The sequence below is a fragment of the Corvus moneduloides genome, chromosome 5, assembly GCF_009650955.1.
Source record: "Corvus moneduloides isolate bCorMon1 chromosome 5, bCorMon1.pri, whole genome shotgun sequence".
Classification (NCBI taxonomy): Eukaryota; Metazoa; Chordata; class Aves; order Passeriformes; family Corvidae; genus Corvus; species Corvus moneduloides.
In genome coordinates, this window is record NC_045480.1 from 2,521,548 (window position 1) to 2,592,080 (window position 70,533).

Here is a 70,533-nt window from a genome sequence, read left to right on the forward strand (position 1 = left end):
TTTGACTTTGACACCAATTTTTTTTTGTTCCCAATATCTAATCTAAATCTTCCCTCTGTCAGTGTGAAGCCATTCCCCCTGTCCTGTCACTCCATGTCCTTGCTCAAAGCCCCTCTCCGGCTCTCTTGGAGTCCCTTTAGGTATTGGAAGGACCAACAGCAGCTCAGTCAAAGGAATCACTGATTTTGTGACACCTCCGTGACCCTGGTCCTGTGACAGAGCTGCTGTGCTGGGAGCACCAGAGAGCTCTGAATCATCAGCTGGATCATATCTTGCTGTCCTACCAAGCTTGTAAGGAAGTGAGAATCCTGAAAAACATAAAAATTAGAGGGTATGGGCTGGTTGTTGGCTTTTTTTCCCTGAACAAGTGTTGTACTAGTTTAATTTTACACGCATGGAATCATGGAATGGTTTGGGTTGGAAGGGACATTAAAGACCACCCAGTTCCAACCCCTGCCACGGGCAGGGACACCTCCCACTATCCCAGGGTGCTCCAAGCCGTGTCTGACCTGGCCTTGGACACTTCCAGGGACACTTAGCAAGGATTTCACAAGGGAAGGTCTCCCACGTCCTCTGGTTAACAAACCTGTTTGCAAACCAAAACAGAGGGTGCTGCAAGTTGATGGGAAGTTACTGGGAATGGAGGGAATTGTCCGCCTGCTTTGGCAGGGAGAATCCTTTGCTCTGTGCAAGTTCAAAGGCCTGGAAAGCCCAAGTCTGCTGCACAAGGTTGGTTGCCCTCTTGTGCCACGCCGCTCCTAGACTGGTGTCTGAACAAGCTCGATGGATCATACCAGGATAATACTGGACAGATGGACATAAACCTACTGAATCTTGCCCAAAACAACAGGCAGAAATATCTCCCATGATTTACAGGCAGAGCCCTGTAAATTCTGCCCACAGAGGGGCTCAGGTTAGATCAACACCAAGGACCAGGGGACGGCTGCCCAGGTCCCCATCGTTTCCTGCCCACACCAATGTGCCAAACACCAGCCTGAGCCCTGCCATGGCAAATGCGACTCCGGGGTACCATCCAGAGGAATCACCATCTTCATTATGAGCCACAGGACAAGCAGAAACTGTTGAGGCTGCTTTTGAACTTTGCTGGTATCATTTATCGACATTCAGTGCTCCAAGCCCCATCTGTCTCGCAAAGATTTTCTCTTGACATCAGCTCTTCGTGGAATTTCTTTATCAACTTCACTGCATCTTTCAGCACAAAGGCAACCTGCCACGACTCTTCCAGGAGGCTTTGTAGCAAAACAAAATGGAAATGATCCTGTTCATAATGCTTTACCTACCTTGGGAGTGATTTATGTGTGTTGCTGAATGCACTCAGAGATAAATCTCAGTCGGTTATGCCTGGCTCATCTCCTCAACACCTTTGAAGTAAAGAAGGAGAAAAAGAATCCAAACATAAAACTAGAGCAAAGACCAGCCCAGAAAAAAGGGGGATTCTTAGGGTAACACAGATCTGCAGGATCTCAAGACCTGTGAGGGAAGCTGTCGGTGCCATCTCCCCATTTTAGAGATAAGCAAACAGAGGAAATGCTGTTCCCACTTGTTTATGAAAGGGCTAATGGATTTGAATAAATAAATAAATAAATAAATAATAACGCTTGCTGCCACGTTTCCTCAGCGTTAGAAATTCCTTCACTCTGCAAAACAAAAAGCAACAGGACTGTGCACTTGGGTACAAGTTTCAGCTCAAGCTCCCACTTCTTCTCAATCCCAAGCAATTTCCTTTTCATTAAAAAGGGATAAAAAATTATCAGATCACACATTTATAGCACAGCAGTTCTGACTTCCTCCAGCACTGGCTGCCCCGTGCACCCCAGAAAGGCTCCCTCGATGACAAGCAGCTCTTTCGGCCAACACTGGTGCTCCCAGGACCGGTGCAGCCACACAAACCCTGGCTATTCCCTGTGTTTGGGGTTGTCCCCACACAAACACAAGTCTGGAAGCCCAGAGCCACAGCAGATCTGAGCATGCTGAGCACATCTGCCCAGAAAATACAGAGCAGAGCAGCCACACTGTGCACACACAACAAAACCCAGCTGGAGATGGAGGGAGGATGGGATGTGGGGCTGGAGGCTCCTCAGCCTTGGTGTGTTCCTCCCTGGGAGCTCAGCCCCAGGGCCTGCAGGAGCCGTCAGCAGCCCCACGTCCCTGTTAATGGTTAAACAGAATTCGTTAAAACATGAAAAAGGAGGTCCTAACACAACTGAGAGGGCCTTCAAATCCCTTTTGCTCGCCTGGGAGCAGCACTGATACGAACCTCACATCCTTAATTTCATGTTAAGGAGCATTTTGATGCTGATCAGAAAACAAAGCCGGGAGCGGAGCTGGTGCACAAAGAAGCATTCAGTGGGTTTGTTCCCAAAATGATCTGTTTCTGAACACCTCACAGAGATGCAGCCCCCACAACCTTCTTCCAAATGCTTTTTACGTGAAAGCCCTAAAACAGCAGGCAGAGCATTTTCTCCGTTTCCCAGTGATGAGGAGCAGTTTATTCATCAGCTGTCGATTTTCACCACTTCCTTTCAGGGTGTTTTAGACACCTTTTCAGGAAAAGAAATCTGGGAGTGCTCTTAATCACCCTCATGCTTCATTAGAGGCTTTCACACTGAGCCGGGAAGGCAACACCCTGTTACATCCTCGCTGTGTCTGGGGACCAAGAGGAGAAGGGATTGCTGCAAGGCCACCCAGGTTGGCGCTGGAGGGAGCAGGATGCAAGGCCAGATCCTTGGAAGCTGCGAGGATGATTTAATTACAGACCCTTCTACACCACTGCCCTGGGCAGACTGTGCCAGAGCTGGACAACGATTTCCGTAAAGAATTTTTCCCTAATATCCAACTTAAACCTGCCCTGGCACAGCTTGAGGTTGTTTCTTCTCATCCCAAACGCAACTCACTCCCACATGGTCTCCATCCTGGATTTCACCAGGGAAAGTGATCCAAACCCTTCCTGCTGCAAGAAGCCCCCCTTTCCCAGGAGATGTCACCAGGCTTGATGGCAGCCTTCCCCACACCCCCAGACCCAGCTCCCCTCTTACATCTCTCAGCACCCTCTCAGCAACTCTTTCTCCTCTGCTCCCCTCCTCTGGAACCCTCCAGAATTCATGTCCTTGGGTGTCCCACACACGTGGATCAGGCAGCATCAACTGGCCAAAAACACAGCTGAAGCTTCCTGAGGGCACCTGGGGATCTTCTGGCCACGTTATCCCCACTCATCCCGGATAAATACCAGAGCCAAGCTGAGCACTGACCTGGAGAAGAGTGGATGGAGGTCCAGGAGGGGCAGGGAGTGAGAAATGGTGACTCCCATCCCACCCAGCCCTGATTTTTGGATAGTGTTCTTCATCACACCTCACTCCTCACCCACACAGCCCAGAAGAAAAGAGCAAATTAGCCACGTCACACCAAAAAAACCCCTTCCTCTGCTTTCAGCCTCGAAAAATGAAAAGCTCCTTGGCCTCTGAGTGAAAGGAAGTTTTCCCACACAATAGCTCAGATCCCATTAAAGCATTGACAAGCAACCACTTTGTGCTTCACTTAAAATTTAGCCAGGAGGGAAAATATTACTTTGGATGGCAAGAAGAGATTGCTTTTAATTGAAACTCTTTCTGCGCTGAACTGCTGTTGACACTCAGTTTTCAATTAACAGTTCCACGGGTTTTAGTTCAGTTCAAGTCAAGGCTGTAAAGTGAGAAAAAAAAAGAAGTAAAATCAAATCAGATCAGAGCTTCTGGCTGATCTTGGAGAAGTTCAAAGGGATTTAAATTCAAGTCTGTGTGGGTTTTTTTCCTTCATGTCCTTGAAGGGGTATTCTTCTATTTCCACCACAAACATTGAAGGACTGAGTTTGGGAGGGACCTCTGAGGTCTTTAGTCCAACCCTTTGGGTCAGCTTGAAGGTCAGAGCTGGCTGTCCAGAGCCTTTTCCAGGTGGGATGAATATCTCCAGCAGAGTTGGCTGCACCTTTAGGGGAAGGTTTGGGACATCCAGGTTTGGCTGCAGCTGGGATGTGCCCACCCTTGGTGCGGGAGCTATGGCCACACATCCATACAGCACAACAGCCTGGGGCAGGGTGGGGAAAAACCATTTCTGACAATGGAGAAAGGTGCAAATCAGGTGCAATCACTGCAGACACAGATTTAACAGAATTGCACTAAAAATACTTTATATGGGCAAAGTGGAAACACCCCTTATTTTTATATCTAGAGATGTGTTTAAGTGGTGGTGATGCCTTAGGTTTTAACTTTGATATTTTTCAAACCCTGCACTGCCCAGTGTGTAGCTCTGAAGTTTCGTGTGGCCCGTCAGCTGCTGTTCTCCCATGCTGGGTAGACATAACAAACCTCTCTAGGTTTGTTCTTCAAGGACACCTTGATTGTCCCAGGCCCCAAAATGTGTAAACTAAAACCTAGAGGAGGGGCGAACTTGGGGTAATGACATCATGAACTGAGGTTATAACTGGAGAATTAACCCTGGTATGCAAATGGACCAAACTTATAAAAGTGTGAAGAACCCGTGACCCAGGGTCCATCTTGGGTGTGGCCTTTTGACTGCCCAGGGTGAGCCTTTGAAGGCCCTTCAAATAAACACCTACTTTTATTCTCTTATTCTTGTCCAGTCTCTGTTTTTAGGTGGCCACCTCAATGCATCAGTAGCCTTGGCAGTGCTGGGTTAATGCTTGGACTCGATGATCTTTGCCAACTAACTGATTCTCTTCTGTACATAAAGTCAAGGATTTACTGTTGGTATAACTGGAACCACAAGTGTGCATTCACGAAAATTATAAAAATATTTTTAAAAAGGAAACAAATTGAAAATTAAAAAATCAAAGCTGTTTTCTGGCTGTTTCCTCCAGCATTCTTACACATAAAAAAAAATATCTCTTTACTCACCAGCACAGCCAGGGAGGTTATTTCAAGTGGAATTGCTCCATCCAAGAGCAGGAGGATGCTGGAAGACGTTTGCTCCCGGCAAAGCCTCTCCATGGGAAAACCATTTGGAGAGGAGCAGCCCCGGCAAAGCCCAGCCCTTAAAGCCAGCTCCTGGCAGAGTGGTCCAAGCTGCAGTCAGCAAGTCTTCCCAAAAACATCAATCTTCACATTCCAGCCTGATTCAAGCACTGGAGCTTTCATTGTCTTCGGTCCCCAGAGGTCGATAGAAAGCACGTCCTGACGGTTGGGCAATTTATTTGAGTCGATGTAATGACTCTGCAATGGGCCGTGAAGGCAAAACGAGATGCTCCATGCTTGAGTCTATCCAGAGACTGCGTTTGTCCCTTTTCCCTTTCATCCCTGGTGATAAAAGTGTAACTCTCCCAGGTCCTCCAAGCTATTTGCTCTTGTTTATTACCCACAAACCCAGAGAGAAGTGCAGCTCCACCTCTTAAATTCTGTGCGGGTTGTTCGTTATCATTTTGGTGAGGTTTCTTTGGGAGGGGTGAAAAAGGAAAAGTTGATTTTGTTTGTGGATTTTTGTTTCTCTTTAGTAAAAAAGGATGATTTTAAAATTGTGCCACAGAGGTTTATGTACCACAGGCACTTTTATGGTCTTAAAACTGGCCTTGCTTTTGATCTAAATTGTCTATCCTACAGCACATCCGGGTGGAATTTCAGCCCTCTGGAATTCAGATGCCTGGATTCCATGGCCAGCCCTGCCAGAAACTCACCCCATGCCCCTGAGAAGATCACCCAGGCTTAGATTTGGGTGCGAAAACTCACCATGGAGGCACAGAATGACACAGCCATTAAGGCTGGTAAAGATCTCTAAGATCTCCAAGCCACCCCAGCACCACCACCATGTTCACCACTAATCCACATCCTCAAGTGCCACATCCACATGTTTTTGGAACACTTCCAGGGCTGCTGACTCCATTGCTGCCTTGGGCAGCCTGTTCCAGTGCTGGACAACCCTTTCTCTGTCTTGCTTTGCAAGCAGTTTGATGTGAATAATTTCACGTGCCTCCATCTGTTCCATGTGTCAATACTGCAGAATAATTGAGGTGGGAGGACAGTTTTGGAGGCCTCCAGTTCAACCTCTGGATCAAAGATGAGTCCTCTTCTAACACCAGTTTATTGCCCTTGGTTATGTCCAGCAGAATTTTGAATACCTCCAAGGATGGAGAATCCACAGCCTCTCTGATCCCCCTTGTCCTATGTTCCACTCTCACAGTGGAAACTTTTGCATCTCACTGGATTTGTCGCCTCACGTCTTTCCCTGTGCACTTCCAAGAGTCCATCTTCTCTAAAACCCTCCTTTAGGGGTTGTAGACACAATTTGGATCCACCTTAGACCTTCACCTTTTCCCTACCAGTTTGCCACCTCTCCTGCAGACACAGAGGAGACACTGGCTGGGTTTTGGGACACAGCTGCACTTCCCACGGGCACTCCACCACTCAGATGACCTCACAGATCCCAGAGGATTGGGCCTAGGCTGGTCTGCGTGAGCTACAGGAACATTTGGGCTCCTCTGGCCTGAATATTTCTGGAACTGTCAAAAGCAGCTCTGCAGCATATGGTGAGGTTATGAAGAGCTGGTATTTCACGCTGAAAACAGGTAGGTTTAGCTTGGATACAGGGAAGAAATTCTTCCCTGTGAGAATGGGGAGGCCCTGGCACAGGTTGCCCAGAGAAGCTGTGGCTGCCCCTGGATCCCTGGAAGTGTCCAAGGCCAGGTTGGACAGGGCTTGGAGCAATGTGGGCTAGTGCGAGGTGTCCCTGCCCATGGCAGGGGTTGGGATTGGATGATCTTTAAGGTCCCCTCCAACCCAAACCATTCCAGGACTCCGTGATTACGTGGTCTGGGAAGTGGTGGCTTCCCAAGTAATGAAGTTCAGTCCACCTGATTTATTCTCTGGATCAGGATGTGCAGCAAGAAAAAAAAAACAGGGAGGAGAAAAAGGGGGAAGAAAGGGAGATGTGAATCCAGCATGGAAAGCTGATGTAGGGTGGCAAAATGTGTCTGCTCAGCTCTTCACAGGATTTCTTCCACTTGAATTTGAATGGAGAAGGATGTAATTCACTGTGATATCGTAGTTCTGGTGTCCAGCGTGGGTGGAAGAAGATGTGCATGATAAGAGAACTCCAAAGATAACAGCAAATTTTTGAAAGAATTTTTTAAAATGCCATTAGAAGTGGAGGTGTCCATGCAAGCCCTGGAAACAGGCTGTGGGGATGGGTGAGTATCCAAGGTGAGGCACGGCTGGAAGTTCCTCCTGTCAGTCTTCCAGAGCTTCCCATCCACACATCCTTGGCAGGACCAGATCACTGCTGCTCTGCTGCTCTCCAAGAGTGTGCCTGTATTTCTCCCCATCCCTGGCATAGCTTCCATTTTTATTTAAAAAAAAAAAAAAAAAAAAAAAAGTAAAAAAAGTTTTGTTTTGCTGATTTTGTTTTTTAACAGAGCCTAACAAAACTCCAGATAATGACAAACAAGTGAGCAAGACTCTGGCACAAGCAAACGAGATTTAATCTGTCAGCCCGTGGGCGGCTGGAGCAGGATAGCGCTGGCTTATTTTCTTAAGGTGGCTCTTTCCATCCCTGGAGCTGCTTAAAATAAAGCAGATGGGAATACAGAATTATCTTCGATGCTGAAATGTGGTGCTGCATGCAGGAAATGTTGCTTTTTGTGGAGCCTCTGCTCTGACACACTAAATCCACACCAGCTACTCAAGCACTGACTGGAAAATGATTGCCCAGACACTTCAGTGGCAGCGCTGGAGCCAGGGAATCAGAAACCCCGGGACGTTTCAGCCTGATTTAGGGGTTCAGGGGATTGAAATGTATGAGGAAGGGTCACCTGGACTCGATGAAAAGAAGAAGCCTAAGATAGTTCACTGATAGTTAGAACCCAGAAAGCCCTCACTCGGCATGGGTTGCACAGGGAGGTTGGGTGTGAGAGCTCCTGGTCCATGCTGGGATCCAGCCAAGAGCCCATTTAAGGAGCCTGGACCAAAACCATGGAGCTGTTTAAGTCACCCCATGAGCCAGGAGGTGGCAGTGGCTTTTGTCCTCCAGGTCCCGGTACATTTTTTGCTTCCCTCTGATCCAGACTGTGTTGGGGAGATAAAGGTCAGCTTGGTTCACATCAAAGACCTGATGCATTAAAGCAGTGGGTCACACCAGGGTGGGCAGACAAGACAGAACCACTTAACCACAGAATCCCAGAACCATACAATCACAGAATCCTGTCACGGTATCCCGCAGTAGTAGGGAGGAGAAGAGAGATCCAGCAGGCAGGAATTGTGCAGCAAGATTGATTGATTTAATTATTTTACAACTCTTTTATAGACTTTTTTTCTTCATAGTCTAATTGATCAAAGGATCAGCCACCCCTTGGGGTGATTGGCTAAAATCCTACAATATCCATTGTCGAAATATTTTTCTACTGTACTATAAACAAAACTTTGCATGGTCACAGGTGTTTATAGCTTATAGAACTCTACTAACATCTTCCATGAGAGAGAAAAATATCTCACAGGACTGGAAAGGAGCAAGAAAAATTCTTGCTAGCAGCATATTTGTATCCACAGAATCCCAGAACCACAGAATCTCGGAAGTGTTTGGGTTGGAAAAGCCTTCTAAGATCAACAAATCCAACTGCTTCCCCAGCACTGCCCAGGCCACCACTGACCCCTGTCCCCAGGTGCCACATCCACACAGCTTTTAAATCCTTCCAGGGATGGGGACTCCAACACGGCCCTGGGCAGCTGTGCCAGGGCTGGACAACCCTTTCCATGAAGAAATTTTCCCTCATATCCACCCTGAGCCTCCCCTGGCCCAGCCTGAGGCCGCTCCCTCTCCTCCTGTCCCTGTTCCCTGCGAGCAGAGCCCGACCCCACCCGGCTGCCCCCTCCTGTCAGGGACTTGTGCAGAGCCACAAGGTCCCCCCTGAGCCTCCTTTGCTCCAGGCTGAGCCCCTTTCCCAGCTCCCTCAGCTGCTCCTGGGGCTCCAGACCCTTCCCTATCTCCATTCCCTTCTCTGGACGCTCTCCAGCCCCTCAATGTCTTCTTTGTTGGGAAGGGATAAAACTAAACCCAGGATGTTTGTCCTCTCTGCAGGCAAAGGAAAAGTCAGGAAAGGTTACGTGACTTGGGAGCGCCATGGGAGAAATGGATGAGCACAACTCCATCACTGACAGGACCCTGAAAGGACAACGCTCTCAGGCACAGGGTGGGATTGTTGGGGTGCCCTGTGCAGGGCCAGGAGTTGGACTCAATGATCTTTGTGGGTCCCTTCCACCTCAGGAGATTCCATGGGTCTATGATCCTTTAAAAATTTAGGGATATATTCAGATGAAAATAGGATCCCGTGGGCATTCTCATGCCTAAAGGTGATTAAAGCACCTTTTCAGCACCTCCTCCTACACATTCTGTCCTTGTGTTTCAGAAGGAGATTGGAGGACAAATCCCTGTCCCTGTCTCTTGGCTTTCACCCCTCTCTGCTGGCTCGGTGGGAGCTTGTCCAGCTCCTCTTTTTGGGGCGTCACTGCCAGACCGATGTAGCCCATCAAGCCCCTCCCTTGAGACCTGTCCAGTGGCTTCAACGGGCAGTGCCCATGGGATGGCAGCAAAATCCATCACTGGGGACATCTCCAAGCCCAGTTTTCCCGGTCCCTCTTGGCTGGGTACCACTGCTGGCACCAGGACACAGCAGGGCTGGGGCTGGCAGCACAGAGCCCAAACCGAGGCTGCAAAAGGACAGGGATGAGGGGAGGTTCAATGGTCTTTTTTCTCAGGGCTAGTTTTGCTTCTCTGTTGAAAAGCAATCCCTAAAAAAACCCCAAAAACAAACCAAAGAAGAAAAAACAATATAACTGCAAAGCATACCATTCTTTTTGGATGAATCCTCCAGGGCTGGATGCTTTCTGTGGATGGGGAAGAAGGTGGATGGCAGGGGTGAAAAATTAAAAAACTTTGCCAAAAACCCAGCTTTTTTTTTTTTCCCCCCCCCACACAAATCCATATAAATATCTCAGGGTAGGATTCCAAGGCTGTCCCTCTCCAAGCAGGAACCTCTGTGGATGCTGGGAGAGCAGAAGGCACTCAGGGCAGGCAGAACAGGCTGTTCTGCTCAGGGATGAGGAGATCTCTGCCTAATGAATTGGCCCCGTTTCCGGAATGACTGCCAGGATGAAATGGGGTCTCTCCTCCACTTATTCATGGGAATTGGCTGCTTCCAACCTCTCTGCCGGTGTAATTTCTGGGATGGAAAAAAGTGAAATGGGAAGGAAAGGAATGAGTTCATATTTATGTCCTGGTAGGAATTTTGGCTGAACCCCATTAAAACCAAGGTAAATTAGGCTTTTTATCAGGGCTTTCTAAAGTAACACCTACATGGCATCCTTTTCCTTGCTCCTCTCTTTTTTTTTGAAGCAGATAAAAATTGCAGGAGGGAGGAAAACTAAATCTGTGGGGTTTGGGATTTTTTTTAAATTATGAAGTTTTGGGAATTAATTTTTTTTTAATTATGAATTTTGGGAATTTTTTTTTTTTAATACAGTAAACATGTCCTGATTGACTTTCCCCATCCTCCTTTTTAACCTCCATCACAGAATCACGGAATGGTTTTGGTTGGAAAGGGCTTTAAAGACCATCTTGTTCCATGCCCTGCCATGGGCAGGGACACCTTCCACTATCCCAGCTGGCTCCAAGCCCTGTCCTACCTGGCCTTGGACACTTCCAGGGATCCAGGGGCAGCCACAGCTTTTCTGAGAAACCTTTGCACGGCCTCACCACCCTCACAAGAAAGAATTTCTTCCCAATATCCAATCTAACCCTACTCTCTTTCAGTTTGAAGCCATTCTCCCTTGTCCTGTCACTCCATCCCTTGTCCAAAGTCCCTCTCCAGCTCTCTTGGAGCACCTTCAGGTACTGGAAGGCTGCAATGAGGTCACCCCAAAGCCTTCTCTTCTCCAGGCTGAACAGCCCCAATTCTCCCAGCCTTTCTTTATGGACAGATGCTTCACCCCTCCTTTCCCTCCAGCTCAGAACAGGAGCAAAGCACCCTCCTCCTCCCTTTTCCACCCGTAGCAATTATCCAGCACCTCAGACCTGAGAGCACTGACAGAGGGGAACCTCCTCACCCATCCCACTTCCTGAAAAGGATGGGGTCATGTAATCATCTTTCCCAGCAGATTTAATTGGGAATCCGCCCCACTGACAGAGGATGGATTCACTCCATCACTTTGAGGTCAGTGCGCATAAAATTAAATTCCTGTGCCTCCAGTGTAAAGAGATCTCTTAGGACTGTAGGGTTAGGATTGAAGAGTCTAATAAGGGGAGAGAATTAAGCCTGCAATCACTTGGACTGATTTAAATTAGGGTTGGTTTTTTTCCCCTCTCGCTTTGATTAAAATAAGCCGATTTTCCCTTCCACCTGTGTTTCTTATGCGGGCAGAATTTCCATTAACTTCAGTCAAAGCTTTTTTTAACTTCTTCAAGCTAAAACTTCACGGCATCCCTTCCTCCTGGTTGCCAGGATTTTCCTTAGCACATTCCCACCCTTGTGATATTAATTATAACATCTCCCTGCTTTATGTACCAGTCACCTCTGTTATTAAATGGACCTCCTGTGCGCCTTTCTTCTCTCTTATTAAAGAACACTGACCTTCATTATGTGTTACAGAATATGATGAATATTCATTATGGGATGGGGATGATCTTGGGCTTACATTGTCTGCAGGAAGATTTAGGTCAGGAATAAAGGAAACCCTTGCTGTGACAGGGACAGTGATGAACTGGAAGGGTTTGGAGGTGGGATAGGGCACGTGGCTTTCAAGCATTCAGCCAGATATTAGGGATGCAGCATAGAGGTGATGCTGATTTGGGGTGAATATGTGGGATCCTGGGCAGCCCTCGTCCTTTTGCACGCTTCCTCTGGAAACAGGAGTACTGGAAGTCTTCCAGTAAGTTCTCCCAGTAGCCATCCACTAAAAGGGAGAGCACAATGTTTAATAGCATAATTTTCAAGCTCTGCACTAATTGTACAGTGCTTAAATCAAAGAGAAGACAAAGTAACCTGGGCACTCTTCTCTGGCCATCAATTCATCCTCCAGCCCTCTGTTAATGACACTAAAGACAGTGCCTGTCCCCATCCCCATCCCCCAGATGTATTCATCAATACCCAGGGAATCCTCCAGCAGCCACACTGAGCTCATCTCCCCACTTTTCACCTGGCTTGGAGTTGGGATAATGCCCAGCAATGGGATGGGAAGTGCCTGAGGAGCATGGAGAAGGCTATGGGAGCCCTGGGAGCTCTGGCTGGAATCCACTTTCCTGAGTGCCATGATATTCACAAGGTATCCACACCCTCCTCTTGACTTACAGGAAGCATTCCTTTAAACTCCTTGGATGGGGGCAATCCCGAGCACAAACACAGGCTGAGTGGAGAATGGATTTAAATGGATTAGAATGATTTAATTCCTGGCTGTGAGGGTGGGGAGGCCCTGGCACAGGGTGCCCAGAGAAGCTGTGGCTGCCCCATGATCCCTGGAAGTGCCCAAGGCCAGGCTGGACGGGTCTTGGAGCCAGCTGGGATAGGGGAAGGTGTCCCTGCCCATGGCAGGGGATTGGAATTAGATGGTCTTTAAGGTCCCTTCCTACCCAAACCAGTCTGGGATTCAATTATTTGGTTGCTACTGGCAAATCAAATCCAGTGAATCTCATTTATGAGGTTACTGGGTTTGCACCTCTCTCCCAGTTTAGCCACTTTAGGACCTGCAACCCAGAGCAAAGATCATTTCTGAGCATCTTGACCTGTGCTGGAGACAGATCCTGCAGAAAGAGACTCCTGAAAAAAAGGTTTTCCCTCTGAAACTTTCTGTTCTGCTTTTAAAATGACTCCTGGAAACCTGCTGTGCTGGTCATCGAAGAAAGCAAGGAACTGGATTACCTATGCCTTGAGCCTAATCCAGCCTGACAGTCCTCACAATTCCGTGTTCCCTCAGTTATCCACAGAGCAGGGGCAGCACACACAGCTCTGTTCCCTTTTCCCCACCACCCAACCGCTAGGTAGGAGCACCCCCATTTGCGGGAAGACAAGGCAATTCAGTCCAGACATTTAACACAGGCAATAAATTCAGCACCAGCAAGGACTGGTGCCTCCTGATCCTGCTGAACCCCTGCTAAATGCTTTCATTTTAAGGATTTCTTTAATTTATTTTTAAATAAAGATACTCTGTCTTCTCCTGCTCTCCCCTGACTTCCCCCAGCAACGTGATCCATTTGGATTAGCTCCAGGAAGATGAAAGCCGCCTTGCTGCTCCCAGAGTTATCTGTGTACTCCACGCAGTCCGAGGAGAAAAGCGAATATTCCTGGTCGCTGATGCAGCTCTTGGCCTGCTGTCAGCGCGGAGCTGCTGAACGGAGCAGTGGTATTTCAAAGACAGATAAGGAGACTCTGCAGGCTGCATCCACGCTCATCTCTGCTTGGACATGCAATTCCTTCTGTTCTGTTTCATGGGCATTTGCAGAATTGCATCAAAATTGAGCGGTGCCTTGTCTGGCTGAATGTGGGACACCTCCAAGGGAAAGCAATGCCCCCGACCCCTCTGGGCTCGTGGTCTAGCATTTCACCATCCTCACAGTGAAAACATTGTTCCTTGCCTCTCAGGATGGAATTGCCCTTGCTGCAAATCCCTGTTGCTTCTCATCCTTTTATCACACCCCTCTGAGGGGAGTCAGGCTCTCCACTCTCTGTAATCTTAATTTATGAAGCCGAAAAAGAAATTAGATGTCACAAGGCAAGACCACAACTGGCCAATTGTTTGTATGCAAGACTGAAAGATGGACAGACACAGGAAGTGTGGAGAAGTCTGCCACCACTAGGGCAGGGAGCACGAGGACCTGGGCTTGTCACTGCAGAAGTCTGAAAGGGAGATGAATACAGGCAGATGAACATCAGCCCTTGGGTTACACCAAGGTGCTGCTGTGACACAGACACGTGTTTTGCTGATAACAAGGTTATCAGAAGCCAGGATCCATCCCCTGGCCAATCCCACCACATACTCAGGAGCACAGAGGGAAGGCAGAGGCAAAGGGATGCTGAGAACGGTGGGGAAAAGCCTTTAGAGGAGGGGAGGCTTTGCCCCAAAGACAACAGGCACCCCACAGTTCAGTCGCCAGCCAAGCCAAAATAAAAGTGCTTTCTTCTGTGCTGCATCCAGAAAGAGAAATGCAGCCCATGACTCAAGCTGCTTGTGCCAAAACCAGGATGTGAAATGGTGAGCAACGTTCCTGTTAAGCAGAGTCTGCAATCCAACTGAGCGCCCTGGATTTATGGGAGTTGGCTGGAAAGGTGGATTTTTGTAGCTAAAAGCCTCCCCTCATGCAGCAAACCCTCAGACAGCTGCAAGTCCCTGTGGTCCCTGGGGACAACCTGAGGGAGGTACTGCTTGGGCACAAGTGCTCCCCTTTTCTTCACCTGCAGCGAAGAAACCAAATTCCATTTTGGCATCTCTGGTTTTCTTTCCCCTTCGTGCTGGTGGATTTTTGGAGACAGGAGAACAGTTCTTTGTTAATTTGTGCAGGAAATCCTGATCATCCAGGTCTTGGTCACTGCTCGGGTGTTGTCAGCTGAGTCACAGACTTTGAGGGACATTTATTACAAGCAGAGCTGAGCCCGGAGAAAGAGATAGGATTGTAATTAAATGGGGTTTAATGGAAACACGGAAGGGACAGGTGAAATTAAAGCGTGGCTGCAGTGACCGACTTCTTAACTAAACACTTGTAAATTGGTTACAATTTACATTTTGAAAAGATACAGGAAACTCATTATAAGGCTCTAGACAAACAGCTCGATGGGCGTGAGCAGAGAGGACAGAGCTCTGCAGTGGGAGCAGCTCTGACTGACAAAGAGCCAAAACAGCAGCGACCTCTGAACGTTTCCATCACCGCTGTATCTGTGATGGCTGCCCTCCCCAGGACTGACTTTAGGAAGAAAAGTATTTTAATCTTTGATTTTCAGCTACAAAATGCCAGAGGAGTAGCCTGCTCAGTGCTGGGACCATGCTCAGATAATACAGCTGGAGCTAAGTCTTGGAAAAGACCTCCAAGATCAAGTCCAACTTTTGGCCCATCACCACCTTGTCAACCAGCCCAGAGCAGTGAGTGTCACCTCCAAATGTTCCTTGAACACCTCCAGGGATGGGGACTCCCAACAGGTCTTTTCTATGAATGTGCCCATTCCCAGGAAACACTGGTTAAGAGTCATATGGAATAGTTTATAGTCCAAACAGATGAAGAAAAGATTGTAGATGGATAGCTGGAAAGACATTCACAGATGCAGGTACAGCCACACAAGGTGTGGTCAGGGACATCCAAAACCACCAGCTGTGTGGCTGCACTGTTCACCAGAGCCTTTGAAAAGTTTTGGTTCTGTGCCCACAGGAAGGAAAGCATCTGAATTTCAGTCGCAGGGATTTCACTTCACCACTATTTTTTCCTTTAATCCCCTGTTAGCACAGCAATCTTGATCTTCAAATATTTTTGAAGACCTACTCAAAGAAATCCTTAGCCTGGCTGAATTTCTTTTAGACTGATATCTTTACTGGCATTATTTGTTTCAAATCCTCCCCCAGCTTTTAAGGCAAAAGAGGCCTTTATCTGATCAAGTCTCACTCTCTGCATCTCTCAGACATCCTGGCCCAGAAGCAGCTGTGGCTGAACTAGACCAGACACTCAAACCTTCAGAGCAGAAATGAGCTGCCATGAAACACAACACAGAGGGAATCACCTCACAATGATTTCAAGCCTTCAAATTTTCATGCATTTCTTAATTTTGTAATGTTGTTTTCAAGAACTGGGATTCTATTTCGATTATGACCGTTACTTGTATTTAAATTTCACTGTTCAAGGTAGATTTGGAAGGTATCTCAAGCAACAATAAACCATCTTACTTCTCCTGAAACCAATGACACAAGTAGAGCAGTGAGAAGGAAGCAGCAGGGCCTCAACAGACCAAGACAGATCGCAGAAGCTTCTTCAGAGGCTTTGGGGAGATGCTGAGCTCCAGATGGTGCAGGGAGGTCCTGGGTGGAGCTCACTACCCTGCAATTATAGAATACACCAGCAGCTCTTTGGCACCCTGATGCAGACACTCCCCAGAGTGTGATCCTGCAATCCGGAGCGCTTCCTGGAAGGTGCTGTGTCCCACTGGCACAAAGGAGTGACGCAGAAACGCTCCCCTCCATCAGCACATTTAGAGAGGAGTTGGAAGAATAGCCGAGGTCCACATCCAAGTGCGAGGGAGGCAGCAGGCAGCACTTGTAGCGTTTCTCCGTGTAAATAAATTCTCCTGCACGAAGGTTGCATCCCTGCTGGAAAATAAGGCGTGTCCAGGCACTGGGAAGTACATCCATGGGAGAAAATTGTTAGAAAGTCCCGCTGCACAAACTTGGGTGCCAAGCTACATTTTCCTAGATAATTCCCGGTTCAAGGCACAGAGCAGTCCAGGAACACCTCCCAGCAGGCATTTTGCATCCAGCCACTCTCTCCTGGAAGGCGAGGCAAGCTGACAAGTGTGGAAGAGGGCGTTTTGTGCCAGTTGGCCCCAGGGCCCGGGATACACCGAGTTCCTGGATGCACTTTAGTTTATTAGCAGGGAATTGCCTCTCCTCAGAGCCTCATTAGCGGCCATCGATACCTGACGGCCCCGCGCGTCACCAGATCAAAGCCTCGGGGCTGCTCTGCCAGCTGGGCGAGTTCTCCCGGCTGCTACGAAGAAGGGACGAGCGCTCACACGTGGATGTGCCTCCTGCCCAGCAGGGATTTAAATTTAAAGGGAGTTTAAGTGTAGAGGTGGAACTGCGGGGTGGTTTAGTGGGGCTTTGGCAGTGGGGGAATGGTTGGACTTGATGATCCAAGAGGGCTTTTCTCACCTCAATGATTCTGTGATTTTATATAATTTCTATATACAATGAGGTGTTTGAGAGGGGAATGTACTATTTGACCTTTTGTTAAAATAAAGAATAAATTGAAAAGATACCTGTTTTCCCCCAAAACTGCCTGTACTGGGACCAGGTGCTGCCCCCACGCTGGGTGAGGAAATTCCATAGGTCAGCATAAATACTGGATTGTTGTGATACAGGATTTCCAACTGCTGGGACAAGGAGAAACACTTTTAAACTAAATGAGGGCAGATTTAGATTGGATATTAGGGAAGAAATTCCCTGTGAGGGTGGGGAGGTTCTGGCACAACTTTCCCAGAGAAGCTGTGGCTGCCCCTGGATCCCTGGAAGTGTCCAAGGCCAGCTTGGATGGGGCTTGGAGCAACCTGGGACAGTGGAAGGCGTCCCTGCCCATGGCAGGGGGTGGAATGAGATGGTCTCTGAGGTTCCTCCCAACCCATATCATTCCATGATATTCTTGCAGTATTTGCATGACTGAGTGGAACAAGTCACGCTCCAGCAGCAGTCACCAAACTCCATCACCACCCACAGCTCATCACAGCCTTCACACATTCTCCCAGTGTCCTGGTAGAAAGCCAGCCTCAAAATCCTCTGGAATTTACATGGCTATTAAAGAAACCAGAGGGATTTTTCCAGACCTAATTTAGGAAAAATATAAAAAGGTTTCTGTAAAACACAACCCAAGGGATGTCAAATATTTCAGAAGACTGATGTCCTATCAAACTGACCTAAGCATCCCTTGCTCTGTCCTTCCTCGGGAGTTTAAGCTCAGTTTCTACACGGGGCATTGGTGACACCTACAGGAAAAACTCCTCTGCTCCCTCTGCAGCCCAGAGAGGAGCAGGTGACATCCCATCGTTAACATCACCTCCTTCTAAAGGCTGTAGGGACCATGCAGGGAAATAAAGCACTCGGCACTGGAACAAGTGTGTGCTGCCTGCAGGGCTGGGACACAAACAGGGGCTGGGAACCTCCAGCTTCCCCACATCTGCTTTAGCCAAAACTGAACATGAGGGAGTGTTGGGGGTGGATGAGAAGCTCACACGGCCCAGCCAGATCCCTCCGTGCCCTGGGCTGATCCCCCAGCGTGGGCAGCAGGGGAGGGGGGATTCTGCCCCTGTGCCCTGCTCAAGTGGACTCCCCCTGCAGAGCTGCCCCAGCCCTGGTGTCCAGCATAAGGAGGCCAGAGGAGGCCACGGAGCTGCTCCGAGGGCTGGAGCCCCTCTGCTCTGGAGCCAGGCTGGGAGAGCTGGGAATGTTCCCCTGGAGAAGAGAAGGCTCCAGGGAGAGCTCAGAGCCCCTTGCAGGGCGTGAAGGGGCCCCAGGAGAGCTGCAGAGGGACTGGGGCCAAGGCCTGGAGGGACAGGACAAGGGGGAACGGCTTCCCACTGCCAGAGGGCAGGGATGGATGGGATATTGGGAAGAAGTTCTTCCCTGTGAGGGTGGGGAGGGGCTGGCAGAGGGTGCCCAAGGAATGGTGGCTGCCCCTGGATCCCTTAAGTGTCCAAGGCCAGGCTGGATGGGGCTTGGAGCAACCTGGGATAGTGGAAGGTGTCCTTGCCCATGGCAAGGTGTGCAATGAGATGGGCTTTAAGGCTCCTTCTAACCCAAACCATTCTACAATTCTATGAATGATTCCCAAAATAAGATTTGAAAGACTATTACAAAAATAAAACTTTGCCATAAAACACTCAGGCTGTAGTTCAGTTCCTTTTTGAGGACTTCCCACCATGTTGCTGGTTCTACATTGCTAAAATTCAGCAAATCCCTCAGCAGAAGCTGCTTTTCATGTGCTGCCAGATCTGAACTCATCTCGAGCTCGTGACAGGGACACAGGCAGCTGTGGAGGCCACGGCAATGACTAATTAGCTAAAACAGTGCTTTTGATCACCTTTAGATGTCCCATAGCCTCTAATTTGCATTTTCAATTTATTAAAACACTTCCCACACCAAGAATGCTTTAAAAAGCCATACTGAAGGCATTTCTGAAGCAAGAAATGATCAGCCAGAACTTCACAACTACAAAGCAAGTGAAAATGGGTAGAGCTTAAAACACTTCCCTTCCGCCCAGGATTGGGGCAGAGCCTGACAAACAGTTTCAGATCTAACAGTGGGTGACCATCCAAAGAGGGGAAATTTGTTCTCCATCTCTAGTGCAAGTTACTGCATCTTTTTGGGCTGAGACTTGTCCTGATCTAAAACCGAATCCAGAAAAAAATAAAGAATGAATTAGTTGCCTGCTCTGTCCTGTTGCATGGAGCACTGCTGCCTGCACAAGGGAGAGATAGGAGGCAAAAATCCTCATTCGGCTGCACACCAGCATCAGGCCAGCCTGAAACATTATCTGCAGCCAAAGCCCGCCCACCCGTCCTGGCTCTGCACACAAAAATGCAAACCCGAGTTTTAAACAAATCACGCAGAACCAAAGACCTCCAAGGTCAACCTGCGAGCGATCCCCACCTCCAGGGATGGGGACACCTCCAGGGATGGAGACTCCCCCACCTCCCTGGGCAGCCACTTCCAGTGCCTGACCACCCCTTCCATGAAGAAATTCCTGCTGGTGTCCGACCTGACCGTCCCTGACACAATCTGAGGCCGTTCCCTCTCCTCCTGTCCCTGTTCCCTGCGAGCAGAGCCCGACCCTCCCGGCTGCCCCCTCCTGTCAGGGAGTTGTGCAGAGCCAGAAATTCCCCCCGAGCCTCCTTTTTCTGCCAGCTGGGAGCCCTCTTTGAGTAGCTTTGTTTCCTCCGTTTTTACCAAGTTAAGCCAGATGACTGCATCAGACAGCTGGTTGTGGGCCAGCTCAATGTCAGCCCGCCTAATTTTGCCAGGGGCACGTTTGGTTCAGGCCAAGTCAGGACATAGCTCCTGACACGCTGCTGAGCCAGGCAGCTCCAGCTTCATCCCATTTCCAGAGACCTAAAAGGCAGAAGACAGAAATTACTCGGAGGTGTAACTTAAGTTTCACCATTGCCAGGGACACCTCGACAGCTGTCAAGGCCTGCCTGCGGTGGAGCCGGTGCGGGGTCACGGCTGACGATCTGCCCAGCCTGGGCCCACCCGCCGCGTGTGGAGGACGGACGCGTCACCAGCCGCCCGCAGCACCCGTGCCGGGCGGCCAGGCCCGCGGGCGCCGCGCTCAAGCCTGGTTTTGGCTCAGAGTTTTTAATTTCTCTTTTAACTCCTGCTTTAATTCCGCCTTTAATTCCTTTTTCCGCGCCCTCCCTCAACGCCCGCCTCAGGGACACGCCAAGACCCTTCCCGCGGGCTGCCCGTACCGCGCCTGCCCGAGCGCAGCGCGCCCGCCGCGCCGCGCCGCCACAGGCACCCCGCGGGGCAGCCCGCGCGCGGGGGGCCTTGCGGCAGGGGAAGGGGATGGGGCGTACCAAGGGTGATGTGGGCGGGGCCGCCGCTGCGGGATGGACGCGGTTCTGCTCGCCGCCGCTGCCGTGCTGCTCGCCGTCCTTCTCTTCTTCGCCACCCGCCTCCGCGGCCAAGCCAGGGCAGGTGGGTCGCGGAGCCGAGCGGACTGGCCGGGCCTCCCTCGCCCCCCCGCGGCCCGTTCCGGTGGGCGCGGCCCTGCTCTCAACCGGGTCCGCACGCGCGGGGGGTTGGGGGGGGGTGCGCGTTTCTGAGCTGCCGCCAGGGGGCGCCGTGCCGCGGGCGGCCCCCGGGGGGGACCCGCCATGCTGGGGGGAAGCGCGGATTTTGGGGCGTCCCGAGGGGTTTTGGGGTGTCCCGGGGAGGGTTCCGGGGGTGTCCCGGGGTCTTAATCCTGCCCTCCGTCCGGGTTGCCCCGCAGGCCGTGAGGTGGGAGCGCTGAGGCCTGGTGCCGCTGGTGCGGGGGGCTGGGGGTTCCCGGCCTGAGGCGGCCCCAGGGTGAGGGCGCCGGGTTTGGAAGTCTGAGTTCTCTCTCGGGGGTTTTCTCAGGGGCTCTGGGACTGGGAAGGTGTCCCTGAGGTTCCTGCAAACGGGGAGGGGAATGGAGAACAGGTCCAGAGAGTCGGTGTCAGGGGCACAGTGTGTAGTGGGAGGCCTGTCACTGGTGGTGTCCTCCAGGGTTGTGTACTGAGTCCAGTGTTTGTAACTTGTTCAGCAGTGACTCTGACAAAGGAGTTGATGCTCCTTGAGTAAGTTCGCTGATGGTACAAAACAAGGAATGGCCGATGCCTCAGAGGGTTGTGCAGCCCTTCCGAGGCACCTCGAAGGGCCGGAGAGAGGATCCGAGAAAAACCTTCTGAAATTAAGCACAGACAAGTTCAGGGTCTTGCACGTGGGCGGGAACAACCCTGAGCACTGACAGAGACTGGGGTCTGCTTTCATGGGAAGGACATGGCTGTTCTGGTGGACAACGAGCTGTCCCTGAGGCAGCAGTGTTCCCTTGTGCCAGGAAGGCCAGGGGGATCCTGGGGTGCATCAGGAAGAGCATTTCCAGCAGGTCAGGGGGTGATCCTGCCCCTCTGCTTAGCACCTGGGGGTGCTGTGTCCAGCTCTGGGCTCCTCAGGATAGGAGCGACCCGGAGTGGCTCCAGCAGAGGCTGTGAAGGATGATGGAGAGGCTGCAGCATTTCCTGATGAGGAAAGGCTGAGGGAACTGAGGCTGTTCAACCTGGAGAAGAGACAACTGAGAGGGAACTTCATCCATGTCTGTCAGTATCTGCAGGGAGGGCTCCAGGCATGGCCCAGGCTCTGCTCCCTGGGGCCCAGCAATGGCACAACAGGAACAGGCAGGAACTGATCCCAGGAAGCTCCACCTGAACATGAGGAAGAATTTCTTTACTGAGAGCGCTGGAAAAGATTGCCCAGAGAGCGAGGGTGTGCAGTCTCCCTCATTGGAGATATTCCAGAGCCATCTGGATTCAATCCTGAGCCATGTCCCACTTCTCCTTCTCCACCTCTCCCAGTGCTGGCCGTGGCAGTTCAGGTGTTGTGGGAAGCAGGTGGATGATGCAGCACTTCCTGCCCTGTGTCACTGCTGACCAGTGTTAGATCAGAGAATCATCTGGGTTGGAAAAAACCTTTAAAATCACCGAGTCCAACCATAATCAGCACTGCCAATTCCACTGTGCTGGAAGTGGCCTTGTGTGGGTGGGAGCTGAGTGTTGTGGGAAGGAGTCAGATGTGGCTGTGAACTCGCTGACCTGGTTGTGTTCTCACAGTGGAAGGAGGGAGGTTGTTTGGCTGCCAGGTGTCACATTAAGATGTTTAGTCAGGACAAACTCTGAACTCCTGGTCAATATCTCCACAGATTTTGGGGATGTGGGGTGTTTGGGGATAGAATTTGTATTATTTTTCTTGTGGGGGAGTAGCTTTGATAATTTTTAATTAAGAGGAAAATAACCCCACACCTTTATTATAAACACAGTCACTCAGTGCAACACTGCTGGTAAGGAATCTGTGTCAAAAGCAGGTTTTGCTGATAATAATTAAATTTTCCAACACATTTCTCACACACCTCTGCTTCCACAAACCTGGTCTAAATCTTTCTCTTGGAAAGGTTTGGAAACTGATGTCGTTTCATTGGATTCTTGTGAATGAAGAGATGAACTTCTGGTAAAAGTGAGGGATGCATGTCCTGGAAAAACCTTATCATTTCCTGAGCTTGACTCCTGTCATGATTTAAATAAATCAGGGGCTGTGGGGCTGGGGAGGATTTATTTTCTCTTTAAGCATTCAAAGTTCTAAATTGAAGCCGAAGCATTTGTTTTAAATAGTGGGAATTATTTTTTTTTTAAAGTTTTAATACTGATTTTGAGTACGTTGGTTGAAGTTAATTTACATTCAGGATAATTTAATCATGTTGAAGCCTTTTATTGTGGCAACTTTTTGACATTTCCAAATTGGTCTTGCATTTTTTACTGTGGTTTCAAGATATTTTTTACTTTAATATATTGGTTTCTGTCATGATAAAGCCCTTCACAGGATTTCAGCTGCCGAGGATGACTTTGTTCTCTGTACACAACAGAAATTATTTTTCAGAACCACTGGGACTGCGGTGTATTTAATAGCTACAGAATTTAGTTTTAAGCAGGAATTTGCTTTCCTGTTCAATTTTCTTAGGTGGAAAATGGAATCTGCCACAATTCTGCCAATAAATCTGTGTTGCCACAAGGAAAGGACTTGAAACCAGGGACATTTGTCTTAAAGAAGTGGTGGGAGCTCTCACCTTTCCTCGTTAACATGCAGGGATTGGGGCAGCAGCTTCCTTTCATGTTTTCTCTTGGAAATTGCTTTTTAAAAATGTTCAAGACTTGCATGCTTTAGGGAGCTAAGGATCAGGAGAGGTAAATCCTGTACCTTTGTAGTCCTTGGAAAGGTCACTTGGAGCAGCACAGTGTTTCCAGCAGGATCATGCCTGGACTTGTTCTGCTGAAAATGAAAAAAAAAAAAGTATTTTTGGTTTTTCATGTGGTTGCCACATCTCTTTGTGATAAACTGCACTGGGCTAAAGCACCTCGCTGGGAGGCTTCCACCTGTTAAATTTTGAATCCCTTTCTGAATTTGACAGGTTTTGCATGGAGGCAGAAGGTGCTGGATGGTGCCACCAGCGTGGTGGGAAGTGCCACCACGTGTGAGGGTGCAGCAGGTGGAGCTCTGTCCCTTTCTGAACACCCTCCAGACCTGCCAGCCCAGGTGTCACCTGCTTGTCTGATGGAACTGAGAGGAAGGTGCTGTCATAGGCAGGGGGTTCCTTCTCAAGAAAAGCAGCTTTGCTGTAAGCAGAAGTTTGCACGATTTTGTGAAGGGGCAGATTTCTACCTGGAGAGTGTAAAACCAGGTCCTGATCTGGGCTTTGAAAGATTCCATGGTGTTTTTTGCAGTGGTGCTTCACGTCCAGTTCAGGAAATATTTCTGCTTTCAGAGCACAGTTCAGTTCTCTCTCCCTTCGGGAAGCAGACACAACCAGAGTCTCCAAGCTGCTGCTGTGCCCTGGCTGACAAGTCAGCTGAAATAATCTCTTGACTGCACTGATGCTTCCTGAACACTGAGGTAGAGCTGCTGTGCCCAGCACAGAGCTGTTCCTGGGCTTTGGGGGCTGAGTCAGACCCTGGACAACAGAGCTTAAAATACAAACTGAGCCCATGTCCATTTCCCAGACGGCTGTTGAGTGTTTTGTTTGTATTACCTGCTAATTTGAGGGGTTTATCTCATGAATTTAGGCTGGCCTGCCATTCTGCAAAGCTTGTGGATCACTTGTCTCACCTCTTTAATGCTGGCCATTAATTTTCACTCAGATGGCTCTGGATCAAGGCTAATTAGTGCTTGTGTGACTAATCTCTGCATGATCTGACTAGCCTGGGGTGCCACTTCTGAGACCTCTGCAGCTACAGGAAAATGAAGAGATGTGTTCAGATAAGTGCAGCAGCCAAACCCCGCCCTGTGCTGCAGGAGGGGGTGAAAAAAAACCCCAGCAGGGACAGACCCCAGAGCAAATCATTCTTGAGCTCAGATCTCATGGTCAGTCCAGTTCCAAGAAAAAGCAAAAGTGATTTTTAAGTGTGTCCTCTATTCTGTGGAGCCTTCCCTCTGTGTGCCATCAGTGGCATGGGGGGAGAGAGAGCACAGCTTAACTTTCAGCGTTCTGCAACAAAGGCTGTGTCTGGAGTCACGTCGGCAAATCCCTGACCCCTGAGGGACCAGGTCCAGGTGTGTTATAGCAGAGCAAACGAGGGTTTGCTCTTCCTCCTGAGAAGGACAGGAAGAAATGCAATGAGTAACATTCGTGTTTTCCAAATGACTGCCCAGCTGAGTGCCTGGCAAACAGAAGCTGTAGAATGCTCGAGTCAGAAAGGTTGGAGAAGCCCTCTAAGATCATCCAGTACCAACCATTCCCCCAGCACTGCCCAGGCCACCACTGAGCCACGTCCCCAAGTGCCACATCCACACGACTTTTAAATCCCTCCAGGGATGGGGACTCCAACACTGCCCTGGGCAGCTGGGCCAGGGCTGGGCAACCCTCTTGGTGAAGAAATTTTCCATGATATCCAACCTAAACCTCCCTGGCCCAGCCTGAGGCCGTTCCCTCTCCTCCTGTCCCTGTTCCCTGCGAGCAGAGCCCGACCCCCCCCGGCTGCCCCCTCCTGTCAGGGACTTGTGCAGAGCCACAAGGTCCCCCCTGAGCCTCCTTTGCTCCAGGCTGAGCCCCTTTCCCAACTCCCTCAGCCTCTCCTGGTGCTCCAGCCCCTTCCCTATCTCCATTCCTTTCCCTGGACACGCTCCAGCCCCTCAGAGTCTTTCTGTGAGGGGCTCAGAGCTGCCCTCAGCACTGGAGGTGCCCCAGCAGTGCCAGCATAGGGGACGGGCACTGCCCTGGCCCTGCTGCCACCCCAGTGCTGGCACAAGCCAGGTGCCACTGGCTCATGTTCAGCCAGCTGTGTGCTGCTGAAAAAGAAACTGCAGTCAGGAAAAATATTTTAGGGACTGGAAGGAAGAAAAAAGCTTCATTAAAACATTTGTTTTCCTACTAAATGACAGTCCATAGTGGCTGGGTGTCTTCTGCTGTTAATGTGGATGTTTTGGAGATGTGACAGATACTCTCCAACAAGTGCTTTGTGTGTTTGACTGTGATATGGGTCAGGTTTGGTGGGGTTTACTGCATCCTGAGCCCACTCCATGCTGGTCACCTTGAGGACTTACTGAGTCTCCTGTAGAGAATTTAATGGCGAAAAGAAGAGAGCTTCGTTCATACATTTTTATCTGTGAGGGTTGAGCTCCTTGGTTTGAAATAAATGCATGACTTATAAATAGATTCCTCTTTCATGAAATGCAAAGCAGTCTCTGTTTCACAGGACAACAGGAACAAAACCAGAATGAATGAGTGCTGGAACTGCACAGCTCATCTGCTGGGCAGGAGCATCTTTGGAATTACTGAGGGACAGTGAAGCTTGCCAGGTGGAAGGATGCTGACGTTTGAATTGCAGCCTATCTCAAGAACTTAGGAAGAGAAATACAGCATTTGTATAAAAAGCTTTTTGCAGTTTTTGGCATTTATCAGTGTCCAAGAAGGGATCTGCTGCTCTGCCTCTGCAGGAAAATGTTTCCTGTAACATTCCAAACAAGCATTATCATGCCGTGAATAGCACTGGGCAAGCCTTGAAGCGGAATGATGGCATCTGGAGCTTGCGCTCGGTGCTTTCTCACAGCCCTGTTTTGTCTGCAGAGGTGGATGGGACCGGGAGGGTGACAGCAGTGTGACAGTTCAGTGACTCACTTCCAAATGTCACGGCGTGCTGGGGCTGGAGTTTGTGGGGGGCCTGTGACATCTCTGCTGCAGCAGCCTGAGCTGCTGAGGGCTCTGCTGGCCAAACCCTGCCCCAGGTGGCTCTGCTCTGCAGTCCTCCTGAGCTCGGGGCTGCAGCTGTGTCCTTATCAGTCCCAAAGTCGGTGCTTTGAAGACTGAGATTACTGAGGTGAGCTGCAGGCACACCTTTGGCCGCTGCATAGATTCAGTCATAATGAACCTCATTTTCTGATCAGAGATATGATAATAGGAGTTTTTTTAGGAAGGCATTGTTTGGATCAGGGCATGCTGGTGACTTGGCACGGTGTGCAAAGCATTTTGTGCTCCTGCTGGGACACAGGATGTCCCAGATGCAGCAGATCACAAAATAAATGTGTCCTGAATTGAAGTAAGTGAGTAGTTCTTACTGCAGTTTTCTGTGAGACTATTTGAATATTTGCCTGAATTAAGGCTTCAGAGTTCATACTTTGGAGGATGGAGCAGATAACACTGTACACAATATTGGTTAGGCTTATCAACAGAATATGCAAAGCAGGTATCAAGCATGATGATATTTTACCATTATCTGATTTTTTTTTTTTTTTGCATGACTGCCGTAGTTAATAGCAACAGGAGGCCTCAAAAAAAAAATCTGACCGTTTTCTCTGGACAATTTCTGGAATGAACCCACTGGTCAGTTCTGTCCTCCCAGCTGCTCCTGTTAGGATATTCTTCATTTGCCAGATCTTAATTAGTGACTGCAGCATATGCTGAGAGGATGGCAGTGAGAGCTGCAGTGACCCTTGGTGTCCTGTGTGTACCTACCTGTGTTTTGGAGAGTTGGAATGAATGAAGTTACCCTGTAACTGTGTTTATTTCAACTGTAATTTGTGATCCTTGTTTGCTCTTCAGGTTTTGTTTTGTGTGTAATGATTTACATATTCCTCTCTGAAACATTCATACTCCGAGGTTTCAGTCAGACGAATCTAAGTTACACAAATACGAAATAAAAATAAATCTGAATACTTTAGAAAGAAAAATGCCCTTTTGGGTCCTTGCTGTTTGATAACTCAGAACTGGAGGCAGAAGGGAAAGTCAGATTTAATAGGAATATTTTATTTCCTTCTTGCAGCTGACGAGGAGCACCAGCAGAATGTGGCAGCAGCAGCAGCAGCAGCAGGGGCCAGGCCCCGGCCCCACGGGGAGGAACGAGGAGAGGGGATGCCCAGGCGCCGCAGGAACATGGGGAACAGGCTGATGGCCCAGAGGAGAGCCCAGCAGGCAGAGGAGTGGCTGGAAGGTAGCAGCGGCTTCAGCTCGTCTTGCAAACACTGAAACAAACCTTCACGGCAGAGGCTGAGGTTGGGGAAGGGGTGCAGCTGCCTCCTGGAGGAAATTGTTGAGTTTTTCTGATGGATTAGTTACAGTTTGTCTATAATCTGTCTTCTCTCCCTACTTCATCCCCTTTCTCTAAATACTCCTTACATTTAACCTCTGCCTCCTCCTGAGGTGAATCCTGGCTATTTGTGGTGCCACTCTTCCCCTCCTTCCTAAAATCTGCCTTTTGTATTTCTTGCTCAGCCATGCAGGGAATTAAATTAAATTTGGGAAAACAGAATCCACACCTTGCACTGAACAACAAGCTGTAGTAAAATACTGATTTCCTGCAAATTGGTGGGAAGCATTAATTCCCCAATGTAATGTCTGCAAAATGTGGAGTTGTCTCTCTCAGGAGCCATCCAGGTGGGTGATCAGGATCATTTAGATTACCTGGAGATCACCACAGACTGCAGCATTTTGCCAGCAGGTTGTTGGCAATTTACAGTTCGCAGCTACATTTCTGTGGTGTGGTTGTAGACAAAAATATGGTGATAAATAACGTCTTTCTACACCCTGTAAGTATAACTCCCTTTTCTGGTGAAGCTTCACACGTTATTATCTTTATTGCTGGAGAGATGATATCACCATGATTCACCCCCCTGGATTCTTTCTACTTTCAGATCGTGGGTGAAGTGTTCAGGCTTTCTGCTCAAGTGGGCTCTGCTGCACTTGAGTTTGCAGTGGAGATCAGGGTGTCTTTGTGGTGTGCAGGAGGTGAAAGCACTGAGCACACACCTCTGTGATGCCTTCATTAGGGACTATTTGCCCTTTGTTCAGCTCTTCTTGCCCTGCAATTTGCAGAAAGCCTCACGTTGGCAGGTGAACGTGCTTTTCCAGCTAATTATGCTCAGCACTTTCACAGATGGAGAATGGACAGGTGTGAACTTTTCAACTTTGGTTATTTCTTCTCATGTGATAACATCCTGGAAAGAAAATGGAGTCTAAAAATATTTGGTTTTCAACTCCATACATCAAAAGTTTGAATGCTGAAGGCCGACAGCGAAGCTGTCAAAGCAAACGGCTCATCTTATCTTATCTTATCTTACTTTGTCACTTTAGCAATAGAAGAATCTGTGTCATTGGGCTTTATAAATAATTCTTTTGCAGCTTTCTGTACATCACATGCAAGTGCTGCTGCTTTTGCATGAAGTTCCCTTTGAAATGACATGCCTTCTTTTATTTGTTTTCTCTAATTTCTTACCCAAATTAAAACGGCTTCTTGCTCTTTGCTTCTGTTTTGTGCTGCTTCTCTGGGTGGTTTTATTCGTATTTTGGGATGGTTTTTCCAAATGGCTGAGCACAGGTGCACAGCAGCAACACCAAAGCCTTTGGAGACTGAGCACAGACTTGAGCAGAGGAGCTGTGGAGAGAAGCATCTGTCCCTGGTCCCCCAGTACTGAGGTGCTCGGTGACCAGTGGCCATTATTGATTGGGATTAGCCACCCTCTGTGCTGCAAATCCTTCAGCCTGGCCCTGAGCTACCTGTCTTACTGTGGGGTTTGGGTTTTCCCCTTACAAAATGATGTGTTACATGATTTAAAGCCCTCTCTGTGGACATGTGGCATAAGCCTGGAATCACTCTTGGATTTATCCTCTTTTTTTTGCATTTTCTCTGTGTCACTGCAGTGTAGAGCAGTCTTGCCTAATTGCTGCCTGCATTTGAACCAGCTGGAATAGCAAGTTCTCTCCACAGCAGAGTTTTGTGCTAAAGACTTCATTGACTCCATGGGAAGAGAGCCCAGTGCAGTGCCAGGCAGTGCAGGACAGGGCTGAAGAGCAAAGTTATTTGGCAATTTAGACAGAAACGCCAAACCCAAGCCAGTCTGCTTTCTCCACTCTTATCTTGTAAATGCTCTGAAAACTTCTGAACATCTGCAACTGAAGCAGATTTTTTTTGTTTGTTTGTTTGAATGTGTTGCAATACTTTACTGGTAAGTTTCTGTTCCGTGCGTGGAATTTCCACTCTGGGCCTGTGCTGAACTTTGGGCGAAGCTGCTTGATCCTACTCTGTCACTCTGATTCACTCCAATAAGTGATTTCTTCACCAACCCCTCACAGCAAGATACCAAGCACTGACCTCAGGGAGGGTGTGAGGATGCCGTGACCATCCCTGTGTCCCTGTAGTAGTCACAGGATGGAGTCAGGTGGGAAGTGCTGTTGCCACCCAAGAGTTCTGCCTGTTGGGAGCCAGTTCTGCTGACTCTAGGAAATGTCCCCAAAGCAGCACTTGCAGACTTTGGAGTTGTGGTTAGCATGAGGGTTTTCTGTTTTCCATCTAACAATCAGATTTCAATTCCAGAATGAGAAAGAAGCTTCAAGGGTAAAGTCGTAGGCCACGGTTTCTGCTGCCTGTGCTGAGCTGCTGCATTTTTGCCAGGACTCAGATCTCTCACAGAGTAATGGGGGAGGAAAAACAACCCCAAACCCTGGGCATGAAGATTGAAACCTTCTAATTGTCCCTTCTGTAGCTGAAATCTTACTTGCAAGTCTGGATAAGCAGTTATTTAATACAGACAGGGATAGTAAATGATTATTTTCAGTATTCAAATCCACACCCATTGCCAGTGGAGCTAAACCAAGTTGTAATTCTTCCTTCAGCTTGCTGGGGTAGGGAAAGACCTCTAAATTAGTGATAGATTGTCACAGACAGAAAACAGTGCAGCACTAAATATCTTGACTTTCCTCCCAGAAGGAAAACCCAGACAGGTGCTGGGTTCCCGATTCCTGAGTTCCATGTGGGCTGTGCTGTGGGACGGGCCCAGTCAGGTGCCCACCCTGCCTCAGTTCACTGAGCAGTGTTTCTCAGTGCGGCTTGAGTGCTCCAAGGAGGTCACCTGTCAGGAGAACATCAGCACCTGCAAATACCCTCTGATAACCAAAGATTGCTGGGAGATGGTTCTCCTTGGTGACAAAGTAATTCTCAAAATGACTGAGACCACTGAGCCGTTCCACCAGTGTGACTTTCAGGCTGGCTTTATGGCTGAAAAATGGTCTTGATTGCCTTAAATTGCTCAATTTAGTTCCAGCCACAACAATCCTGCCTTTCCTGCAGCCCTCTGCAATCTGGGTGACTTGTTAAAAAAAAGCCTCTGTGCTCTGCACATTGGAGCAGGGTGCTGCTCCTCTCCCTGGGGAAAAGGAGTCTGGAAGGAGAGTTGTGTATTCATGTGGTGAGGTTGAGATCCCAGCTAGCAGACTTAATTAACTCTGTGTGTCTTAATTTAAATTGAACCCAGACAGAGGCGGCTTTGTGGACTTGCTACAGCCAAGATGAAAATGCTGCAAGGCATAAATGGATGAGGATTTCAGGCATTAATCATTTCGGGCAAGAGAGGCCAAGCTAAGCAGTGGGAAAAGGGGATAAATTGGAGTTGGACTGAGGGTTGTTTGGGGCATGGGGTAGTGTAAATAAATAGCATTACCCATTTCTAATTTCAAATTCCTTTTATTTACCATCCAAGGAGGGTGTGCTTGGCTCTTGTTTTGCCTGACTGATGCTCTGAGTGCATCCACTTGAACCCTGCTCACCTCTGGGTGGACATAAGGGTGTTTTGTTGAGTGCTTTTACTTGGTTGCTGATCATGTGCAGAAAAAACACTTGTCCAGCTCTCAAACTTGTCCCTCCAAACCTGCCCATTGTCCTTGAACACAGCAAAGAGCTCAGAGGTGAAGAAGTTGCTTCTCTTGAGACTGCATTTTGGAGCAGAAAGTGACCCATCCATCCGATATTTACATCAAAAATGTCATTTCCTATGAAGTAACAGGAAACTCGTGAGGATGAAATAATGACAGGTACGGTTGGGTCATCTTGATCCTGCCGTGGTAAAAATGACAAGAGTGAGGATGTGAGGCAAATGTGTTTGCTTGGAGGACTGTTGGACTTTATTTCTGACAGTGGCTTTGTAAAAACATGCAGGGAGGGAGCCTGCCTGCCTTGGCACTCTGTGCGAGGGCTTTGTGGAGAGGCAGAGGCACAAAGCCTGTCCCAGCCTTGTGAGTGGGACTCAGGTCTTGCAGTCTGAGTTTTCTGTCACTTGGAGGGATGTCTGGGCTAAAACTTGCTGCTGTTGATGTGAGGGAGAGAGAAACTCGTGAGTGTAACTGCCCTAAATCATGGTGTGGTGAGCAAGAAACAGACTTGTCTAAGAAATGACAGCACTTTCCAAAGTGTCCAACACAACAGGGACCACTGGGCAGCGCTCTGGGCCTGGCGGGGATGTGGGTGAAGAAAAAGAGGCAAAAGGGAGGGATGTGCCAGAAGAGCCTCAGCAGCCCAGTCCTTTTCCAGGGAGTACTTTGGAGGGTTTAATTTTGAAAGACACTCATTTTCACATCCTCAAAATGACCTCTCTGACTTGTTGCAAAAAGTGTTGCCGAAAAATGGGACTTTGTGTGGATCGTTACGTTTTGCTTTGGTTTTTTAACAAACAGAAAGTAAGGACTCCCTCAAAGAAATAATCTGGTTTCGGCAGGTTGCTTTTATTACTTACCCCAAACTGATACAAACTGTGGGCTCTCTACTTCTGGCAGCAACATAAAACTCCAAAAGGTTAAATATCCCAACATCTGCATGGCTTTTCTCTGAGCTTTTAGCATTGTACATCTGAGCAGAGGTGTTGGAATCTCCACTACAGTGAACATCTGGTTAAATTATTTTACTTCCACAGCATCAGTAATGATAAATCCAACAGCTTTTGACAGTCTGAGTGCTCGAGCTTGTAAAATAAAACATGATAAAGAAAAGTTAATGAGTGCAACATAAATGAAATCATAATTTCCTCTCTTCTTTTGCATGGCAAGACTTGGAGATCAGAATCTCACATTTTTCTTTGTGTTAATCACTAATGAGAAAGAAAGCACAAAAGAAATAATGTTTTTAAAGTTTTTAAAATTATAATAATTGGGCATTTTAAAATGCCCTTTATTGCTTTGTGTAGCATTTAAGATCAGCATTCAAATCTTGCAGCTAAAAAAAATCTTGTATGAGTGTTTTCTGCTGTTTTTTTGGGGAAAATAATATAAAAATAATTTTTCACCCCCATTGAGTGATGGATATTGTGCATAAGTTCAAGAAGAATGTGTTTGTGCTGAAATCTCTTAAAATAAGCACTTTTTCTGAGTGCTGAAAGATCTGGAAAATGTGTAAATTTAGAACCGGTGATGTGGTCCCACGCTGTTCTTGTGAAATGGAGCTGCGTTAATTGGCGTAGTAGTTGAAATTATTTTAATGCTTAATCAGTAGGAAAACCTTTCTAGTACAGTTAAACTTTGACTAATATCCCAACTAGTGAATCAAAAGTCAATTTTGACTTGGTACCACTCATCCCGTGAGTTTGGTGTTCTCGGAGTGCCCCCAGTGAGTGTCTGATCCAGTCCAGGCACAGACAGGGTGTGGAAAGGGGAGGTGTGTGGTTTCTCACTTCTGCCAAAGGGCTTCAGCTGAGAATAAACTTTACATTCTGCTCTAAAGGTCTGCTGTCCTTTGTGTCTGCTGCACTTTTCTGTCCTAAATGTGGCCTGCTTTTTGTGGCTTCAGATTAATAAACCAGTTTCTTGTTCAGGTTCTAAAGTGGATTGCTACCAAATTAAATTTAAAATTAAAAAACACAGAAATTAAGACTAGTTATTACACTATAATTAATCCCACCACGGGGTCATGTTACTCAGGAATGGCCACACCTTCCCAGTGGCTGGTGTCACACATCTGCTGGATATTAATTACATGCTGTTAATAACATCTTCTGCTTTCAGGACGAACTGTTTTGCCTGGCATCTTCCCCCCCCCTTCTTTCTTTCACTCCTTTTGTTAGGTGCTGCATAAATAATAAATAAGGCAGCTGGCTGTGCCCAAGGGACTTTCTGTGAGTAACCACATGTGCAGCTCTCATTCTTTTTCATGGATGGGAATCCATTTGCTTCACCCAGAACTTAGAAATAAACAAGACAAGGACAACTAGATCAGGTTGGATGGGGCTTGGAAAAAACTGGTCTAGTGGAAGGTGGGAGTGGCAGTGAGGTTGGAGTAAGATGATCTTTAAGGTCCTTTCCAATCCAAAGCATTCTGTGATTCTGGGATAACTGAAATACCTGATGCTGGTTGTTGATTTTGGAGGGTTTTGTCTGTTCTGTACACAGTACAGAATTCTGCTCAATTTCTGTCCTTACAGAGAACATCAGCACTCCAGCACTTTTTCTAATGGTACTGGCAAGCATTTTTAAAAAGAACTCCGTAAATTTCAAGAAATTCAGACACCTGTGTGACTGATAACTATTGCCTGTTGTGCTGCCTCTCAGTATGTTCAAAATATTAAGGAAAAGCAGAGATCCCCTGAAGCCACCTCTCAGCTGGGCAGCTGAGCAACCCCACGTTTGTGTAAAGCAGGATATGTCTCACTGGTTGTGCTTTCTGACTCTCGAGATGGGAACTGGTGGGAATGCTGTGCAAGCTCTGGAAATCACAGAATGGGTGGGGTTGGAAGGAATCTTAAAGATCATCCAGTCTCACCTCCTGCCATGGGCAGGGACACCTTCTACTATCCCAGGGTGCTCCAAGCCCTGTCCAAGCTGGCCTTGGACACTTCCAGGGATCCAGGGGCTGCCACAGCTTCTCCGGGCACCCTGTGCCAGGGCCTCAGCACTTTCACAGGGATGAATTCCTTCCCAATATCCCATCTAACCCTGCCCTCTTTCAGTTTTAATGATGTCAGTGTCGTGGGGTTTCCCAGCTGGGCACAAACACAGGCTGCCCCAGCGCAGCACGTGGGGGATGCCAAACTGCTTTCACACATCATTAACTGAACATCTTGCATCACACCCAAGGCTCAGGGACAGATGGAGTGCAAGTTCCTATGGACTCACCCCCCATGGAGTCTCCCAGTGTTGTCACAGCCACGAGTGTGTGAGAAGTGATTGTTAAAAGCTGCTGAAACAATCAGTGCTTTATTAAAATGAAATAAAGAATTGCTGGCTGTGTGTGCAGCACCCTCCCTGCTTTTGGTGGAGCTATTCTGCTGTAACAACAAATTGATTCAGCAAATCATGGACCATGTGTTTATGTTGCTGTCAGCATGTTCAGGTTTATTTAGTACATATTAGTTGCTGCCAGGTTTGTGTACTGGTGACCTTTCCAGCTCTGCTGAATCACGTGCTGTGTCTGCATCACCATCTCTATCTGTTGTTGGCTGTAACTCCATGCACTGGAGAAAGCTTGGAGGAAGTGGTGCTTAAGGGGTCACATCAGATACTTCAAACAGGAGGAAAGCAAATGCTGAACAAGAAAGGCACATTTGATCCAGGACTGGAAAAAAAAGCTTTAGAAGCAAGCCTTCCTTAGATTTCTGCTTAACCTCTGGCTCAGGTGATCTTAATATAGATGAAATCTGAGAAGCCCTCAGGTGGAATAGTGTCATAGGTGGGGTTTTATACTTGAAGTGTTTGCAAGAAATAATTTTCTAAACTATTAATTTTGGAGTAATAACTGCCGGTGCTGGGTGTGCTCACTCATTGTGTTTGGAACTCCCCTTGATGCTGTATTTAAAATACAAATAAAGTTATTTTAGGCATCATTAAAATTATAGAAGCAACTGTGTCAGGTCTGAGTATCCCTCCTTGCTCTGTGTGGTGCAGGAAGGGGAACCCTTTTGATCATCTCAGTAATCAGACTCCAGGAATTCTCTGAAGCCCAACTCAGCAACCAGGCTCATCTTAATTCCATCTCCTGAAAACAGCTCAGTTATTTGAGAGCCACCTACACAGCTCTCAGATAGATTTATTTCTCATGATGTCTCGGTGGTTTAACCATAGTCCCATTCTGTGTCTTGGAATTAGTAAAACAAGAGTGTTTCCAACCTAATTCTGCATGTAAAAGAAGGGGGAGTGTCATTCCTCCATATGCTCCTTTCATAGCAGCTTTTTGGGTTCCCAAAAAAGGGGACCAGGTGCTCTGGAGAGAGCTCCCTCCAGAAAACATCCTGGCACCAGCCCTGCCAAATCTGTTGCAGTTTGGATCTGAAGTCAGCATCGAGCAGAACAGCACTGGGGATGCTCAAAGTATCAGTTATTTTACCCAAAAAGGGGATCCATGTGTGAGGCTCCTTCATTTTGATCCTGCCGTGACTGTGAATGTGTTGTGTGGTGTTTGTGCAGTGAGCTGAGGATTTCTCTTGGAGTGTTGAGGTCAGTCCCCAGTACTCTGGTGGGATCAAGGACTGATTTAGACCAGCAAATAAAGTGGCCAAATGTTCCTGAGCTTTGGGCAGGGAGGAAGTGGTTGCCTTTAAAAGCTCTTCTTCCTCAGCCCCTGAGTGAGCAGAAACCCTCATTTGCACAGCCTTTGAGCAAAACTCTTTCATATTTCCCTGCTGCAGAAATCACCTCTCTAAACAACCATTTGTCATACAACAGGCAGATATTTACATTTTGCAGGCAGACCCAAGATTTGCATTTCAAGGGGTTTTTCCCCTCATCCCTGAATGGTTAGTTCTGTCAGGCTAGAACCAGTGGATGAGGGGGGTGCCCCTGAATCCCACTTTTTCAAGGGATGTCTGCTGTGCAAAGCCTGAGGGTAACTGGGAAGAAAGTCTCTGCAGGCCAGTGTTGAGCAGATAAACAATGACAACCATTAGCACAATTTCTGTATCAGAGAAAGTCTCTCTTTTAATTGTGGAAAGCAAGAAATATTTATGAAAAGCATTCCTTCAAAGGATCAAGGAAATTTTTACTTCTGTCTTCACTTGAGTGTGTGTTTGCCTTGTTACTTCTGCTCTGTGGCTTTGGCAGTCGCCTGTGATTTTTTTTTCCCTTTTTCCATCTAAAAGGTCTTGTCTGAAGTGCATGTGTGTCCCCTTTTCATCTGCTGCTGCTTTAGGCAGCACTGAAGTTTCTCCAAGGGACTTTTTTACAGATGATTTAAAATTTGTCATTTATGCAATGTTGCAGAGGAAGAGGATGCTGAGGAGGTGCCAGAATTTCAGGTGTCTGGGAAAATTGGAGCAAAGAAGCAGAGGAAACTAGAAGAGAAACAAGCCAGGAAAGCACAGAGAGAGGTGAGTATTTCCTGCCACGTATTGAGCAGAGCCTGAACAGCTCAGCAGAGAACTGGGGATGAGACAGCCCAGAAAGACAAAGGCAGTGTCATCACGAAATGGTTGTTTTATTTTAAAATTGTAAATTCAGCTTTTGCTGGCCCAAGAGGGCTATGGAAAACAGTGTCTTATTTTCTTTCCATTCAGACTTGAGGGGAGGAAGGGAGTTAAACTCTTGAATAGTTAAACTCTTGAATGCTCTTTCTTGGATGTTTCCACTGCCTTCAGCTTAATGTCGGCACTGTCTCCCCTTAAATACACCCTGGTGGTGTTGTAACACCCTGGGCAGTTGTGAGGAGTGCTTCAGGTGCTCTCAGAGTGCAGAAATTTGGTTTGGTTTTATGTGCTTAGCCACATTTATTGTTTTTACAGATTGGAGGATATGAAAAGCATTTTGCTTTTGTTAATTTCAGTGAGGCTTTTCAGCCTTCTGAGCTGTGCTTGTGGAAGGCAGCAGTTTGTGCATTAGGTCCTTGGAATTGTTCTATATATTTTTTGCAGACTCTGTATTGTTCTGTATGAACATTTCTAAAGCTTGTGAAATCCCAAGTTGGGGATTTTAGTGTCACCTGAGGTTTAAATCCAGTGTAGTAGATGGAGCAGTTGGTAATAAACTTAATTATTGGTTAAATATAAACTTCCATTATGAACCTTTTCTCACTCAGTGCTTTCATGATTTTGTTGTTACTTTACATACACATTGTATTTCATTTTCCTTTTTTTGTTGTGGAAAATCTGAGAAAAGTTGGATGAATGAAGTTGGATAAGCATCAGTTGCTGGAGTGAGGAATCTGTTTCATTTTAAAACACGCTGATTTTTATTTTCCCATGTAGACAGATAAATTTCTTGGATGGGACTTCTTCTCTGAAACACTCAAAGCCAAATCCTCCACTGGAATATTTTCTGCTTGTCCTCTTAATATATTTTCAAATTTAAGTATCCCAAAGAGCCTGAAAAAAAAAATCTTTAAAAAATACACTAAACACCCTTCTTATTTTTCCCTCATTTCGCAGCAATCTCTTTGGCTTAAAAACAAAAATAAAATTATTTCAAGAGACCATTTCAGCTTTTTCTGTAAGAGATTCTGCCCAGGTTAGTGATACATTTGAATGCATTTATTTTTACAGTTTGTATTCCAAGTCCTCTTTTTTTCTTCCTTGGAATCCAGTCTAACTAAACTTCAAATGAGGAGAAATGGAATGCCATGACACAACATTGCTTAGTATCACTGTAGTAATAAGCTCATAAGCACATTCAAAGTTAAACTGTTACTGAGATACGGATAAGACAAGCGAGGAGGGTAATTTCTAAATTTACCACAATGTCAAGCGTGCTGAAGGGGAGGGGAAGTGAAATGAAAATGACTTTTTCTGATTATTCTTTTTGATGTTTCTTTCCGAGCAGGCATCTAAAAGGTGGTGAGAAACCCCCCCTGTGGTATCACAATATGAAATTTTAAAATGTGTGTATTAAAAAAGAGTAAGGCTTGGCTTGCATAATGTTTGTTTTAGGCTGAAGAAGCAGAGAGAGAAGAACGGAGAAAGCTCGAGTCAAAAAGAGAGGAGGAAAGGCGGAAAGAAGAGGAGAGAATTCGTCTGGAGGAGGAACGACAGGTGGGAATAATTGTATTTACATATGGAAATACTGAGCCAGGTTTGGTTTTGGGATTGCTTCTGGGGGACTTCTGTGACCAGGGACCTGCAGGGACCACAGGGTCTGTCCTGCTCCATCCACAGCCAGCATTTGGAGCTCAGGGCTTTGACCAGCCCAGCTCTTGAGTGTCTCCTAAGGATGGAGACGTCACAACTTCCCCTGTTCCCTTTGAGCTGCCAGCTGTAACCAGCAGGGCAGAAAGTGAAAGGCAGCAGCAACTGATTTTGCAAGTGTTGTGTGAAATTGTGTGATTTCATTCTAACTCTGTATATTTGCATGTGCTCCCCAATTAAAGATCCCTAAGCTATGCGTGTGTTAGCAGGAGTGACCCAGAAAAACAGGTACTGCTCAGCTGAAATGCTTTTGTTGAATAACTTTTCATTAGTGAGGGAGACAAACTTGAGTTCAGAGCTGCTTTTTGTACTCAGGCCATCAGTGCTGCTGGCTGAGAACTTCATGCTCTGGTGCTGCTTCAAGTTGTGTGGTGGCTTTTCTTCTGGAGGAAAGGACAGAGGTGTTCTGCACAGTCCTGAGATGAAAAATTGCAGCCCTCAGCTCTCACTGTGAATTTTTTTGGATTTTTTGGAAATTTATGTCTCTGCTTTGTAGAGATTTATTTTGATTTGTTCCAAGTGCAGGTTGTGTAAGTGGAGTGTGTTGCTGATGATATTTTTAAAAGGAAGAGAGAATTTTTCCTTTCCTCTGTCAAGGGCATGAAGGCAGGATAAAGAAATTTAAAATCAAATAATCTATACATTACACATACAGATTCTATCCATGAGATCTTTATGTGAATGTCCATTTAGCTCTGGGGTTGTCCCCCCAGTCCTTTCCCTTCTGAGCTCTCATTTCCTTTCCATCAGTAGAAGTCTTGAATTTCAGAAATTGAAAGGAGAGAATGTCAGTACTACAACGTCAGGATGTGTAGAATAGTCTGAGACTTCGTAAAGCAGCTTGACCAAACTTCCAGAGGACCAATAATTCCACAGCCTCCCTTCCAAGAGAGATGTACAAATGTATTTTTTTAATATTTTCCTAAAGTTCTGGGAATTTCATCCTCTCGAAACCCCGAATAATGGGCTGGCCTGCTCAGAAGGGGCTGTAGCACAGGACTGAGATTTTCTCCTGGGATTTTACCTGGGCTTTAGCAATTCAGCTGCATCATCAGGATCACTCAGGCATCGTTGAAAAGTTGAGTAGAAAATAAGGGTGAAATTCTAACCAGAGATCTCTTCACACAGAAATATTTATTTAGTTTTTTTTTTTTTTAATTTTGTTTCTGTTCAGTTGAGGGGCTGTGTAATTAATATTTGGTTGAATGAAGGAACTCTTATTTGTTTCTGTTTTAATTTACAGTATTCCTAGTAAAGACTGCACTACAGCACTTCTGTTTCACCAGGCTCAGGGAAAAAGAGGAATATAAACTAAGGCTCTGATTTTATTTATTTATTTATTTATAAATTTTGTGCCCAGCAATCCACAGAGTACTTCCTAGAACTTGGAAAATTGTTCAAATGCCTGAATCCAGCTTGATGGTTACTTTAGCCAGTACCTTCGTCAGCTACTGAAATTCTGTAAATTTTAAGCTGTTTTAGTTTGGTTTAATTATTTGTTTTCCCAGTATTTATCAGGACAGCAAGCCCACCCACCAGGCTACATCAGGAATATTATTCTGCCTCTCAGAGGAAAGTGCTTTCAATTATTTAATTTTTTTGCTTGTGTTTTAAGTTGATAATCCAGTAACTGCTGAACATGTGGAGCGTGGATCAAAGTAAATGTGTCTGACATCATTTAATGTCCATGTTCAAGTGTTTTCTTGTAATTTTAAATCTCTCTTCATCAGTCTTTAACAGGAAACAGATCAATTGAAGAGCTGTCCATGTTTAGGTTCCAGTTCCTGCAAAGGCAGCAGCAGCATGGGGAGTGTGGTAACAACAAACCTTCAGTGATTGAGCCTTGACAGGGGGATGGGAGGGGAAACAAATTGAGTGGATATTTGATTGCTGTGCCTGTAAGCAGAGCCTGTCCTTAGGCTCAGAACATCTTATCTTTCCAATCTTGTTATAGATTCAGGATGTGATGGAAAAGGACCAGCCTCTGTGAGCAGTGAGAGGATCATTGGGTTATGGAATACATAGGATAAAATGTCATTTATTTTCCTCTAGAGGAGGAATTCTTCATTGCCACGAGTGAGGAATTCTTCATTGCCACGAGTAATGTCTTGGCACCTTGTGGACTTCACACATGATGAAACCATCCCTCCATCTAAGTTAGGAGGTGGAAAGGCAGAATTCTGAAAGGTAGCTCAGGTAGTGACTGATAGTCAGGAGATGAAAACTGGGGGGAGCTGGTTTTTTTAGAGGCATTTTGGTCACTGACATTGCTGTAGTTTATGTAATCCCACAAGGCACAAAAAATTCAGTGTTTGTCACTGAAGTTTGCCTGAGAAATGTTACAGTTGTCAGATACCTCATTTTCCCCTTCCTTTCCCAGTACCTGAGAGTATTTCTGCAGGTACACTGACAGTGGCAACTCCCCAAACAAGCACAGCCAGCTTTGGTAGCTAAATTCCACTTTGAACCTTTTTTTTTTCAGTCTCTCTCCCAAGAAGTGCTACTAAAATTGTGCTGACAGGTGGGAGCTGTACCTTGAGGGAGTTCTGGGAGCTAAAATTTTGCCTAGTCTTGAGAAAAATACCCTCTGCTTCTATTTCAATGTATTTGTATGCACTTATAAATAAAATGTGGTTGCCCCTTGGCTTGAGTGTTGCAAACCAGATTATGTATTTTTAAATTCAAGTTTCCTTTCCAGTGTTCTGCTGACCTGATTGGCTACAGGCCTGAGGAGGCTCCTTTGTAATTGGCATTTGCTTCAGCTCTGCTTTACCCTGGGGATTTCCCTTTCACTCTTGGAGTTTTTTGGTGGTGAGCTGGGTTTACCAACCGACACCTTATCAATGAGAGTGAACTTCCTCTGATGTTGCAAAACAGAGTCCTCAGCCAAAACCTTGCAGATCGCTCACATTAAAGGCTCTTTTTCCTTTGCCTGTGCACAGAGATTTTGGTAAATTTGCATTTAAGTGCCTAAATAAAAATGGTCTGGATCTGCAGAGCTCTAGAAGTGGAGGGTCAGCAGGATCACAAGGAGCCTCTGCAAGGTTTGACCCTAAAGTTTTGCCTCTTTGATATTTGATCACATGAGCAGAGGCACCAAGTTTTAGTTGGTTTATGATGTGAACATCAAGATTTGTGTGTTTCTCAGCAGAGCTGTTCATTATCTGTTTGATATTTATATCCATTTTTCCTACATAAACAGTGCATTTCTAGGGGCTGATGGAGAACCACTTCTAATTTCAGTTGAAGCATCAGTTTTCAAGTGTGTATACTTCCCTCAAAATTAATTTCTCCTAAGGGAGTACAAGCTGAAAAGCTTGCAATAAACCTCATTCTCCTGTGATTTTGAAGGGATAAGGACACTTGCTCTGTCTAAGCAGTGAGGGGGACAGGAGTCCTACAGATCATCTGCTCTGTGCCACATTTTCACTGCAAAGTCACTTTTGGCTTCCTGCAGAACCTGCACTGACAATACAAAAGCTGGATGCTGTACAAGGAAGGTTTCTGTGGTCCTTGACCCTCAAAACAATCAGGATGCTCTTCTTCATCCTACAAATTAAGGAAACAGCCACAAATAAAGGAATGACAGGGAGCAGGTGGTGGCTGAGGAGTGTCCAGTGTTTGCTCTGCCTTCCTCACTACCAGTGAGACCTTTTCCACCCAAGCAGCATCCCAGAACTCCTGAGCACTTTTCAGTGATCCCAAAAATCAAGTTGTGCCTCCAGCTGTAAGCCATAGAGAATTTTTGGGATGCTGTGGGTTTCACTTGATAAAAGGTTGGGCTCTTGTGCAGCTGGCACAAGGAATGTGTTTGGCAATAATCCCTGGGACCAAGGTAAGAGGCAGACAGAGGGTAATGATCTGAAAGGAGCCTCACAGCAAATCCAAGTCCTCTGTGGGCAGGGGGGACTGGGTGAGAAAAAAACCAGAAGGAACAAAGGTTTGAGTGACTAATTTATTTATTTGTTCAATAAAAATGTGGTCAAAGTGGGGTGGTTTGTTCTTCACATGCAGTGGAATAAACTGATCAAAAAGAAATCTTTACACTGTTCAAGCCCCCAGTGTGGGTCACATGTAGATGGGTGAGGAGAGAGGCAAACCTGCTTCAAAAAAACCCACAGAATAAAAGCAGGCAGCTGAAGATGAGCATCTGCAGATACTAAATTTCCATCTGCTGGGATTTCCCCAGCACCCCACCCATGGCTACGGGGTGGCCCAGCCGCTCTCTGATCTGAGCCACGAGCTCAGAAGGCAGCTGAGTGCCACAGATGTGGGGTTTGAAATGTGGGTTTGAGCCCAGCACCCTCTGTGTGATGCACGGAATCCTGGCCTCAGCTCTGTGAGGAGACCCCGAGGGGCTGGGGGTGTTTCCGTGCCTGGGTTCTTTGTATGGACACACTGGGCTTTGTGGGAATGCTGCTGCCTGAGTTTCACCCTGCAGCTCCCATGCAGCTGCTGCATGAGCATGTGAGAGAAGAGGGTTAGAGAGATGGTGGAACAGAAAAAGCTGGGAATAAATATTCCCAGGAATCCTGACTCTGCCAGGGCTCCCCTGCTCAGCCTCCACATTGCCTCTCCGTGGGCACTTGTGCAAAATTGTCTCTCCTCTTGCTCTGAACCAAGCTACAGTTTGGATAAATCCTTTTTTCCTCCAGATTCAATCATAGGTGAATTTAGGTTGTAAAGCATGTGAGGCTCTGCATGAATTTTTAATTTTTAGATGAAAAAAGCAGCTGGAAATACTTAATGTCATGGAGGAAGCTACAACCACCAGGAAGCTTTGAGGGCTGACACACTTTAGCAACCAAAGCAGTGGCTCAGAGCACCTGGAAATGCTCTGCTGATCAAAATTTAGCATCTGGAAAACGAACTCCTGTTGGCAAAGGAGGGGCTGGTAGCTGAGTGCTTTGCCAGTCTTGTGACAGAGCTGCTTTTCTGCGTGTCTTGGGAGTGGAAGTGCTGATAGGAACGCACTGGGATGCCTCCAGAAAATGCAAGGTGCTGTTTGTCAGGTAGGGAAGGACCACAGGAAGGAGCCTTGCTCGTTTGTGGGACCTTCCAGAAGCAGGAAAATATATTTTAATTATTGTTGCTCTCAATTACAAATGGGACACTCTTCTGATCTTTTCTTGGTTTTTTGCAGAACCATCTAGAAATTATTTACCAGAGCAGTTTTGAGGCTTTTTGATTGGTTTTTTTTTTTCCCCTCATTTCAAATCCTGCTGAATTACAACCTCTCTAATAGACAGGGGGAAGAACATTATTTTTGTCTTTCCAGGGTCAAGATTAAATTTAATGCACTTACAAGAGAAGAACAATTTGCTGTTGCTTCCAAATGAAATATGGTTATGTTGCTCTTGGCATCTGAAGTGCATATAAGGAAAAAAATCTGCTGTTGGATTAATTGTTGTGGTGATGAATGACCCAAAAAATGATCTTGTTTTGTCTCAAGAGCTTCCTCAGACCTGTAGATTTTTCATGAGATAGCAGTTTAAAGAAATGGATTTGGCTTTGCAGATGCACTAAGATCCGTTCAGTCCTGTTTTTCTCATTCTTGGATGTTGGCAGGATTCTTCCTCCTGACTTTCTGGGAATTTGATGGGAAAAAAAAAAAGAGACCAAATACTCTTAGTGTTTTATCAAAGGGCAGCTCTCCCATCCCCATCTCTGGTACCTTGCTGGTTTTGGCCTTACGTGGCATCTTTTATAATATGGATATTTTTCTCGGTACTGAATGACCTGTTCCTGTCTCTTCCTGTTTTAATGGAACAAATATTTACACCCCAGCTATTTAAGGAAGCAATTACCATATTACCATCACAGATGTAGCATGGCAAGCATTTAGAAATCAATATCATTGTTCTTTAAAAGATCAATTCCCCTGCTAATGATAGAGGAGTGTCCTGGGCTTGTCACTGAAATTTGAAGAACTCCTCTGTTTGTTTTAATCAGCCTCTGGAATGTGATGGAGGCAGAGGCCAGATCCTTTTGGAATTTCTTTGTACCAGGTGCTGCACAAACATAAATTTCTCTGTGGAAGAAACTGTCCTGTAAGGAAACATTTTTGTTCTGTGTGAGCCATGGAATCTTTCAGATTGGAAAAGGCCTCCGAGATCATCAAGTCCAACCTTCAAAGTTAATTCAACCTCCTCTTGGAGAAGAGCAAAACAAATTTTAAATTAAAATAATGGAAAGCTGCAAATTTAGGTGTTCCTGGTAAAAAACTGTTGTTATTTGAAACATTTTCGAAGTAATCTGTCATGTTCCCAAACCTTTAATCACCATTTTGCTTTGTGAAGGTGTGAATTCTACAGAACCAGGCATCACCATGCTGGGCTTGGAATTTTCTGGGTCAGCTTTATGGCAGGCTTTAAGGCTTTAAGATTTATTTCAGGGGTAGGCAATGAAGGTTTTTTTTATTGCAGATAACTAAAAGCAAAGCCTGAAGCTTTTGTTTAACAATCAAATGTGTAAAAAACCCTTGTGTTAATATAATCATGCCTTGCCTCCTGTGCCTAAAACACTTTATACAGTGCTTTCCATTCCATGGAGGCACGGCTTGCTGGAGGAAAGTTTTCATAAGAAAAGAGATTTTCCTTGAAAATTTTGATTTTACTTGAAACTTTTGCAGGCCAGCTTTTCCTCTCCACTGTGTAACTCCACTGTACTTGTGAGCACTCCCAATGTCCTGTAGTGGCAGAGCAGAATTGGGGCCAGGAACCAAAAGTGTGGATGTTGCATCAAAGTGCAGGGAGGGGCAGGGATTTCCTGTCAGAAGCAGCAGATTCATGCAAATGAAGCAGGCAGGTTGCTATTTAAGAGTGGTTTTCTGCCCTCTGTCAGCTCTGGTAAGAAGCAGCCTTGGTGTGGGAACCAGCACTGGGTGTGAGATGGTCACTGCCTCGGGGGTGGCTTGTGATACTCGTGCCATCAAGGGAGAGCTTGGACTCATTTTAAAAACTTTTTATGTGCTGGCTGCAGATAAAGAAGATGCTGCTTCACTTAAAACCTTACTTGGGAAAGAGCAAACTGACCACTTGTCATCTTTCCTGTCCAGGAAGAGGAAAAAAGGAAGGCAAAGGAAGAAGAGGAGAAGAGAGAGTATGAAGAGTACCTGAAGCTGAAGGAGAGTTTTGTAGTTGAAGAGGAAGGGGTTGAAGAATCAATGACAGAGGAACAGGTATGTGAGGCTGGTTCTGCAGTTCCCCTTCTCTTTGTTAGACTTGCTGCGTTCTGTCTCGTGTAAAATGAACTCAAGAGCAGGAGTCAGGCAAAGGTTTTTCCTTGTGAAAGCTAAATTGTGTCCATGGCACAGGTTAACATGCAATATTTCCTGGGGAATGCTGCGGTTCCTCATACCAGTCTCCTATGGGTTATTTTAGAGTTCTGAGGGAAATGTCTCTTGCTGGAAATGAGTTCTGTCCTCCCTGTGTCTAAGAGCTCAAATAAAACTCATTCTGGAATTCAGATAAATCTCACCATCAGCAGCTCTGCCTTACCCACAGAGCCTGAGCCAGCAAAGCTGAATTTGGAGTTTGAAAGTGCCCTCAGACCTTGGGGGCAATTTCTCGAGTTTGGGTTTATTTTCTACACCAAGAGAGCTGCTGTGAAATCAAATTAAAAACCAAGCTCTTGTCTCAAAAGGCTTCTGATGAGGGAATTCTCAGGACAAACCCACACTGCTGCTCCTGTGGCTGCCTGCGGAGCTGCTGCGGATGGAGGTTGAAATGTGATACTTGATATAATATCACAGCAAACCTGAAAAAGGTTTCCTGTCGTGGGAGGCAGAGTTCTTGTTTTGTCTGCTCAAAACCTGTTAGACACAATTTATTTGCTATCACATCCTGAAATTGCTCTTGGGTTGTAGCTGCCAATTTGAGCTGTCCAGTGCATTTCTGGGGAAGGATTTATTTCAGGGCCATGTGTGCATTTGCTCCTCTGCTAGAGAGACTCTGGAATTAAATGGATTTGCTTTAGTGTGACTGAGAGTGGCTTTGAGCACAGCAGATTGTGCCTAGTGTCAAGCAGCATTGACTCATTACAGACTCTCACTGTAGACCCCTTGCCATCAAGAAAAATTCCTCCACCACACCAGGATTAACACGAAGAGAAGTTGTATCTGGTGATGGGGAATTCCTTAAGATGCAGTGAACAGCAAAATGCACACTTTTATTGACAGTTCCTTCAAAAATCTGTGCCTGTCCTGTTAGGAGATGAGATTATCTCTGAATTTTGATGTGTTCCACTTCAAACACCCATTAAAGCTGGGATGTGTTGATTGTCCATGTTCCTACAGCTGCCTGTCTAAGAGAAATTAATCTTTCTGGATGTCAGAACAGAGAAGGGTGTTCCTCACCTAGAAGAGCTTGGCAGGCAGTTGATGATGCCTGGATCTCAACCTGAGATAACTTCGGTAGGGGTGGGGAGTTAGAACTTGAACTGCAGGTGATTTAAAAGTCATACTCAGAAATTATAACAGGTACAGAGTTATTTGGAGACAGCAGAAACGAGAAAGAAATTAAGTAGCCACCTTGGCCTCGTGGTTCCTGAAGTACTGAAGCATTTCAGGATCCTGTTCAAAAAGCTGACTCTGCCTTGTGTTGTCGGAGCTGCTGTGCCAAAATGCTGTGCTGAAAATCCACCTCCTGAGTCCAGAGCTAAGCAGTTAATTAATTAAGGCTGATTGACTTCCAGGGTTGCAGAGTAAGCTGATCTCCTGTTAACTTCAATGCACATTGTTTGCATTGCCTCTGCAGTGGAGCTGCTGCCGTTAATGCGCTGCATTCCAGGTGCATCCCTTTGAAATGCTTGAGCCTCCCCAGCTGTTGTGCAGCTGTGCTGCACTTGGCCATCTGCAGGAGCTGTGTCCTGAGTTACTCTGGGTTTACCTCTGCACAGAATGTCCTTGGTGTGTGACTTAACCATGCTCAAACTCACTCAGGTGTGGTTATTTTGGGGAAGAATAAAAAATTTTATAACCTTTCAGAAAATGCTTAAATTGTACCTGAGCCACATTCTGTCTGAGAAAATACCTGTCAGAAATCCCTCGTTAAGATTAAATCTGGATTATTTTTCTTCACAGTTCAACATCTCAGTGTGTGTAGTTAAAATTTAGGAATTATGCAATCTAAACACTTTTATAGTATTCATACTCAGCAAGTTTTTGATGCATTTAATGCTCATGAATTTGAAATAACAATTGTTTTCCTTGCTGTCTCCAGTCTCGCAGCTTTCTTATGGAATTCCTGGAATATGTTAAGGTAAGGTGCCATTGGTTTTTCTCCTTAGATTATGTCAAATCCCTTTTGTCAAAGAGGGACATCTTTACTTCCTCTTTCATTTACTTAAATATTCAACGAGTAACAAGAGTGATACCTTCACTAAGTGTTATTTACGGAACCAGCACGAGCACATCCAGCATTGCTAAAATTGTTTCATTCCAGCTGGGTCTTGGCTTTTGGAGCAGGATGTGGCTCTTGCCCTGTGTTATAAAGACAGCCTGGTGGATCTCCCTCAGAGTTTATGGAAGCAATGTTTGCTGTGGATTGAGATTTGGGACGTTCAGGTTTTTTTGTTTGTGAACATCAGCCATGGTTTTAAAAACCTGTCTCTCCATGTGAGCTCAGCAGTAAGGAGAGTTGCTGTACCAGGAGGGTGTTTCTGGGCCTCCAACACTGGCATTGGAAAGCTCAATCCCGACTTTTCCTGTGATTCCTTCACTTTTTTCTATCTCTGCAGCTTGCATAATGGTCGGCAGGGCAGTTTAAGAAGCAGCTCACTTGTTTTAAACAGGGTGTGTCAGTCTCCCTTTCATCCCATTGTGTAGTTGGGTATTTAAAACCTGAGGTGTGTCCATGAGGATTTAAAACCGGAGGTGTCCACCTCCGATCGGTGAGGACAAACGCTCTCCACTCTTGCTATAGATAGCAAAGGTCAGATGCATTTTTCTCCTCTCACTCTAACAGTGTCATGCCAATCTTTTTTTCCTAATGAATCCCTTTCTTCCCTTACTGGAATCTGAACTCTCAGGATGTGTGACGTGTGTGGAAGGCTTCTCTAGCAAGCAAATCACTTGGATACTTAGTGAGCCCCTAATCATTTTGTATTCCCAAATCTCATGCTTTGGGCCGGTTTTGCATGTCCATTATCCCAGCAAAACCCTGGACTTAGAGCTGATTTATCTCCTGGACTCACAGATTGACCTCATGGATAACTCTCCTTAGGGAGTCCTTTGGAGTGATTGCCAGGCAGTTCTGGACAAGAGCTCAGTGCAGAGCCCCTCCAAAGCTCTGCGGGGCTGCTCTCTGCCTCTGTTCTACCTCTGTAGGTAAAAAAGGAGATTCCAGTGTCCCTTGGGATCTTCCACAAACACTGAGAGTTTTCCAAGGGATGACACGGCCGGGGCAGACTCTGCCCATTGCCCCGGGGGTTGTGGTGGATGGACCAGGTTAGTCACAAACTCCCAGTTCAGTGTTGCAGCACTAAGTTTTATATCAGTCACTCCATCTTGACGTCAGAGAAATTAAACTTGGGCTGAAAACTGAAGTCTGAATATTCGACACCTGATTTCCTCTGCAGAGCTGAGCTGCAGAACTGGGGCATTGCTTTCTTTTACGAGTTTTAAGTATTTTTCTTTAATCTTGAAAGTGTGCTTAACATATAGATTACATATTGCCCTCATCTTCTGTTCTGTTCACAGAAACCATTGACAGGAAGCAGCGCTGAGCTGCTCATAGCTGTCTGAAAAAATGTATAAATTAATTGGCATTTTTTAAAAAATAAAACTGAATTTAGCTCTTCTGTTGAATAATTTCTTATGCTGGTATCATTGACTGGAGATAGCTCAACCCCATGCTTCATTCTTAAATGTTGGAGTTAAAATGCAGCCTCTTGCTCTGTTTCACCCCTTGCTGAGGACAGCAGCAGCATCATCCCTCAAATGAAATGAATTCAGGAAAATGTGGATATGTTTTTGTTGCTGAAGGAAAGTTAAACCTGGCTCTAGAACATGATGCATGTGGAGAAGTGTTTCATTCCCTTGGGACCTCACATTGTCCTTGTATTCCAGAGCCTGCGTGTGGGGTGCATCCTAATCCCACCCCACCCCCTCGGGCTCTCATTCCCAGCAGGATCTGTCTTGGAAAGTTTCCACTAAACGTGGTCATTGAGGGGGAATATCTTTAAGTGAAGGTTTAAGTCCTGTTTATCTTGTTCATGTGGCTTTGCACCAACACCCCCCCAGTCCCTTTAAAAGAAGATGTGACGAATGTTGGCAGTTCCCAGCTCTGAGAACTGAATTCCATGGACTGGTTCCAGTTCCATGTGTTCAGTCCATGGTATTCAGTTCTCTAGCTTGGCTGCATCGAACTTCACAACTGCTAAATCTGTGTGTGGCTTTTTTTTTTTCTGTCTGATTTTATTAATGAAAGAGATTAATCTATTTCAGCCTCTCTTTATTTCTTCAGTGGCCTCCCAGTGTATTCTCAAGACCAGAAACAAAGGACTTTATTGTTTGAAGTATTTAATTTGTTAATGGAGATGCAGCTCCTGTGGCTGTACATACATGGATTTTAGGAATGTAGTCCTGAATATCAACTGAGCTTTCCAACAGTTTTATCTTTTCCAAGCTCCTTACAAACACCGCATCCTTTTGCACCTAAACAGTTGAGTTCCTAAAACTTTGGCAGAGAAGAAAACAGGAACCAAGTAGCTCAGACAAGCAGTGCAGGTGTTTTCTCTGGAGCTACAGAGAAGCACAAAACCAGATGTGAGCAGTGGTGGCTGCACCCTGACTGAGAAAAGCTGCAGGAAGAATCTGTCAAAAGCAAAGTGACAATTTGCAGTTCCAACAGTGACAATTTTAATAAGGTGTTGGCTTGCTTAGGAAGATTATTATGGCATTAATACACACGACATCAGTAAAACAGACTAAAGCACTTAATGCTGCCAGTCTTGCCTGGGTTTTATGTAAGTGCTGATGCACACCAGTGAGCGTTTTAAAAGGTGCTTTGGAACATCCCTCGAAGAAAAAAGGGGCCTTGATGAAACACACTGGAAATTAAAGGTAGCAGCTGAGGAACTCAGGAGGTGGGGGAGCAGAGCCATGGCTGTTCCTTGTGCTCATCCTGATGGAAGGAAAAGTCCAGGATCAACGCTGGCAAATGTGTTTGAGTCTTGCCCTAAGTGGGTCAGAGCACTCAGTCTTTCCACACAGCTCGCTGCTTTAGGTAACTTGAGAGCTTTTTTCATCAGAGGAAAGTGCTTACTAGGAAAAGTTAGTTACAGGGACAGGTTCTGCTTTGTCTGGTTAATGCATTTTTTATTTGAATGGAAAAAAAAAAAAAAATCCCAACCTTCTCATTCATCAGCTTAACTCTTGTTTGTTTCCACAGAAAACAAAGGTTGTCCAGCTGGAGGACTTGGCTTCACATATGGGTTTAAGGACACAGGTAAGCACTGACTTTTGGGGTGGAAGCACTAATTTTTGCTGGGTCCCTGCCTCCCTCTTAAACCAGAACTCCATTTAAGTGTGCATTGGGTTACTTAAAGGAATTTATCTGGTTAAAATCTAAATTATAATTTCCTTCTGCAGTCATATAACGACAAGAAAAAGAGAGGTAGAACTGTAGAAACCAGTCTTAAGGTCCAGTGGACCTGCATGCTTGGAGTAACTGTAGAGTAAACCCAGCCATAAATTCAACAAGTTGTTGCTTTGGGTTGGTAGGAGAGGTTTGCTTCTGAAAGGAGCAGGAAAAGACATTAAAAAAATGTGGAATTATTGAGCAAGGACCTTGGAGAAGGATCTCAGTGTGCTTCATGGAACTTCATGGCACTGCACAGCCTTTCCATGGGAAGATTCCTGTAACCCCTTGCTCCTTGAAACAGCCAAGTAATGGAAATAAAAGTCTCATTTAAGGAATAGGGGAATTTAATTTGAACATTCCAAAACGCAAAAACAATTCATCCCTCTAAGACCAAAGGGCTTACTGCATCTCTCCATGTACTGAATTCCTTAACCCTGAGGGATTTAAATGTAAACCCCTCTGTAGTTTATCTGAATATGTGAAATGTTTTTTGCTTCCCTTTTGATCAGCCTGTTATTCCTCTTTCTCTTCTGCACAGGATGCAATTAACAGAATCCAGGACCTGATGTCAGATGGCACCCTGACAGGTGACAGCCAAAGCACAAAGGGGATCTTTCTGTAGCTGGTGAAGAGGTGGTGGTGCAGAAAATGCCTGTTGCAGAGAGAGACTTCCAGTGTCATTCCTGTTTTAAGGATCTAGTAGGACTTGATAGCTAGATGTTTCTATTTTATTTGTTTACCCGTCTGCTGAAGGCCTCTTGGGGTTGCTGAGCAGCAAATGGTGCCCTCTGAACTCTGAATTTGAGAGGATCACTGGGATGATTCGGGGTGGCTTCCAAGCCTGGTGGCTGAAGCCAGGGCTGGGGTATGGCACGTGGGAGAGACAAAACATCCCAGAGCACTGCAGGATGCTGGAGTCAGTGAAGTGTTTTTCCCAGCCACGTATCCACCCAGTCCAAGTTGGAATGGCAGCAGAGACTGAGCATGAACAAGGCTGGTTTATTGCTGGGCAGCCTTGTTCTTTGCAAGGGTGAAGTAGGGAAAGGTGCCAGCACAAACATTTACTGACCTGATCCTGTGCTCGTGGCTGGGGAACAACTGTCTCAGCAGGTACATGTGGATGCCCTTTTAAATGCCCTAAAAGTGCTTGGAATAAGGAGAAGGATGTGTGCTGTCCTGGCTGGCTGTGGCCCAAAGCCAGGGAGGCTCTGCCTTGGTGTAGTACATAAAAACAGAGTTCTGTTCTCAGTCAGGTTGGAGCAACTGAAATATGGGAAGGGAGCTGCATTCCCTGTCACAGGGGAAGCTGGAAAGGCTGAGCTGGGCCCCACAAGGACTCTCAGTGCCCTCGTGGCCCCTCCTGCTCTGCCTTTCTCCACCAACTGCCTGAGCTGAGAACATGAGCACCAAAAAAGCAGGGCTATGAGGATGGGGAAGGGTCTGGAGAGGAATCCTTATGAGGAGCAGCTGAGGGCACTTGGCTTGTTCAGCCTGGAGGAGACAGAGCTCAGACCTCACCATGGTCTGCAGCTCCTCCTGAGGGGCAGTGCAGGGGCAGCTCCGATCTCTGGGACAGTGACAGGACCTAGGAAATGGCTGGAGCTGAGTCAGGGGAGGTTTAGGTCGGATATCAGGGAAAGGTTCTTCCCCCAGAGGGTGCTGGGCACTGCCCAGGCTCCCCAGGGAATGGGCACAGCCCTGAGGCTGCCAGAGCTCCAGGAGCATTTGGCCAGCGTTCCCAGGCACAGGGTGGGATCGTTGGGGTGGCTGGGCAGGGCCCCGGTGGGTTCCTTCCAGCTCAGGACATTCTGTGATTCCATGAAAACGAGGCACCTGTGGAGCTCCCAGCCAGCTGTGCCCAGTGCTCAGAACGTGTTCCTTCGAACAGAATGAGCATTCCCAGGGCCCTGGGCTGCTGGCACAGCCCTGCTCCAGCACCCGGCCGTGGCGAGGAGATAAAAGCCAGCCTGGCCTAGATAGGAAGTGCTGCCTCAGCAGCTGGAACGTCCCTTCCCAAAGCAGTGACTGATGCCTGTGGGGAGCCCAAGTGCTGACTGCAGGGTCCTGTCTTTGCCCTGCAGGTGTGATTGATGACAGGGGAAAGTTCATCTACATCACTGCAGAGGAGATGGCAGCCGTGGCCCAGTACATCAAGCAGCGAGGCCGAGTCTCCATCGCAGAACTGGCCCAGGCCAGCAACTCCCTCATCAACCTCCAGCCTGACAGCAGAGCTGTGGCTCCAACCGTGGCCTGAGAAAAAACACTGCAGGAGTTCAACCTCTTAATGAATAAACCACGTAATTAAAAGCAAACAAGAATCTCCCCGGTCCGTTCGTGGTGCCTGAAGGTAGGATGCTCTTGGGAAGCATCAGCTGCAAACTCAGAAGTTTTGCTTTTCCTTCTGTTAGAACTGGTGTTAAATGGGAGAGTTGATTGTACACGAGACTGGCCAGGAACTCAAACACTGATGCACCTGTAACCCTTGGAGATCAGTAATTTATCCCTTGGCTATAAACAAACCTTTTGTCCTTTGCACATTCTGATGTCTGTATCAAATAGATTGGGGGTTGATTGCATTCAGGATTCTCCAGGCTTGCTCTGCACTGTGGAGCTGTTTAACTTCATGATGGACACAGCCATAGGTATGTAGGTTTTGGCTGCTGTACCCACACTGGAAGGAAAGAGTAAAAAGAAAATATTCTAAGTTTGTCTTTGTTCTTGCTGAAATATATCCCAAAACTCTGGAAAGAATGGTTGCTCTGTTGTGAAAACTTCCAGGGGCTAATTCAGGAAACCTTTGCTATATAAGTATGTTTTCCTTGGTTTATATAATATAAAAAGTTGGCTTGCAGACAAGCTGCATCATTTCCCTGTAGCCAAGAGACAGAAGCCCCTCCAGGGAAGGGCTAACTCGGCTCATTTATTGTGCAGGCCAGTTCTGCTGATACCAACCAGATCCTGGTGATTCATCCTTTGAAGTCAGAGCCAGCTCAGAGTGTCTGAAGGTCTCAGACACCCCCACCCTGTGGCCTCTGTGTTCTGCAGGTTTGGGGGTTTTAAAATAAAAGCTTCAGACACTCTGAGTCATGCAACTAATGTTCCAAGTTAATGATTATTAATGTATTAATTGTATGGGTCACTGTATTTCCTGCGTAAGAATATTTATTTTTTAGATCATTCCTTCTCCTTTCTGAAATCAGCAGAATCTATGTGGATAAATTGAGGAGGACAAGAGGCTTTGTCTTTGCCAAAGTTCGAGTTAACTTGAGCAGACTAAAAGCCACGTTAGCAGTGGGATGAGACAGCAATAAAACAATGGAAGGAAGCACTTCCTTTTAATCTCTGCACTGCTGCTGGATGTGAGAGTGCAGGAGAGTGGAGTTCCACCAGCACCACGTGTTGGTGTGAAAGATCAGCACATTCTTAGTGCTGTACAACCACAGCCAGCAAAGAGTTATTTAACATTTGAGGCTTGTAAAGTCTCTTACTTATGGATTTCATATTAAATTTTAAAAAACATTTGGTTTTGCCATTATTTTTTTGTTCTGTCTTAAACTACTCTTGTAATAAAATCAACAATATTGAAAGAATTGCAGAGGTTTGTGTTAGAAATGGGCAGGGACACACCTGGGGTAAGACATGACTGTGTAGCTCTGCCAGCAGCTGCTCTGCTCTCTTAATCCTCTCCCACCATTTCCATTCCTGTTCTTTTCACCCAGCTGCATCCTCTCAGCACTTAGGAAAACTCCTTTTTCTCTCACTTTGGGGTCTTTGCTGCATGTGAGTTGTGAGGCTGGGGACTTCCATGAGCCAGGGGAAAATAATGCAGGTAACAAAAAACATGAGGGGGCTTCTAACTCTGCTGAAAACTCCTGTGGAACAAACTCTGCTCTGCCTTGAAGGAATTCTTCCACTTCTCTGTGTTTCCTGAGTGGCTCTAGGAGGTGAGGACAGATGGCTGTTGGTGCTCTGACCCTGTGCCTTGGGGAGCAGCCACCACTCTTCCAGCTGCAGCTCAGTTTTCTGTTAAGGAGCTCTTGGTGTTTTCTAGGAATCCACTTCCAAAGTCCAAGGAGGCAGTTGAAAGTCTGGAACACCATTGCTTCAGGCCATCTGTTTGGATGGTTTATAAATGAGGCAATTCAAACCTACGCTGCTGTTTCAATCTGCGTCTCTGGAAGTGGAGGGGGAAGAAATTCAGGGCTGTGCCCCCAGAATTACTGCACTGACTGAATTCTAAACAGGCATTTCATATATCCCAGAGAGACATCTAATGGGAGGAGAGTTGTTCCCTCCCTGCTGGCACTGAAATAGGGAACACTCCTGGGTGTCCTGGCTGAGCTGGGAGTTGTCCCCAGTGTCGTGGGTGAGGATGGTGGCTGAGGGTGCTGGAGGAGAGGTGAAACAGTCTGTGGGTACTGGAGTGTTCCTCTTTCCCCAGTGTTTAGGTATTAAACTGTCTTTATCTCCCTCCAGCATTCCAGAGCCTAAAGGGGCTCCAGGAGAGGTGGAGAGGGACTTTGGACAAAGTCCTGGAGTGACAGGACAAGGGGGAATGGCTTCACACTGAGCAGAGGGCAGGGTTAGATGAGATACTGGGAAGGAATTCCTCCCTGTGAGGGTGGGGAGGCCCTGGCACAGGGTGCCCAGAGAAGCTGTGGCTGCTCCTGGATCCCTGGAAGTGCCCAAGACCAGGCTGGACATTGGGGCTTGGAGCAACGTGGGATAGTGGAAGGTGTCCCTGCCCATGGCAGGGGGTGGAACTGGATGGGCTTTAAGGTCCCTTCCCACACAATTCCATCATTCTGTGGTCTCAGCCCATGAGTTTTCTTGCTTTTACCCCTCTGATTCCCTCCCTCATCCCATGGCCCTGTGGTTCTGTGAGACTCAGCTGCCAGCTGGGGTTAAGCCCTGACAGTCTGGCACAGTCAGCACCAAATACAGGGCAGCAAAACACTGGTAAAATGGTAAATACAGTAAAATTCTGGGCAGGAGATTTTGGGACGATGCATACACAAATGGCTCATCAGGATTATCCTGTGGGCAAGGGCAGCTCCTCCCACTGCCCCTCTTTGCTAGAGGCAGGATGGTGTTGATATTTTGCTTCCTGCTGCTTTGTCCAATCTGCTTTCATCAGTTTTAAAAGGGTGGAACATCCCCCTATTATCTGACTTTCAAAAAACTCCATTCCCTATTTTCTATGAAACTTTGTCCATGCATTATGCAGCATTTTTCCTCATGTTTTCCCTCTGAAGTAGCACAGGACTCCCAGGTACTCTGGCTGTACATGGAAGGAATACTACTACTACTACTACTACTACTACTACTACTAAGTACAAGCTCAATTGTCCTAATTTTGCCATTCCACCCAAAGGTAAAGGCCAGGAAAAATGAGATTGGAAACCTTGTCTCCAGAACACACAAGGTGAGATCTCAAGGATCTCACAAGGATCACAAGGAAAACTCCAGCTTCTCTTCCTATGAAATAAATGGAGTTTATGTGAAGTGTTTACAGGTTAGAAAATAAAAGCAACAAATGTCACAACTTTTCATTTTTTACCCATCACCCTCAGGGTCTCTGAGTTTTCTCTGTAACTATGGATACTAGGAACAGATTTGGGGTTTTTTTTTCTTGTTTGGGGTTCTGTTCTAATTCATGTTGCATGTTCATCACTTTAGGAAAATGTTAAATATCACAAGATGGCAGTGAATTACAAAGCTGCTGTATTCCCCTCTGCGCAGGAACAGCCACATTCTGCAGTCACAGATTTCTTTCTTTTTAATCCTAAAAGCAAATCCAGATCATTAATACGAATCTGTGGCTGCAGGGATCCCTGCAGAAAAAAGCTGATACCCAGGGAAGTGTTGTGCCTGCAGCACTGCAGGGTTGGGACTTTAATTCTTTTCATCTTCTTTGCTACAAAAGAAAAGTAAAACAAAGGAGGGGGGAAATATCTCCTTCCTGCCCTAAGGACAAAAGAACATTTTATGACCTCTCTGGATACGTCTGGAGTCATCAAATGTGACATTTTCTGTCCCTGGGGATGAGGTGGAGCAAAGAGCAGCATCAGCTGGCCTGGGATAAAACCCCCACACCTGGGGTGCCCCAGCCCTTCCCAGCCCACCTGGTCCAGGTATGGCTTTGCCTTCCTCACCCAGCCTGGTGTTCCAGGCCAGGCTGGACAGGACCTGGAGCAACCTGGGAGAGTGGAAGGTGTCCCTGAATGAGATGGGCTTTAAGGTCCCTTCCAACCCAAACCAAAAGGGTTCTTCAAAAGGCATCTCATAGTGGCATGGACTGGTTTGGTGATGACATTAGAGGAGCTCCAGTTTTATTCGTTGTCCAGTAACCCAGTTCATTTCCCTCCTAGAGCCAAAGACCTGCCCTTCCCTTTCTGAAGTGAGCCAGCTGAGCTGGTTATCCCTGAAGCCCACAGGCCCTGTGCAGACCTGCACTCTGGGATGCAGTCCAGCAGCCGAGGCACAGTTCCCTTTGGTCTCTCTTTTTCAGACCTTTTAGTGGCCTGGAAGTTGTTTAAGATGACCAAAAGCAGGGTCAGAATGGTTGCAGAGGGGATCTCGCCCTGTGCTCAGATGTGAACTGCAGGAGGGATGGGCACCTCCTAAAACACCTCCTGGCCAGGTGGATCCAGGGTCCCTGCAGAGGACAGAGATTCCTGGTTTGTCTCAGGGGAAAATTCCTGCCAGCACCAAATTAAGAGCAGGGGACAGAGCAGAACAGTGGCCCTGCTTGAGCCTGGCAGGGCATTCTGGGATCAGGAGTGTGGGTGCCACAGTCACGGAGCAGGACATGGATATCCTGGTTCTGGTGGTACCTTTGGACCATCTCCCACACCCAGAAGAGCTGGGGGACACTGGTGTGGCTTTGTTCCCCATCCTCCTGCTAGGAAGATGCTCCTCTGGAATGCTGTGTGTGAACTTCTCCCACTTGGCCTGAGCTCTTTGGGAAGGGCAGAGCTCAGGTGTCTGAGGGGATCAGCGGGATCATGGGCCCAGGATGCCCAGGCAAGGAGAAGGCTGGGATGGGACAACCCCTGCAGGAGGTGCTGCTGCAGCTGGAGTTGAGCTGGCAGCACCAATAATCCAAATTTCTCTCGTCTGCTTCAGGGTGGGATGAGGACATCACACAGGAGCACGGCGGCTCCTGAGGACACCTTTCCCTGGGTGATGGTGACCAAGCACAGGGTCAGGCTACCCCACTGAAAATCATTTAATACCTCAGTGTTTCTGGCCATCAGCACAGGCGATCCCATGTTCCAGCTCCTGTCACCTTGTCCCTAAAATGATCACTCACAGGAATCCAGGCTGTGTCTCCCATCTCCTGCCCCACAGTGTGTCCATGCCATCCAACAGCCTGGCATGTGTCTCACGTCACCTTCACGACCAGGAGCCACCCACAGCCGAGGTTTCCATCCTGTGGGCTGGGATCCCTGATCCCCGTGAGCGCCTGCTGACAGGAAGGATGGGAACGGATGGAAAAGTGCAGCAAAGCTGCAGCTCTTGGTTGTAACCCTGAGAAACGAGGCTGAGCTGCAGCTCCAACACATCCCACGCTCATTGTGGTGCCTCCACACAGGCAGAGGAACCTCACACCCATCCCCTCCCATCTGCACCCTGTGCTGCCACATTTATTTCCTTGCTGCCACTTCCATCAGTGCACTGAGGGTGGGATTAACTCCTTCAGGGTGTTCTCTTCCAAGGGCAGCCACTCTTCATCCTGGGGCTGACCTCACCAGCCCTTCAGGGTCTTCCCAGGGAGGCCAGTCCAGCATGAGATGTGCCCAAAGCTCCCAAAATACAACATGGGCAGTTCTGGGCATGATCTTGGTTTGTGCCAGCACTGGGGTGGCAGCAGGGCCAGGGCAGTGCCCGTCCCCTGTGCTGGCACTGCTGGGGCACCTCCAGTGCTGGTGGCTCTTCTGGGCCCCTTGTGACAAAAAGGACATTGGGGAAGGGGCTGGAGCACCAGGAGCTGCTGAGGGAGCTGGGAAAGGGGCTCAGGCTGGAGCAAAGGAGGCTCAGGGGGGACCTTGTGGCTCTGCACAACTCCCTGACAGGAGGGGGCAGCCGGGGGGGGAGGTCGGGCTCTGCTCGCAGGGAACAGGGACAGGAGGAGAGGGAGCGGCCTCAAGTTGTGCCAGGGAGGTTTAGATTGGACATTAGGAAAATTTCTTCATGGAAAGGGCTGTCCAGCCCTGGCACAGCTGCCCAGGGCAGTGGTGGAGTCCCCATCCTTGGAAGGATTTAAAAGCCATGTGGGAACATGGGTCAGTGGTGGCCTTGGCAGTGCTGGGTTCATGATTAGACTGGATGATAGAGGGCTTTTCCAACTTTACTGACTTCATGATTTGGGATCATGGCCACTGGTTAAAGTTTTTCTGGCAGAGCCCGCGGATTCAGGGTGACATTCTTCCAGTATCTGGTGGCCCCAGGTGAGCTCTGCTGTGCCCAGACCACTCGGTACCAATGTCCCTGCCCAGGTTTGCGCTGAGCTCTGCCCGGAACATCTCCGACCTGCCCGTGCTCTTCCTAACCTCCCCTCGCCATCCCGGCTCCTCCAGGAGATGGCAGCAGCAGATCTCGCATCCCCCCCTCCCGCGCAGCATTTCCATGGCAACGGCAGCGAAGCATCCCCTAGAACCTGGAGGGCGACCACAAGGTTAGGGAAAACCATCGTATCCCGGCACACAGCCCCTCTTCCCGGCTTCCCGGGGCTCGGGAAAGGCTGGAGGAACCCGCTGGTGTTCTGCTCTTCGCCCAGCATTGCGACATTGAGGTGACAACCGGGGATTGGGGTTGAATTAACCAAGGCTGCCGAGTTTTACTTCTTTTAACAGCACGGAAAAGCCCCCGGAGAAATTACGCAGCTCCTGGATGCACTGAAAAAGGCAGGACTGACAAAAAGCTTTGCAGCATCTTCAGTGCGTAGCGGCCATCGGCCGGGAGCAGCCGGAGCAGGGAATTACTGGCGAGCTTAGATCCTGCTGCTCCTAAACAGAGGCTCCGGAGTGTTTGGGAAGCTGGCTGCTCCCGGCTTTCCTCCCGGAGTAAGCAGCTTAGCCCGTGTGGTGTAATCCACGGCCGTGCTCGTGGCAGGAGCAGCGCGGGGAGCTCATCAGCACTTGGGGATGCTCCTGTTGGCAGCACGGGGAGCGCCGCGGCTCGGCCGGGGATTTGCACGGCGAGTTTTTGGCAATTAGGCACCTCCCTAATTTGAACAGAACGCTGAACTGTCGCCGGGGACGTGTCCCTCCCTCTGTGGCTAATGCCACTCGCAGCGGGGTGAATCCTGGGCAGGTCATGAGCTGAGCTCTGGGATGCAGCTCAGACCTGGGCTGGAAAGCTCCAAGGAAGGGGTTTTCCATAGAATCACGGAATTTGGGTGGGAAAGGACCTTAAAGATCATCCAGTGCCATCCCCTGCCACGGGCAGGGACACCTTCCACTATCCTAGGTTACTCCAAGCCCTGTCCAGCCTGGCCTTGGACACTTCCAGGCATCCAGGGGCAGCCACAGCTTCTCTGGGCACCCTGTGCCAGGGCCTCAGCACCCTCCCAGGGAACAATTCCTTCCCAATATCCCATCCAACCCTGCCCCCTGTCAGTTTAAAGCCATTCCCACTGTCAGCACAAACGTGCCATCGTTCTGTGGAGTCAGGGCACGGCTCGAAGTGCTGTTCAACCAGGGCAAAGGCAGTGTTTGGAGGGGGTTGTATCAAGTTTTCAAGGCTGCTCTGTTGTGTCAATAAATTACATTTGATTGCTCAGTTTGATGCTTTCATCCCTGGAAGTGCCCAAGGCCAGGTTGGATGGGGCTTGGAGCCACCTGGGATAGTGGAAGGTGTCCCAGCCCATGGCAGGGGTGGAACAAGATGGGCTTTAAGATCCCCTCCAACCCAACCCCTTCTGTAATTCCAGTGTTATTCCCCTCAGCACTGGGGGGATAACCCAGCACTCCTGATTTGTTCTCTGTCGTGACTCACAAGCTGATCCCTGGAGCTGGTTCATCCCTTTTCCCCCCAGCAGAAAGCAGGAACAACACAGATCCTGTCCCAGGGCCGCTCTCCAGCTGCTGGATCTTTCCCTTTGGGATTCAGCTCCAGCAAGAGGTGCTGACCGTGCTGGTGTCACCCTGCTGGGACCTGACACAGCACAACCAGGCACTGCCCTGCTGCTGTTCCAGCCCTGCTGACCAGCTGCTGTGGTTTCCAGTCCCAGAGAAGGACTGACACAGCAGATACGACCCCACAGAAAAACACACATCATCATCATCATCATCATCATCATCATCATCATCATCATGCCTTTGGGATCCTTAGGAATCTGCCAGATGGCTCCTACTCTTGTGCAGTTTTGGGTTTCCTCTCTGGAAGGATTGCACCTGTTTTCCTTTGGAAGTTTCGTTGGACAGATCCTGACTTGTTTCATTTTATAATTTGAACAGCTCTGAAGGGCTGCAGCTTTTACCAGCTCAGCAGTGGGTGAGGTGCTCTCTCCCAAGCCATGTCCCCACGGTCTGGAGAGTCAGGAGTGGAGGAGGATGGCACAGGGGCAGGACAGGGACCTCAGCTGTGGTGCCCAGCTCCATAGGACCCGGTCAAGGAGAGTGGGAATGGCACAGATCAGCTCTCCTGGGCTGTTTGGTCGCTCTCCAGAGATGCTGCATGACTCTGTCTTCTTTTTCCCCTTGCTAATTTTCCCTGCTGTCATTATTTGCCTGACTGGCAGAAAGGATTCGCACTGAGTTAGCAGTTTATTCACATGCACACTCATCCCAGAGAGCTGCCACTCACCAGCATGCCGAGATATTTTGGGTAAATTGAAATGGAATAGAATAAAGCCAGAATGCAAAGCAAACTGCTTGTGCAGACGGCAGAATGCACCGGTGGTGCTTGCAAAGGACCTTGGTTTTCTCTGCTAGAAAGGTTGATTATGCCAGGAGAGTCATCCTGCCCCCTGTCCAAAGCAGTCTGAGCTTTATTTTTAATCTCTGAGGAGCTTCACAAACACCCAGGTCAGCCCAGCTGTTTGTCCTGTTCTGAAAACCCACCCCAGCCTCTGGACCCGAGGGAGCTTTGGCCGCTGGCAGTGACCTGACCCATTCCCTCAGCCTGTGGGGCTCCTCTCTGTGTGGGACAGCAGAAAAGGAAAAATTCCCACACAAAAGCACCCCCCTAAAAATCTCCCAGAGCTCTGTAGTGAGGATGTGGGGTCACCCCACGTTTCACATGCCCCGGGATCAGCTGTAGCAAGAGCCAGGGGCTCCCTCCCTCGCAGACCACAGGGATTGGGCTTCACCACATCCCCACCCTTCCTCCCAAACCCAACCCCCTGTGTCTACTCCAGACAATAAACTTGGACAGAAACGTGGCAGAAGGATCTTCTCCAGAGGGTTCGACTCGTGCCAGGCGTCCTGTTGTTCTCCCAGCCAGCTGAGCTCAACAGGGAACATCAAATCTTCAGTTTGATGGAGCCTGCTCTGAGCCAAGGCCAGAAAAAAAGGGAGAAAAAGGAGTTTTTCTTCCTCTGCAAGACTTAAATCAGGCTGTCAGGAACCACATCCTTCCTCTACACCTCTAGATATTGAAATTGGCACGTTCTTAAGATGTCCAGACACCTTCTGTGAGGAAAAATCCTACACTGAGCAGAGTGGTTGCAGCTGGGCTCCCATGGCTCTGTCCCTGCCAACAGCTTTAAATAAAAATGTATTTTTAACATAAAAGGGCAGGGACCCATCAGGACAGGAATGACCTGTGCCACCAGATAATCCAAGAGGTCCCTTGGGTAGAGAGGGGATTCTCCCAGGTCTCTGGAAGCAGGTCACGATGGGACGGTGTCAGGGCAGATCCAAGGGGGACAGAGGAAGCCTTCAGATGCATTCAAAGGCTGTGCTGGAGGCTGGAATGTCTCTGCTTCACTTTTCCTCCCTCTCCACCTTCCTGGGAGAGTGTCTGGGTTTGCTGCCAGCTGGGAAAACATTTTGGCCGAGGTTTGGGCATCCTACTAAGATCCTATGAGACGAGCTGGAGCTGAAACTGGGGTTGGAGAGGGAAGGACACTAAAGGCCCAGCAGGTCCCAGTAGGGAACAGGGTCTCCCCAGAGTGAGGGACACCAGCAGCACACCCCCTGTGCCCCCCAGCTCCTCCCAGCCCCTGTCACACCTTGTCCTGGGCTCTGCAGCGACGTGAGCTCAGGGGCTGAGCTGAGCCAAGCACAACACCCTGGCTGAGGCTGTTCGCAGCCCCACCTGACATTTGCCAGAGGAGGTTTCCAGCCCCAGAGCTGCCATTCCCCGCTAAATGCAAATCCCTGGCAGTGCAGCATCCCCGTCCTCTGGTCCCTTCCCCGGGAGCATCCCCACCTGCATCCCTCCATCGGTGACACCTGAACTGGTTGTCATGGAAACCGCTGGGCTGCCTGTCTCCCCGTGTCCTGCCCGGCGCTCTGCTCCCTCCAGCAGTGGATGTTTGTGGTCTGAGGTGCTCGGAGCGATGGGTTCCCTGCACACCTGAGAGTGGAGCAGCCCGTGGGCTGGGAATGTGCTCCCGGCAGGTGATGCTGCTGGAATTAGTGGGAAGTGAGGACAGACTGGGCTCACAGTGGACCCCACGAGTATTTCCCAGCTGCAGGTGCTGTTGGCTGAGCTGGAGGCAGCGATTCCCAGCTCTCCCGAATCCAGGATTGTTCACATCTGCACGTCCTGGGTGCTGGTGGGGATATGAGTGAGCAGAGCCAGCTGCAATGCCAGCCAAATATTGCCAGAAAGCCTCTCATTTTAAAAAAAACCCTGAAAACCACCAGGATCCACCCCCTCTACCCATCCCCAATACCAGAATATTTAGGGGTGTTTTTAAGAAAGCTGCAGAGGGTGTTGACTCTGATTAATTTCAGGGTGGGTTTGATGCTGTTGGACAAAATCCCAGAGAATAATGGAATCACAGAACTATGGAGTGGTTTGGGTTGGAAGGGACCTTAAGGATCATCTCATCCCAGCCCCTGCCATGGGCAGGGACACCTTCCACTGTCCCAGGTTTCTCCAAGCCCCAATGTCCAACCTGGTCTTGGACACTTCCAGGGATCCAGGGGCAGCCACAGCTTCTCTGGGCACCCTGTGCCAGGGCCTCCCCAGCCTCACAGGGAACAATTCCTTCCCAAAATCCCATCTAACCCTGCCAATCTGAATCCTTTCCATTATCCCCACACTTCTTTTATGACACCAGTTTGGGGTTTCATTCTGAGTTGTTGTTCTGGGAATCCTTGCCCTGTGATGAGCATAGCTGGGAAGACGAGGCCAAGGCCTGTGGGAAGACAGGGATCACTCAGCACCTCAGCTTTTATCCATCATCCCTAAGGAAGACCCCAGGGAAAAGCTGTGCTCAGGGTAGCCAGCAATTCCATGGAGAGCAACACCTGGTTTCCTCTGGAAATGGGCTAAAAATAAGCAAAACCTAAAAAATGTCTGCCTTAAGCCACCCTAAAAACATTGCTCTGGTTTGTGGTGAGGAACCAGGGTCAAATGACACCCAGGGCATGAAAAAAATATGAGCTCCTTGAACCCTTTCTAGCTGCAGTGGGATGGGCTGGGATGGGATGGGATGGGATGGGATGGGATGGGCTGGGATGGGGTGGGATGGGATGGGGTGGGATGGGCTGGGATGGGATGGGATGGGATGGGATGGGATGGGAAGAAAAGGAGATGGGGGAGGTTGCACATGAAAGGCGTGGAAGTGAGGCCAGGAGAAGTGCCAGGTGTCCCAGCAGATGTGACAGTCCACAGCCGGTGCTCCCCAGAATCAGCCACCCCATTTGGGGTGGATTTGGCCCCTCTGGCAAAGAGGGATGGAGCCTTTCTTCTGCCTCCACCCCCCCTCTGTGGAGCCCCTCGGGCATTTTGTCCCAAACACAGGCGCTAATCAGGGAGCCCGATGTGTCTAATTAGGACTGGTGACAAACCCCCCCGCCCAGCAGGATGATTTCATCCCAGGCCAGGTGTTGGGGAACGGGTGCCAGACTGCTCTTGGCATTCCTAAAATCCCTCCTCAGCAGGCTCTGGGAAGGAGGAATCCAGCCATGGGATCCACCTGCCTGCCTGGACTCTCCCCCATTGCTGCCACCTGACTCGCTCCTCTGAAGCCCCTTTTTGGGGGGCTACATCTGTATCCCACCCGGAACAGGGTGGGATTGTCCCAAACAGGATGCAATTCCCGCTCCTGGTTCTTTGTTCCTCCAGGAAACAAAAGGCAGGAGGAATTTGCCTCACTCCCACTTGGCACTGAGGCCAAGCACACAGGTGGGAGCATCCAGAATTCGGGAGAAGGTGAAAATGGGATCTGGTAACGCAGCAGGAAAAGGGGATGAGGGATGAGAGCAGATCTCACAGGGCACTCCAAAGCAGCTGCTGGCCTGGAAATGGGACAAATCTGGATGTCCAAGGAGACCTGGGACAGGGATCCACCCTTTTCCAATGAGCTGGAGCTGATACTTCACCAAAAGTGAATCAACAGTGGTTTTGTTGACAGTATCATCCCATTTTTTCTAGGAGTGCTGCACCCCGGGAGTGGATGGGAAAGGGTGGCTCAGGCAGGAGCTTTATGGCTTTGGATAAGGATAATATTTCCAGCTTTTCGAGGGAAAAACTGAGGGTGGACGTGACAGCAGCGTGGATACAACTCCTCCTCTCCACGGGGGTAAAACAGCGGCCAGGGTGAGCAAAGGGTGGAATCTGGGGAGCAGAAAACAACCAAACCGGAGCACCCCGTGGAGGAAAAGTGGCCCTGGGGAGCTTAATTAGCCCAGCAGCTCTTCAGGCATCGTCAGGGAATTATTGTCTCATGATTGTGTCTGTCCCATTTGGAAGGGACAATTCCAGGGGTTCCTGGTGAGACCAGGCTCTCCCTGACCTCCTGGGCACGGCTGGGTGGAGGCAGAGGGGTGCTCAGGGGTGTCCTCTCCTCCACTGGGACATCAGCAGTGATGGGATGTCTCAGGAAGCTGCAGGACACCAACCTTCCTGCTCCACTGGAGAAGTGGAAATCTTTCCCCACGGCCTTGTCCAAAAGAGGCAGGTTTGGCTCTGCTTTAATGGTGAGCTGAAACTCTGCGTGGAAAGCAAACATCTCCTCCCAGGGATTTCTTTTTCTTTGGAGAAAACTCCATCAGTTTCCATCCAAGATGCGTTCACACAATTTTCAGCACGCTCTGTGTGTGACTCTGCCCAAATCCTGAGCAGGGAAACTGAGGCACGGAGCGGGATGTGACAAATGCTTACAGTGGCACGTGGAGGGACCTGCCCAGGACAAACCAAAGGAGGAATTCAGGAAACCTCTGACATCTAAAACACCACAATTGATTTCAGAATCGTGGGATCTCAGAATGGCTTGGGTTGGAAGGGACCTCAAAGCCCATCTCATTCCACCCCCTTCCACTGTCCCAGGTTGCTCCAAGCCCCGTCCAACTTTGGACACTTCCAGGGATCCAGGGGCAGCCACAGCTCCTTTGGGCACCCTGTGCCAGGGCCTCAGCACCCTCCCAGGGAACAATTCCTTCCCAAAATCCCATCTCACCCTGCCCCCTGGCAGTGGGAAGCCATTCCCTGTGTCCTGACACTCCAGGCCCATATCCAAAGTCTCTCTCCAGCTCTTACAGCCCTTTTAGGTACTGGAAAGTGCTGGAATGTTTCCCTGGAGCCTCCTCCAGGCTGAACAATCCCAATTCTCTCAGCCTGGCTCCAGAGCAGAGAGGCTCCATTTTCTCCCCTCATGGCCTTCCAGGCTCCCTGCTGAGCAGATCTCTGCTCTCCACCTGCTGCCTGATTCCTTGATGCCAGACCTCCTGAGTTCCTGGGATCATGCATTTCCCTTTTAGGAAGGAAGATTTGTGGGCCAGGGGGCAAGAAAAAACCCATAAATCTCAGCTCTTATTTATCACCTCTCACTGTAATCCCTCTCTGAATGACACAGCACTCACAGCCAGGGGGGACTCAGCAGACGGAAGCCAGAGGTGTTTCCTGCTCCAGCTGTGCTGGATTCCCACACAGATCCCCCCTCCTCTGCCCATCCTTCTGTTCCTGGGTGTCCCTGCAGTGGGGGTGACCCAGAGAACTCGGGGTTCTCGTTGCTCCTCCACTGCCCTGGCCAACCCCGGCAGCACCGTGATGCAACTGAGGCTTGCACAGACTTTCCAGCTGCAGGAATTAATCTTTTAAACAGAAGCCCAGGGGGAAGGAAAAAAGCAGGAAGCACAGAGGGCAGGCTCAGGGCGTCTGCCTCGGAGCAGGTCTGTGTGAGGCAGGCTCAGCACACGTTGTTCTGGCCACCTTCGCTGAACTCTGCTGGCACTGTGTGGGCGTTCACTGCGGGGTGCTTGGGCTGCCCTGCTGCTTCTCTCCAGGCTCCAGACTGGGAGAAACCTCCCTCCAGTGTCCCTGCCCACGGAGGAGGTTGGAATGAGGTGATCTTTGAGGTCTCTTCCAGGCCAAACTGCTCTGGGGTTCCATGACCCGGTGCCTCGTGGGTGCCTGGCGAAGGAGGGATGGTGCTGCCCCAAGGCCGGTCCTTTCCTAGGATTATCTTCCTATTCCTCCTCCAGATCCAGCAGATCCATGGATAACGCTGTTGGCTGGGAGGAGCTGCTGAGGATCACCCAGGTGGGCAGCTCTCCTGGACACTGGAGTGGGGCAGATCCTGGGGGAACTTTACCCAAAGAAAAGGGCTCAAATCTCAATGCAGCACATCCTGTAGGAGTGGACACACTGACAGACCAATGGCCTGTTCATCCTATAGATCATCCATCCTATGGATCACCCACTAATGGTCCATCTTGCTCAGTGTCCGACCTCTGAGAGCAGGGAAGAGGGGAACAAAACTCCAGCCAATGTGGAGCGATTATCCATAGCCTCCAGCAACTTCAGATTCAAACAGTTCCTATCACAGAATGATCACAGAACCATGGGATGGTTTCAGCTGGAAGGGACCTCAAAGCTCATCTCATCCCACCCCCTGCCATGGGCAGGGACACCTTCCGCTATCCCAGCTGGCTCCAAGCCCCGTCCAGCCTGGCCTTGGACACTTCCAGGGATCCAGGGGCAGCCACAGCTTCTCTGGGCACCCTGTGCCAGGGCCTCCCCACCCTCACAGCTGGGAATTCCTTCCCAATATCCCATCTCACCCTGCCCTCTGGCAGTTTAAATCCATCCCCCCTTGTCCTGACACTACTTGCCCATGTAAAAAGTTGCTCTCCCTCTTTTTCACAAGCCAGAGGTGGAATCTTTGTCTGGAAGAGCTTTTTGGGATCCATGTAAACATTTTATATTTGCAGCATCCCGCAGCAATAATTCCTTGTTTAGCTGTACAGGTGATGGAGAGAGGGTCCCTGTTCTGCCTGATCTGTCCTCCCCGAGTGTCACTTGGTGGCTCATTTGTCCCCAGCTCTGTGTCCTGACAGAGGGGCCAGCGAGGAGTTGTCCACGTCCTTTTTCCAGCCACTCTTAATTTACAATTCATTTCCATCCCATCCAAATCCTCCTCTGTCACCCCTCCAAAAAGAGATATCAGATATCCCTTATCTCTGAACCTTCTTTCACTCCTCTACACACCCTCCCCCCAAATTCCTCACGAGGGGTGGTCGGGATGAACCAAAGCCCATCCGAGCATTCCCGGGGGGAGCTGGAAGACCCCAGGGAGCACGTGGGCAGCCCTCTGATCCCTTACATAACTGCTGGCACGGTTTGTTTTTCTTTCCTGACTTTGATTTCGTGTGCGCTTCTCCCGCGCTCGCTGCTCCTAAAGCCGCTTAGAACGGCGCTAAACCCCGGCTTAGCCAGACGCTGCTCTGCTCCTGGGTGACTCACTGAGCACTTTCCCTGCAAGAAAAAGCCTCCGCCCTCCTCCCAGCATCCCAAAAGGATGAGACTGGCTCTGCCACCCCCTTCTGCCGGTGCTCACCCACCACCTCTGCCGCTGAAAGGCTTTTCTTTCCCTCTTGCTGAGACCAGATTTGACATTTTTTTGTTTCCTCCCCTACGTGGTGACTCTGATTTGGGACCTGCCCCATGCCCATGCTGACCATGGCCTCCTCAAAGGGTTGGCCAAGGTGTTGGTCATCCTCAGAAACACCAGCCGGCTAAACTTCCCCCCCAAAAAATAAATCCCAAACTTGCAGAGGTAATGGCAGCTCAGGCTGAGTGTGGAATGGGTGTGCAGGGGACACTGAAGTCCTTTATGAGGTCCTGGCTGTTTTTCTGACATAATCTCATCTTGCCAGGGAATTTTTCATAAAATACAACGTGTCCTGCTCTTGCTTTGTGCAATGTCGTCCTCTGAAGCCTCTGCTGTGTTATTTATGTGCAAACACACTCAACAGGTGCACACACACGTTCTCTGTGCAGTCTCACCTGCTAAACACCCCTTGCTAAGGCAGATCAGGAGTTTTGGGGCCTCACTGAAACCTCTTTGCAGGGTAACTGTGTAGAAGCCCCTGGTCTATGCAGGTCTTTCTTATCAATGCCTGTGTCTTTTTTGGAAAACAAATGAATTTTCGTGTGCCCTGGAACAAAAGCAGTTCCTGGGTTTTGTATCTTCCCCTGAAGAGCCCAACCAGTTTGCTGCTGGGAGAATCGTGGGATCTCCTGAGCTGGAAGGGACCCACAAGGATAATCAGTCCAACTCCTGGCCCTGCACAGGACAATCCCAAAAATCCCACCACGGTGTTGCCCAAATGCCTCTTGAACACAGGCACAGCCAGGAGCTGGGACACACAACGGGCTGAGGCAGGACATTTTTAAGGCCTTCCCAAATGCTGCAGCTTCCCCAGCCCCGTTTCAGACCCTTCTCCCCCCAGACCAGTCCCAGAGTGGTGGCTCCAAGGGCTCAGCTTGGAGGCAGCTTCTCCCTTTGTGATGCTAAACATCAAGGAAGGGATAATCAAATTATATCCACACGATTACATGGACGAGTGCACCGAGCACCCCAGAGAGATTTGTCCCTTTGGGAGGGCCACTGGATCTCTCAGAGAGGCCAAACACCCTCTGGATTTTGAACAGGGAGATGGGAGGATTGATTTGACCACCTTGGGTTGCCTTTTTTGAGCAGCCCCGGATCTGCTCACCTGGTTCCCACTATCACCATGGCAGTGATGTCTCTTCCAGGTCCTTCACCTCTCGCTGCGGAGTTTTTGGGGTGCCGCACGCCACCCTGAGCCCTCTGCCTTGATCCACGTAGTAGCCTGAGCCTCCCTCTGGAGGGGGTCCCCCCAAGCAGCCCCGTTCCAGGGCACAGCCCGTAGGAAGCAGCTGCTTCCCGGCTGGAGTGAGCGCTGCCGGGGCTTGCGCAATTATCGGATGAATCAGCAGCACATCTGGGCGCCTGATGAGGCTGCACAGTCACATTTTCCCCTCCATCCCAGCCCGATGATCTCTTAAGCCCCGGGAAGGCAGCGATCCAGCCCGGGCTGCCTGGCTGGGAAGCGGGAGGGAGAGGAAGCCGGGCTGGCTTTGCCTTGCAGGGGAAATATTAAACGCTGCCATCAAATAACTGGGTCATGTCCCTGCGTCTTCCTGAG

At 48.3% G+C, this 70,533-nt stretch overlaps 1 protein-coding gene and 1 long non-coding RNA gene across 2 annotated transcripts; one reads left to right on the forward strand and one right to left on the reverse strand.

The window, feature by feature from the left end:
• Positions 1-14,640: 14,640 nt before the first annotated feature.
• On the reverse strand, positions 14,641-20,158 carry LOC116444715. Its single transcript, XR_004240457.1, has 2 exons — positions 19,680-20,158; positions 14,641-17,110 (listed from the first exon to the last, which is right to left on the reverse strand). It is a non-coding gene; the product is annotated as an uncharacterized LOC116444715 (long non-coding RNA).
• A 133-nt stretch (positions 20,159-20,291) lies between these two features.
• DDRGK1 (DDRGK domain containing 1) lies at positions 20,292-54,546 on the forward strand. Its single transcript, XM_032109278.1, has 9 exons — positions 20,292-20,429; positions 27,275-27,442; positions 36,460-36,566; positions 38,118-38,219; positions 45,430-45,552; positions 47,594-47,632; positions 50,765-50,821; positions 51,495-51,543; positions 53,038-54,546. Exons 1-9 carry the CDS (start codon positions 20,342-20,344, stop codon positions 53,208-53,210), a joined length of 906 nt encoding a protein of 301 aa, XP_031965169.1. The 5' UTR covers positions 20,292-20,341; the 3' UTR covers positions 53,211-54,546.
• The last annotated feature ends 15,987 nt before the right edge of the window (positions 54,547-70,533 follow it).

What these genes read in the sequence shown, in the direction of transcription:
- DDRGK1 (XM_032109278.1), top strand. Translation starts at nt 20,342, where the DNA reads ATGGACGCGGTTCTGCTCGCCGCCGCTGCCGTGCTGCTCGCCGTCCTT. An exon ending in AATCAATGACAGAGGAACAG is followed by an intron (nt 45,553 to 47,593) that starts GTATGTGAGGCT and finishes TGCTGTCTCCAG; the next exon opens with TCTCGCAGCTTTCTTATGGA. An exon ending in ATATGGGTTTAAGGACACAG is followed by an intron (nt 50,822 to 51,494) that starts GTAAGCACTGAC and finishes TCTTCTGCACAG; the next exon opens with GATGCAATTAACAGAATCCA.